General features: G+C 37.9%; 1 protein-coding gene and 1 pseudogene across 1 annotated transcript; both read right to left on the bottom strand.

Moving 5' to 3' along the window:
- Window positions 1–11,082: 11,082 nt before the first annotated feature.
- Vom2r48 (vomeronasal 2 receptor, 48) lies at window positions 11,083–52,063 on the bottom strand. The gene is made up of 6 exons (NM_001099514.1): window positions 51,846–52,063; window positions 50,441–50,738; window positions 26,401–27,213; window positions 16,488–16,712; window positions 15,107–15,230; window positions 11,083–11,975 (listed from the first exon to the last, which is right to left on the bottom strand). The coding sequence occupies exons 1-6, from the start codon at window positions 52,061–52,063 to the stop codon at window positions 11,083–11,085; spliced, it is 2,571 nt and encodes an 856-aa protein (NP_001092984.1).
- Window positions 52,064–56,364: 4,301 nt separating this feature from the next.
- On the bottom strand, window positions 56,365–60,459 carry Eif4e-ps1 (eukaryotic translation initiation factor 4E, pseudogene 1; annotated as a pseudogene).
- Between the last annotated feature and the right edge of the window lie 5,546 nt (window positions 60,460–66,005).

Raw genomic sequence — 66,005 nt, 5'->3', positions numbered from 1 at the left:
CTCCCTCCCATTGCCGCCCTCCCCCCAACAATCACGTTCACTGGGGGTTCAGTCTTAGCAGGACCAAGGGCTTCCCCTTCCACTGGTGATCTTACTAGAATATTCATTGCTACCTATGAGGTCAGAGTCCAGGGTCAGTCCATGTATAGTCTTTAGGTAGTGGCTTAGTCGCTGGAAGCTCTGGTTGCTTGGCATTGTTGTTCATAAGGGGTCTCGAGCTCCTTCAAGCTCTTCCAGTTCTTTCTCTGATTCCTTCAACGGGGGGCCCGTTTTCAGTTCACTGGTTTTCTGCTGGCATTCGCCTATGTATTTGCTGTATTCTGGCTGTGTCTCTCAGGAGCGATCTACATCCGGCTCCTGTCGGCCTGCACTTCTTTGCTTCATCCATCTTGTCTAATTGGATGGCTGTATATGTATGGGCCACATGTGGGGCAGGCTCTGAATGGGTGTTCCTTCTGTGTCTGTTTTAATCTTTGCCTCTCTATTCCCTGCCAAGGGTATTCTTGTTCCCCTTTTAAAGAAGGAGTGAAGCATTCACATTTTGGTCATCTGTCTTGAGTTTCATTTGTTCTAGGCATCTAGGGTAATTCAAGCATTTGGGCTAATAGCCACTTATCAATGAGTGCATACCATGTGTGTTTTTCTGTGATTGGGTTACCTCACTCAGGATGATATTTTCCAGTTTCCTCCCTTTGCCTACGAATTTCATAAAGTCATTGTTTTTGATAGATGAGTAATATTCCATTGTGTAGATGTACCACATTTTCTGTATCCATTCCTCTGTTGAAGGGCATCTGGGTTCTTTCTAGCTTCTGGCTATTATAAATAAGGCTGCGATGAACATAGTGGAGCACGTGTCTTTTTTATATGTTGGGGCATCTTTTGGGTATATGCCCAAGAGAGGTATAGCTGGATCCTCAGGCAGTTCAATGTCCAATTTTCTGAAGAACCTCCAGACTGATTTCCAGAATGGTTGTACCAGTCTGCAATCCCACCAACAATGGAGGAGTGTTCTTCTTTCTCCGCATCCTCGCCAGCATTTGCTGTCACCTGAGTTTTTGATCTTAGCCATTCTCACTGGTGTGAGGTGAAATCTCAGGGTTGTTTTGATTTGCATTTCCCTTATGACTAAAGATGTTGAACATTTCTTTAGGTGTTTCTCAGCCATTCTGCATTCCTCAGCTGTGAATTCTTTGTTTAGCTCTGAACCCCATTTTTTAATAGGGTTATTTGTCTCCCTGCGGTCTAACTTCTTGAGTTCTTTGTATATTTTGGATATAAGGCCTCTATCTGTTGTAGGATTGGTAAAGATCTTTTCCCAATCTGTTGGTTGCTGTTGTGTCCTAACCACAGTGTCCTTTGCGTTACAGAAGTTTTGCAGTTTTATGAGATCCCATTTGTCGATTCTTGATCTTAGAGCATAAGCCATTGGTGTTTTGTTCAGGAAATTTTTTCCAGTGCCCATGTGTTCCAGATGCTTCCCTAGTTTTTCTTCTATTAGTTTGAGTGTATCTGGTTTGATGTGGAAGTCCTTTATCCACTTGACTCCCTGGTTCTTACACCCTGATACAGAGAGGAAGCCTAACTCAAAAAATTAGAAGGGAGGAAAGAAGCTTTCTATTCATGATTATGATTGGGTCACTTGAGAAAAATTCGACCTCTAGACAGGGTGCTCTAGTTATCTCAGGAAGGAAGTCTGGCTTAATATAGTAGTAAAACAACATTTTCTGTTAGTATTTAAATATCATAAATTAGCAATAATTTTCAAAGCTAGAAAAGATAATGAAAGTTAATATAAACATATAAAGAGTGAACTGAGAACAGGATCCCCAATGGTGGAGCTAGAGGAAGGATTGAAGGACCTAAAGGGGTTTTCAACCCCATAAGAACAATAATATCAACCAACCAGAACTCCCAGGGAATAAACCATCACCTAAAAGTACACACGGACAGATCTATGGCTCCAGCTGCCTATTTAGCAGAAGATAGCCTTGTTGGCACCAGTGGGAAGAGAAGCCCCTGTTCCTGCCAAGGCTCGATGCCTCAGTCTAGGAAAATGCCAGTGTTGGGAGGCAGGAAGTGATGGGTGAGGAAACACCCTCAAAGAAACAGAAGGATGGGTTATAGGATTGGGGGTTTATGGACTGGAAATCAGGAAATGGGATAACATTTGAAATGTAAATAAAAACATCCAAGAAAAAAGAAAAAAGAACATAAATTGACACTTCATGTTTGAACTGTGGTATCTACATCAGTTTTAGCTGACTAATTTGTAATTTAGAGGATGTGGCAGAATTTTTTATTTATTTATTTTTTACTTATTCACTTTACATCCCACTCACTGCCCCCTCTCAAGTCTCCCCTTACTACTCTCCTTTCCCCATTACCTCCTTCAGTGTGGGTAGGGTCTCCTCCTGAAGACCTTGGCTCTTCAGGTCTCTGTGAGGCTAAGCCGTTCCTCTTTCACTGAGGCTAGACAAGGCAGCCCAGTTCAAAGAACATATCCCACAGAGAGACAAAAGCTTCTGGGAAGGTCATGTTCCAGTTATTTAGGGCCCACGTGAGGACCAAGCTGTGTATCTTCTACATATGTGCACGGAGGCCTAGGTCCATCTGTGTGTTCTTTGGTTGGTCAATCAGTCCTTGAGAAACCCAAGGGTCCAGGTTAGATGATTCTTCTGGTCTTCCTGTGAATTCCTCTTTCCTTAGGATCCCTAGTCCTTTCCCCTATCCTTCCATAAGAGTCCCTAAGTTCCATCCACTGACTGGTATTGGTACTGGATTTTTCTGAGTCAGCCTAGGGGTGGAGCTTCTCAGAGGGCATCCTTGCTTGACTTCTGCATGCAAACATAACAGAGCATCATTAATAGTATAATGGATTGGTTCTTACACATGCGATGGGTCTCAAGTTGGGTTGGTTATGGTTTGACCATTCCCTCAAGTCTCTGTTCCATTCCTCATATCTGCATTTCTTACATACAAGATACATTTTGGGTTGAAAGTTTTGTGGGTGTGTTGTCTCTGTCACTCCACTGGAGTTCCTTCTTGGCTACAGCAGGTGGCCTTGTCAGGTTCTATATCCCCAAATTTGTCAGTCACAGCTTACATCACTGCCATTGATTCTCAGGCACCTCTCTTATCCAAGGTCTCTGTTTCTCCTTGAGATGCATCTCACCACCTTATCCTTTTCAGTTGCAGATTTTCATTTATTATGTGTGGCCTTCTAGCCTTCTCTCCTGTCATTTCCCACACCTGTTCCTGAACTCCTTCATTCCCCACCACTTCCTGCTCTCTCTTTCACATCCCTCCGTGATCTGCCTCTTTTGACTGTTTTATTCCCCCTTTTAAATGAGACTCAAGCATTCTCTCCTGCGCTTTCTTCTTGTTTAGGTTGATAGGGTGGGTCTATGGAGTATAGCATGGTAACAGTATTTTATGGCTAATGTCCACTTATAAGTGAATATACACTGTTCATGACCTTTGGGACTGGAATACTTCACTCAGGATGATATTCTCAAGTTTCATTCATTTGTCAGCAAAATTCATGATTCTTGGTGTATAAAAACTTAATAATATCCCATTGTATAGTTGTACCACATTTTTTTATTTGTACCTCAGTTTAGGAACATCTAATTTGTTTCCAGTTTCAGGTTATTATGAATAAAGCTAATACGAACATAGTTAAGCCAGTATGATAATGAAATGAATGTTGGGTATATGCCCAAGTGTGGTATATCAGAGTATTGAAGTAGAACTATTCCTAGGTTTCTGAGAAACCAGAAGATAATTTCAGAAGTGGTTGTACAACTTTGCACTCCCACAAGCATTGAAGAAGTGGTCCCCTTGTTCAACATCCTCACCGTCATGTGGTATCTCCTTAATTTTTGATCTTAGTCATTCTGATGGGTATAATATTGAACCTCAGAGTTGTTTTGATTTGCATTTCCCTGATGACTAAGGAATTTGAGCATTTCTATAAGTGCTTTTTGGTTATTTGAGATTCCTCTATTGAGAATTCTCTGTTTAGTTCTGTACCCCAATATTTTGAATTGGGTTATTCCAGTTGTTGGTATCTAACTTCTTGAGTAAACTTTGGATATGAGCTTTCTGTCAGATGTAGGCTTGGTGAAGATCCTTACCCAACATGAATACTACTGTTTTGTTCTATTGACAATGTCCTTTGCTTTACAGAAACTTTGCAGTTTCTTGAGGTCCCATTTATGAATGGATGATCTTAGAGCCTGAGCCACTGTTGTCCTATGCAGCAAATTGTTACCTGTACTGGTGCTTTTAAGGGTATGTCATACTTTCTTCTAAGAGATTTATAGTAGTCCTTTATCTACATGGACTTGTATTTTGTAAAGGGTGATAAATGTGGATCTATTTTCATTCTGCAACCTGTAGACATCCAGTTAGACCATTTGTTGAAGATGCTTTCTTTTTTGCATTGTATGCTTTGGACTTCTTTATCAAAAATAATGTGACCATATATGTGTGGGTTTATTTCTGAACCTTTTATTCAATTCCATTAATCAACATGTATTTCTCTGGACCAATATTATGCAGTTTTTTATTGAATATTTGTATTTACGTTTCAAATATTATTCAATTTCCTGGTTTTCCATTCATAAGCTCCATATCCCATCTCTGCCATCTTCCTCATCTAGGGAAGATCCCCAAACAACCCTCATTTCTGCCTCTGCCCCCATATATACATTTTCCTACAATGGGGCATCCAGCCTTGGCAAGACCAACAGCTTCTCATCCCATTGATATCCAACAAGAGTACTCTCAACTACAGATGCAGCTGGAGCCATGGGTTTGTCCATGTGTATTCTTTGGATGGTGGTTTAGTCCATGTGAGGTTTGGTTGGTTGGTATTGTTGTTCTTGTGGGGTTGCATGTCCCTTGAACACCTTCAATCCTTTCTCTAACTTATCCAATGGGGGCCCCATTTGCAGTTCAATGGTTTGCTGCTAGCACTGGCCTCTGTATTTGTCATGCTCTGGCAGAGCCTCTCAGGAGACATCTATATCAGGCTCCTGTCAGCGTGCACCTCTTGGAACACACAGTAGTGACTGGGTTTGGTGGCTGTATGTATATGTATGTATGCTGGATATCCTGGTGGGGCAGACTCTGAAGGCCCATTGCTTCAGTCTCTGCTCCAAAGTTTGTCTCCATAAACCCTCCTATGACTATTTTTGTTCCTCTTTTTAAGAAGGACTGAAGCATGCACACTTTGGTCATCCTTCTTCTTGAACTACATGTGCTCTTGGATAATTCGAGCTTTTGGGGGTAATATCCACTTATCAGTGAGTTCATACCATGTGTAGTATTGTGATTGGGTTACCTCACTCAGGATGATGTTTTCTAGTTCCATCCATTTGCCTATGAATTTCATGAAGTCATTGTTTTTGTATAGCTGAGTAGTATTACATTGTGTAGAAATACCACATTGTCTGTACCATTCCTCTGTTGAAGGATATCTGGGTTGTTTCCAGTATCTGACTATTACGAATAAGGCTGCAATGAACAGAGTGGAACATGTGTCTTTCTTTTATGTTGGGGCATCATTTGGGTATATACTCAGGAGTGCTATAGCTTGGTCTTCAGGTAATGCAATGTCCAATTTTCTCAGGAACTTCCAGACTGATTTCCAGAGTGGTTGTACCAGTTTATAAATCCACCAACAATGGAGAAGTGTTCCTCTTTCTCCACATCCTTGCCAGCATCTGTTGTCACCTAAGTTTTCGATCTTAGCCATTCTGGCTAGTGTAAGGTAGAATCTCATAGTTGTTTTGATTTCCATCTCGCAGATTACAAGGATGTTGAACATTTCTTTAGGTAATCCTCATCCATTCCCTATTCCTTAGCTGAGAATTCTTTGTTTAGCCCTGGCCTCCACTTTTAATAGGGTTATTTAATTCTCTGGAGTCTATTCTCTTGAGTTCTTTGTATATTTTGGTTATCAGTCCTCTATCGGATGTAGGGTGGGAAAAGATTTTTTCCCAATCAATTGGTTGCTGTTTTGTCCTAATGACAGTGTCCTTTGACTTGAAGAACCTTTGTAACTTTATGAGGTCCTATTTGTTGATTCTTCTATAAAATTGTCCATTTTATCCAGATTTTCCAGTTTTGTTGAATATAGGCTTTTGTAGTAGGATCTGATAATTTTTTTGAATTTCCTTAGATTCTGTTGTTATGTCTCCCTTTTCATTTCTGATTTTGTTACTTTGGATATACTCTCTGTGTCCTCTGGTTAGTCTAGCTAAGTGTTTATGTATCTTGTTGATTTTCTCAAAGAATCAGCTCCTGGTTTTGCTGATTCTTTGTATAGTTCTTTTTGTTTCTACTTGGTTGATTTTAGCTCTGAGTTTGATTATTTCCTTACTTCTACTTCTCTTGGGTATATTTGCTTCTTTTTGTTCTAGAGTATTTAGGTGTGCTATCAAGCTGCTGATGTATGCTCTCTCCAGTTTCTTTTTAGAGGCACTCTGAGCCATGAGTTTTCCTTTTAGTACTGCTTTCATTGTGTCTTATTGTGTGTGGGTATGTTGTTCCTTTATTTTCACTAAATTCTAAAATGTCTTTAATTTATTTCTTTATTTCTTCCTTGACCAAGTTATCATTGAGTAGAGCTGCAGTTTTTATTTTTATCACTCTGTGGTACAACTTGAAGTCATGATTTGTGATTTTTCCTAAAATTCTTTCCTTTTTCAGGGTTGTTTTGACTATCCTAGGGTTTTTTCTTCTTTGTTTTTTGTTTATTTGTTTGTTTGTTTGTTGCCTTTTTTCCATATGAAGTTGAGAATTGCTCTTTGAAGATATATAAAAGAATCGTGTTGTAATTTTGATGGGGATTGCATTGAATCAGTAGATAGCTTCAGGTAAAAAGGCCATTTTCACTATGCTAATCCTATCTTTCTGTGCGCATGGAAGATCTTTCTATCTCTTGATATCTTCTTTGATTTCTTTTCTCAGTGACTTGAAGTTCTTGTCATACAAATCTTTCACTTGCTAGGTTAGAGTTACAGAAGATATTTTATATTTTGCTGATATTGTAAAAATTGTTGTTTTCCTAATTTCTTTCTCAACTAGTTTATCATTTGCATAAAGGAGGGCTACCAATTTCTTATAGTTAACTTTGTTTCCAGCCACTTTGGTAGAGCTGTTTATCATCTGTATCTGTTCTCTCATAGAATGTTTGGAATTGCTATTGTATACTATCATCCATGATTAGAGATAATTTGACTTCTTTTACAATGTGTATATGCTTGTTGATTGTTTTATCATGGTTTTTGTTGAATTTTCCCCATATGTTTTTATATTATTTATCAGGAGAGGTAGTTTTGCATCTTCTTTTACAATTGCTATGATTCAAGGAATTTTCTTTCTTCATTATAAATCCCTTCAATCCTAGCACTTAGGAGGCACAAACAGATGGTGTCTTTGAGTTTAAGGCCAACCTGGTCTACATAGTGATTTCCAGGCTAGCCAAAGATATTCACTATGTCAACAGATTGTCTTAAAATGTTTTTTCTTTTTGAAAAAAAATGCATTGGTTAGTTTTGATGCAGGCAATACTTCCACACTGGTATTGTCTTCTACACAGCAAAGAAGAAACTGGGTAAAGGAAAATGTGGGTGATACCCAAATATTGCAATATCTCATTGTGCAACTTTGGCTCTTCTAGAACTCACTATGTAGACCACTCTGGCCTTGAATTCATAAAGATCCATGTACCTCTTCTTCCCAAGTGTGGGTGATCTAAACAACTATGTCTTGATTTTTTTCTTGCTAATCATAAATGATTTTAATCTCTCTCTCTCTCTCTCTCTCTCTCTCTCTCTCTCTGCGTGCGTGTGTGTGTGTGTGTGTGTGTGTGTGTGTGTGTGTGTGTGTTATGTGTTTTGCCTATGCCAATGTCTAGTTCCTATAGAGGAAAAAGGAGAGTATCCCCAGGAACTGTAGTAAAACAATACTCCTTCCAGGTAAAGATCTGAAGGCATTCAAAATAGAAGGAAATCTTCTTTACAAAATAAAGGCTATGGTTAACAAACACAGTACTAATCAGCTACAGATCATACAGAATGGGAGAAATTCTAAGCATTTCTCATAAAATCAAGAATAAAAAGGGTGTCTGTCTTTTCTATTCACATTGAATACAGAGCTTTAGTAATAAAACAAGAGAAAAAAATAAAAAGAATACAAATAGGTAAATAATAGGCCAGCATATCTTTATTTGCAGATGCCATGATTCTCTGAGTCCCACATCCTAAAACTTCACCCCATTTAGATTTTCTAAAAAGTCCAGCAAAGTATCAAGATACAAATTTATATTAAAATATTGCTTATCCACTAAACAGGATAACAATTATATTGAGAAATAAATAAGGAAACATTCCTAAAAAACAAATTCAAACAAAACCACTGAAACTAACCAAGAAAGTGAAAGACTTCAAGAAAAACATACTTTAAAGCACTGAAGAAAACTGAAATTAAAGTAGGCACCAGAATATTGAAAGACCTCTTATCCTCACTTATCGGAGGAAATACTATTTTAAAATCAACTATTGTACTAAAAGTATTCTACAGGTTCATAGTAACCCAAATACAATTTCCAGTGACATCTTTCACACTATTAAAATAAGCAACATTAAAACAAAATTAATATTAAAAGATATTTATTAGTATTTATTAAAATTAACTTTTGATAATGATAAATTGCAATTGTAAGGTGTACATGGTGAAAATAGAATCAAATCTGCCATGGAGAACTACAGGAATGATGGGAGGGGAACATGAGATTTGCTCAACATGGTTAGATACTTATATGAAGATATTTTGAAAAGAGAAAAGATACAGTGTTCCCCTGTCTCTATTTCAGTGCTAAGGAGTGATGGCAATACAGAAAATAAGTGTCCTGCACTTGACCTCAAATTGAAATTCATAAGGCTTCACTTGAAGTTAGAAACTGGCCTTCTGGAAACACTAAGTCATATTTTTCCAAACACTTTTATGCAGAATGAATATAGAATTATAATAAGAAGATTTGGATGCTAAAGTTATTCATAGAGACAATCACATCTCTCTCTCTCTCTCTCTCTCTCTCTCTCTCTCTCTCTCTCTGAAAATTTAACAATGTACAATTAAAAATGTAAATTTATATTTACAACATAGCAAGGAATTAACACAAGGCTAACAATGAGGCTTCCCTCTTGAGAACTGCAATGGAGGAAACATGCTTGAAGTAGGGAAAGAGGTAGCTTTAACCATTGTCATATTTTTTAAACAAAGTGGCAAAAAAGATTATATAATGAAACGTTTTTAATGAGTTTATGAGAGTGTATGACACTTCTTCCATGTATTTATAAATCATAATCAAGTAATAGATTTGTATTTTTGGAGAGATTGGATAATGGATAGTCTCCATTAAACATGTATTGATTGCTACAGTCTGCCCATTTAGAAAATTACATTTGAATGTCTGAACATTAATTAGTAGCATATATTGGATGAACAGCTCCTTAATCTTTTGGATAAGCTCCAACCAAGATGTGAGATTTCTCCCATCCACCTGGAACTACTCCTGAAGTATTCTATCTGTCTGTCAGTACTATGCTTGGCTTGCACCATGGTGGTACATGGCTGCAAGACAGAAACTGGATCTAGAAAACAGGGGTTACTTTCTACTCATGGTGTCAAACTTCCTAGTAACTTTTCAGAGTGTACTGTCTTCCTCTTTAACATTGTAAAACCCCATGAGTATATAGTTTCAGACACTTTTAGCACAAGTGTTTTTATGCCCATCAAGCAAACTTTATGTTACGCACATCATAGCAGATTCCAGTGGAATTTTCTCTAATGTTTTTATGGCCAAATAGAAGTAATTCAGTATAGTATTGTATAAGTTTAAATAAATGGAAGTTAAGTAATAATTGAGACTCAAAATAGCCTAAGAATACCTTAAAATATTCTTGGCATTGCAGTGGTGCAATATTTCAGTTTGCAAACATTCACTTGACTTTAAAACTATGAATGTCATAAATATTCTAGAGTATAAACAAACTATTTTGATTATGTAGTCCTCACTGAGCATGTGTTTGACTATGGCTGAATAGTGACTCCCCTCACTGTTGCAAGCTACAACTTAAGTTTGCCCTTGGCATCATCTGGCAGTTACGTTTAAAGCAATTTCTTGACTAGATAAAAACGAGTACATGAAAAGCCACATAGTCTAAGATGCATGAATTGACAATTATCCATGCCCTGTTGAATCATTGGTCTTAAACCTCATCTCTTTGCTCACATCTAACTTCAGAAAAAATCCCTGCTTAAGAATAGAATCCAATACATGTGAATGATATCAGCTTTCACTAGGTGAACCTGTGGAAGACAATGTGAAGCTCCCAACTCTGCTAAAGAACAGCAAGAACTCCATGAAGGCAGGCTGTTTTCTCAGAGACCCTCTACTTACTTATGTGTTGGATATCCCAGGGTAAACCTGTCTGTGTTTCCCCTGGGACTCTGGCTAAGCTCTCATCCATGCTGTTCCGCCTGAGCATAGGAAAGTGCAGAAAATGCTCCCAATCTCTGATATTTAAATTACATGTTGTCTTCTTGGTGAGGCCCTTTAAATCAGAGACCATGAGCTTTCTGTAGCAGAACTCATGGATGCTTTAAAATTAATTTGTACTGAATATAACTGCATAGGACTAACAGAGAAGAAGCACATTTTAAAACATCTATTACTTTTATTTTCACACAAATGATTTTTTCTTATTCTTACCCTTAATCCCTTGCAGTCCTCATGCACTATGTTTAAAATGTGAGAACAGTGATTTAAAGAAGCATCTAGTAGACATAGCTGAAGCCTCCTCTAGTTGGCAACTATCTAACCTGTGATGGATAGTTTTGTACCCTGTGTCTGGTCATCTCAAATGACAGCAGGGATATTGTATTAAATAGCAGTTGCCCTTGTTGAGAGAAATACATTGACTTCAAACCACTCTTTTGAATTTTTATTTCTACACAGTTCATTTTACACAAACCACAATAAATTCCTTTGCCTTAAAGAGGAAGTCATTTAAAGATCTTCTTTCTAGAATGGCCACCTGACCTCATTAGGATAACATAGCATTTGGGAAGAAATATGCAGCCCAATAGTGTAGAACTAGAGGCCAGAATTGAAAGGATTTCCACAGCCACCATGGTTTTGCCTTTGGAGCTCAGGTAAGTGGGTACAAAAGAAATCCACACACTGCAGAAAACCAGCATGCTGAATGTGATTGTTTTTGCCTCGTTGAATGTGTCTGGCAGCCTTCTTGCCAGGAAGGCAATAAGCAAGCTGAGACTGGCCAGAAAGCCCAAGTAGCCCAGAACACAATAGAAGGCAAGGGTGGAGCCCTCGTTACACCAGAGGATGATTTGCCCAAACTCTGACTGCATGTCGACATCAGGGAAAGGGGGATACGTTCCCAGCCAGACTGCACAGATGCACACTTGAATGCTGGAACCACAGCAGACTATAGCATTTGAGACTCGGGTCACCATCCATGTTTGTAAGGTGCTTCCTGGTTTGATGACTTTGAAGGCCACAACCACAATGAAGGTCTTTGCTAAGATAGCAGAAATGGTAATAGAAAATACAACCCCAAAAATCATTTGTCTCAAGATACAAGTGACTGTTGTAGGTTGACAAATGAATATCAATGAGCAAAAGAAGCAGAGCATTAGAGAAACCAGGAGGAGATAACTGAGATTTCTGTTATTTGCTCTGACAATGGGTGTGTCCCGATAGTGGATAAATAATCCTAAAATCATGGCTGAAAAGGCAGATAAACTAATGGCCACAGAAACCAAAACTGCTCCTAGAGGATCTTCACAGGACAAAAATGCTGTAATTTTAGGGAGACACTGATTCCTCTGCTTATTTGGATACTGATCTTCAGGGCACTTGATGCATTGATCCATATCTGAAAGGGAGATGGATAATTTATAATATTTCTGTGGTGAGTCCATGAATGAACATTTGAGATGTATATCTTGAGTTGAAACATTGTTGAATTCTGAAGGAAATGTCCCTGGCTATATTTACTGAACCATAGTACTGAAAAACAATAGATGAATTAGTTAATTTTTCTTTCATGAGAGAAAAATATACACTTGATTCCATAAGATATTCAGAAAGTGAGTGGACTTGAATAATATGAAGGAGTCAGAAATCTAGAAATTAAATGAGAAAAAAATCAACAATGTGAAATTTATAATTGATTACATATGAAAGGAAGAGAAAAATACACTTTAAAGCTTTTAGTTTTTCCTTCCATTTTGTACATTTTCTTCATTAAAACTTTTTATTGGTTGAGAATATCATACATGCATATAATATGTTTTGACCAAACCCACAACCAATTTCTTTGCCCTTCATTTCTTTCTCTCTCCACTTCCAACAATTGTTCCTCCCAACTTTATCTTTTCTGGATTTTTTTAACCCACTGCATTTACTCACTTCATCATGTCTATATGGATATAGGACCATCTTCCATAACATGGTTAGCCTATCAGGATCATATATCTGAAGAAAACTGACTCTTTCTTTTAATTTCCAATGTACATTTATTACATGCATTTATGTTATTTTAATTTGCTATACTTTTACAGAAAAATGTAGTAAATTTCTTCACATGGTGTCCTTTTTAAAAAATATATGGGTAGAAGCAAATCTTTATATGTTTAAGACAAATGCAGTGGATTTCAAAGTCTTATTCATTAAGCTTAGATGTCATTCACTCTGAAGGGCACTTGCATGGGACCCTTCTTTAATTACAAAAATAAATACTGCAAGTCACAGTACTATGAACCTGCAATTCTAGTACTCAGAAGACAGAAACAGGAAGATTACCAGCCAGCCTGGTCTATATAACACATCCCAAGCCAGACAAAATTTCACAGTGAGGCCTTATCTCAAAAGAAGAGAAGAGTAGAGAAGAGAAGAGAAGAGAAGAGAAGAGAAGAGAAGAGAAGAGAAGAGAAGAGAGGAAATGAGAGGAGAGGAGAGGAGAGGAGAGGTGAGGAGAGGAGAGGAGAGGAGAGGAGAAAAGAAGAGAAAAGAAAGAAGAAGGAAGAAAAACATTACATGTTCAACTGTGAGTTTGTATTGTCACAAAAAAATACCAGTCAACTATTGTACAGTCTATACTGCTAATTTCTCTTCTTGTTTAGAAGAGGTTCAAACTTGTTTTTCCAGTGGTATACATAAGTTGTTTTGAGGGATAGGGGTTTCTTCATGATCATTAACCAAATTCACTGTGCCTGTCAGTTCTGTTCACTTTCCCCTTTGATTTTGAAGAATATATTCTTTGACATGAGCAGCTAGACACTGGTGGTTTGAAGAAAAATGGTACACAGAAAATAAAACTGGTTGAATTAGTACTGTAAGGGTGTGTGATTTGTGAAGAATGATAACCCAGACTCAAATAGTGTATAACAGCGAAGAGCATTTGTTTTGCAGAGAACCTAAATGTATGGGTCTACCATACTTCAGGATGGAAGGTAGATGTATGGACTCTTCAGGGACAATTGAAAGTTTGTTAGGGTAGGAGTTGGTGACTTCACTTTCTTTCACTTGATTGCATGGCTCTATTTCAAGCTGTATGGATGCCTTTGTGAAGATACTGGGGGATTTTGGAGACTTTTGCTAATTTGGCTAAACCTCAGTGGTTTGGTAGCTTCCATACTCCTGATTGACTGCTTATGAGATGGGCTCAGGTTAGGTGGTAGGGCAGCTACCAATGACTGCCCATGAAGGGTGATTTTTTTTTCTGGAATTGACTTGTTTTGGACTTTTGAAATTCTGGATAATAGGAACTTGGGTCTAGATTTCAAAACTGCCAGCTTGTTATGGAGTCATCCTTGATCTGGATAACTCCATCCTCTTATTCCTACCTCTGATTTGTATTTGAATAGAACCATTTCTCCATCACATTTTTATCCCAAAGTCTTAGTCACAAGCTAAGTGGTCAATTGTGGCCTACATATGTCCAAAATATGGCCCTTTTTGAATTAGCATATTAGCCTGCAAGGTGGCATAATGGATGTCAATTTTTGTAATAATTGACTTTTATGTGCTCTGGGGATGCTATCCAACTAGAATCAATTTCAAGAAAATGTGACATCTGGATAATCAGAGTGCAATGGGAGGAGCATCCCTGAATATCACTCACACCTTTGCATATCACTCACAACTTTCCACATCTTACTCACCCTCTGGGATCCCTCAGTTCTTAGTTGTACAATCATCTCTTGCTAGGATACAATACTAGGAATGCATAATGTGAACTCCCACACAAATCAAAATAATTCCAAAGGAAAAGTATTAACTTTACCTATAGTTTAAGGTTTGCATGGACCACTAACAGTTTGGGGAATACACAGAGCCCTACATTTGACCATTGCTCATAATCTAGGGTATACAGGGAGTAATAACTTTAATCTTTCCTATTGGTACAGCAGTAACATAACCATTGGTGAAAAATAGGGCTACAAAGCAAAAAATTGAACTCAAAACAGATATTTAGAAGACAAAGCAGGTCCAACTGCAGGAGCACACTCCTGTGGTCTTAGTCACCAAGAAAGCTGAGCCTGGAAGATTGCTGGAGCCCAAAGGTTTGAGACAAATCTGGGTAAACCAACCCACCAACCAATAAAGAAACAACCAACAGTAACAAAAATGACTGGGTCAAACTCCAGATTTGTCATTGTCTGCTTGGATTTGAAGATAGGGTTTATCTGTGCATCCTTGGCTGTCATGGAATTCACTCCATAGACCAGGTTAGCCTTGAAAGTAGAGTTCGACATATTGAGTGCTGAGACTAAAATCCTGTGCAACCTCCTCCCAGCAAGAACTTGTTTTAAAGTACTATGAGTTAGGTATATAAATGTAACAGTGTCGTCAGACTTGGTGTTACTCACCCCTGTCCCATTTGAATCATTTCCACATTCAGAACCATTCCTAGAAATTTCCAGATTCAGAACCATTTCTAGAAATTTCCACATTTAGAAGCTTTTCCAGAAACTTCCACATTCAGAATCATTTTGTAAATACCTGTTTCATTTGCAATCTCTCCATCTGGACATGGGAGACAATCAAAACAACAGGAGGGTTTCCCTTCAACAGGTGTTTTCCTAAATCCAAGTGGACAACTTTGACTGCAAAGAGACAAAGGAATCTGTAGAGGAGACATGGGAGAAGGGAAGGCTGTCAATTCATGACACTCAGTATTAGCATCCAGATGGTAAATTTCAGCAGGACATCTGTGTACTGTAATAACCAAGAACTACTGTGCTTTTAGAGAATGTGAAACCAAAGGATCTGTTTCTCTCTTCCTTTTTTTTGAATTCTTGCTTATTTTAAAATTTCAATTAGCTTTTATTTTTATTATATTTTATATAATATATTTTATTATATTTAAAACAATTGTAAACTTTGAATATAGTTTGATCATAACTTTCCTACCCTCCAGTCTGTCCAGATCCCCTTCTCCCCCCTACCCACCTAAATTTATGTTCTTTTTCAAAGAGCAAACCAAAATCCAAATAACAACCAATAAAAGCCTAGGAAATAAAATACAGTGGTACAAAAAGAAAAAGATAGATAGATAGAGATAGATAGATAGAGATATAGATGACAGACATAGATATATTGATATATATTGATATATTGATTTTATTGTGGGTTCACTTATTGTGCTGCCGAACTATTCCTGAACAGGAGACCTACCTTGCCTTGGAGTGGTTGATATACATAGCGTCTTCCTTTGATGAAAGTTTATTGGGTATTTTGAAGACCATAATGTTTCCCATACTATGTATCACCTCTTTATCACATCATGTACATATTCAGGGGGAACAGTTTCAATAATATGGGGATGGATGTGAATATAACTTTAAAATTCAAATCCAGAAATACCTGTCCAGGATATTTAATTACATTGTGCACCCAGAGATTGTGTTTTTACTGAAAATACCTTTTCTAGTTGTGGCATAGCTCAGCCCTTAGCACATCTTTGAACCCAAACCAAGAAGGTAATTTTTTTTGTAGAAGGAAACACACATGTTTGAAAAAAAATCTAATTGATGCGGCAGACAAAGTGGTGAGTCAGAGAAAAATTTGACAGAGTCAGAGATAGGATACACCCAAGTCTCATTAGAGTAGATAGGAAAGAGGTAACTTGCTGGTGCTGAGGTAAGACTCAGTGACCAATGAAAACAAAAGCCTAATGACCTATTAACTCTCTCTTTTCTGTGACCCAGTAGCTGATGGCTTCTGGTGATTTAACTCTCACTTGCGACCAGAAGCTTTTGGAGTTTTGGCAATTAACTCTCTATGCTCTTCTTTGGCCAAAAGCTGATGACTTCTACAACCCTGTTCTCTGAGTAATTCTATTCTGAGGATAGCACATGGTACTGATTTCAAAGATACTCACCTCCTTTTGGTTTCTGGGCCAAGTTATGAGTTTTTCATTTAGGGAAAAATGCTGAACACTGTGAGATTCAAAGACAAACTCGCCAACTTGAACTTGAACTTCATTACCCTTTTGCAGAGACTGGGAATTGAAGATGTCAAATACAGTTGCCAAAACCTCCTTGTTAATAATATTCTCCTGATTGGTCCTTCTCCATAGTTTGCCCTTTTGTAAAAATGGATGGAGCTAAATATGAAAATTAATGTTCAGAACTTGCACTATAAATCACTGAGAATCAAATAAACCGGGTTACATTAACTGCCCTCTCTTTCTAACTGTAAGTTCCTGTGCCTTTCATTACTGTGCAATTTGTCAAACATTTGTCATATGGCTAATCTATGCCAGCAATAGGCCTATATCACAACACACACAAATTCAGATAAAAAGTCAACAAATACTTGAGGTAACAGATGTTTAAAAACAAAATGGAAACTACCACAATAATATAGCTGAAGGAGATCAAGGGATACTAATTAGTAAATAAAAATCCAAGATATTATTATTTGAAGATGCTATGATAGTATATATAAGCAGCTCCTACCAGAGAATTTCTATGACTGATGAACAATTTCTATGACTGATGAACATGTCTAGATGTGGCTGGACACAAGATTGACTCAAAAAATCTAGTAGAATTCCTGTATTCAAATGACAAACTGAGAAAAATCAGGGAAACAAAATTCTTCATAATAGCCACAAGCAATATCACTTAATTTGTGGCAGCCAAATGAAACAGGCAAAAAACTTGTATGGTAAAACTTTAAGTCTTAGAATATAAAACAGAAGAAGATATCTGAAGATAGAAAGATCTCTTTTACTCATAGATCAGTATAATTAGCATGATAAACTGCAAAATAATTTCAAGATGTATCACTATCCCTAATTTTAAATTTTACCACAGTGCTATAGTTAAAAAAAGAAGGGGGTGCAAAGTGTTTTCATAAAATAGACACATTGAATATAGAATCAAATTGAAGACACTGAAATGAATCCACACACATATGGACACATGATTTTTGATAAAGAAAAAAAAAGCCAGAAATACACAATGGAAAGAGAAAGATTCCTCAACATACAGTGCTATTCTAACTGAATAGCTTCAAATTGAAGAATGCAAATAGAACTATATTCTCTCCCAGCACAAAACTCAAGGCCAATTAACAGCCCCATTAAACCAGACACATTGGACTTGAAGGAAGAAAAAGTAGGGAATAAGGCAATTTCCTAAACAGAACACTGATAGTGTAGACACATGGATCAAGAATTACTAAGTGGGACCTCAGGAAACCAAAAAGCTTCTGCAAGGCAAAAATATAACTTCAAAGTTTTATATAATGGGAAATTATTTATACCAACTCTACATTTGACAGAGAGCTAATATCCAAAATATATAAAGAAATGAAGACATTAGACAACAACAAACCAAACAATTTAAATAAAAATGAGCTACATAGCTAAACAGAAAATTCTCAATAGCGGAATCTCAGGTGGCTGAGAAACACTTAAAAATAATATTCAATGTTTTAGCCATTAGAGAAATGCAAAACAAAACTACTTTGAGATTCTTTCTTCTACATTTTAGAATGACTAAGGTCAAAAACACAAGCTCCTGATGGTGAGGATGTGGAGCAAGGCACACACTTCTGCATTGATGGAAGGAGTGCAAACTTGTACAGCCACTATAGAAATCAATATGCTGGTTTCTCAGAAAATTGAGATTTGATGTACCTCAGGATCCAGCTATACAACTCTTCAGGATATTCCCAAATGAAACTCCATTTTACTACAAGGACACTTCCTCAACTATGTTCGTAGAGTATTTATTTAAAAATTGCCAGAAACTGGGTGATACCTAGACATTTTTCAACTGAAGAATGAATCAGCAAAGTGTGGTACATTTACACAATGAATTACTACTTACCTATAAGAAATATGAGACTGTGATATTTGCAGACAAATGGATGGAACTAGAAAAGATCTAAAGTGAGGCAACCTAGACCCAGAAAGTCAAACATGGCATGCACTTCTTTATATATTGTTATTAGCTATAAAGTAAAGGATAATCATTTTATATTCCATAGACCCAGAGAGTCTAAGTAACAAGGGGGATTCTGGTGTTGGGAGGGTGGGTAGGGAAGGTGACATGGATTTCCCTGGGAAATAGTTTTTTTGGGTACACTAGAGGGTAAGAAGAGATGGGAACAAGAAGGAAAACATTTGGAGAGGGAGGTACAGAGGGCAGAGAGACACAAAGAAAGATGGAATAGTGGGATATTTAGAAGCAATGTCAAAACCTAGTGTAGTGGAATTTCCTGGAACCTATGAAGGTGACCTTAGTAAGGACTTAGTAATGGAGGATGTGGGACCTGAACTGGGCATCCTCTGTAACTAGGCAAGGGTCCCAGTAGTGTAACTCAGACATCAAGCCAGCCACAAGAGCTTGGATCCAAAACCTGCCCTGACTGCAAGATGTTCTGGGACATTGGTGGCTCTAAATCTGTGGGAGTGAATAAGCAATGACTGTTCTAACTTAAGACTCAAGCCATGAGATTCATCCTATGCCAGACACTGCCTGGATGGCTAAGAACCTGAAACTGGGAGATTCAGAGGATTAATGGAGAACCAAACATGATAGACCACAACAATGGCAACTCAAAAACAGATTCCTAAGTATATTCTACTATAGACATAGAGTAGTGCCTAGACCAGTTTTTATCAGAGAGACTTCATCTAGCAACATATGGGAGTAGATGCAGAGATCCACAGCCAAATGTTAGGCATTGCTTGATTATCACATGGAAAATAGGGAGGAAAAATTGTAGGAGCCAGAGCAGTCCAAGACACCAGGAGAACACATCCTACAAAATCAAAAGAGCAGGGTTTATAGGGCCTCAGAAAGACAGAATTGAAAAGTGCAGGGCAGCATCTCAAACACATGGGCACTGGGAAAAATTTCCTGAACAAAACACCAATGACTTATGCTCTAAGATCAAGAATCGGCAAATGGGATCTCATAAAACTGCAAAGCTTCTGTAAGGCAAAGGACACTGTGGTTAGGACAAAACGGCAACCAACAGATTGGGAAAAGATCTTTACCAATCCTACAACAGATAGAGGACTTATATCTAAAATATACAAAGAACTCAAGAAGTTAGACCACAGGGAGACAAATAACCCTATTAAAAATAGGGTTCAGAACTAAACAAAGAATTCACAGCTGAGGAATGCCAAATGGCTGAGAAACACCTAAAGAAATGTTCAACATCTTTAGTTGCAAATCAAAACAACCCTGAGATTTCACCTCACACCAGTGAGAATGGCTAAGATCAAAAACTCAGGTGACAACAAATGCTGGCGAGGATGTGGAGAAAGAGGAACACTCCTCCATTGTTGGTGGGATTGCAGACTGGTAAAACCATTCTGGAAATCAGTCTGGAGGTTCCTCAGAAAATTGGACATTGAACTGCCTGAGGATCCAGCTATACCTCTCTTGGGCATATACCCAAAAGATGCCCCAGCATATAAAAAAGACACGTGCTCCACTATGTTCATAGCAGCCCTATTTATAATAGCCAGAAGCTGGAAAGGACCCAGATGCCCTTCAACAGAGGAATGGATACAGAAAATGTGGTACATCTACACAGTGGAATATTACTCAGCTATCAAAAACAATGCCTTTATGAAATTCTTAGGCAAATGGTTGGAACTGGAAAATATCATCCTGAGTGAGGTAACCCAATCACAGAAAAACACACATGGTTTGCACTCATTGATAAGTGGCTATTTGCCCAAAAGCTTGAATTACCTTAGATGCGTAGAACACATGAAACTCAAGACGGATGATCAAAATGTGAATGCTTCACTCCTTCTTTAAAAGGGGAACAAGAATACCCTTGGCAGGGAATAGAGAGGCAAAGATTAAAACAGACACAGAAGGAACACCCATTCAGAGCCTGCCCCACATGTGGCCCATACATATACAGCCACCCAATTAGACAAGATGGATGAAGCAAAGAAGTGCAGGCTGACAGGAGCCGGATGTAGATTTCTCCTGAGAGACACAGCCAGAATACAGCAAATACAGAGGCAAATGCCAGCAGCAAACCACTGAACTGAGACTAGGACCCCATTGAAGGAATCAGAGAAAGAACTGGAAGAGCTTGAAGGGGCTCGAGACCCCTTATGAACAACAATGCCAAGCAACCAGAGCTTCCAGGGACTAAGCCACTACCTAAAGACTATACATGGACTGACCCTGGACTCTGACCTCATAGGTAGCAATGAATACCCTAGTAAGATCACCAGTGGAAGGGGAAGCCCTTGGTCCTGCTAAGACTGAACCCCCAGTGAACGTGATTGTTGGGGGGAGGGTGGCAATAGGGGGAGGATGGGGAGAAGAACACCCATAAAGAAGGGGAGGGGGAGGGATTAGGGGGATGTTTCCCCGGAAACCGGGAAAGGGAATAAAGTTAATTGAAAAAAAGAAATATTCAAAAAAGAAAAAAGAAAAAAGAAAAGTGCAGAGCCTGTACATGTCTGCATTAGGCCATCTGCATATATCCTCTGATTGTATAGTTTGATGTTGTATGGAACTCCTAACAATAGAAGAGGCTGTTTATCTCACTCGTTCATTTGTCTCTTCATGGGATCCTTTTCTTCCTACTGGTTGGCTTGATCCAGCCTTGATATTATGGTATGTGCCTAATGTCACTGTATCCTGTTAAGTCATGTTGATATCCGTGGGATGCCTACTTTTAGAGAAGGAAAACAGAGGACAACAGTGGATCTGAGGGAGAGCAGGGGTGGGCAGGGGAATGGAGGAAATGTAGAGGGGGAGTCTACAGTTAGAACATATTTTATGAGAGAAGAATAATTTTTTAAATAATAAAAATAGCAACCCTTCCCTTATAGCTCAGAGAACACTACAGAAGAGAAGGCAGAAAGAATGTAAGGGCCAGAGGGAAGATGAAAACAAGAGAACAATGCACTCCCTCTAAATTAATGTAAGAAAAAGTCATGTGAACAGACAGAGACTAAAGCAGCAAGAACATGGGCTGCAAGGATCTGTACCAGGTCTACTGTGCATATAGTGTGGCTTCAATTTTAGTGTTTTTATGGAACTCCTGAGTGTGCAAATTATTGAGTCTCCAACTCCTGCCTCCTCTTTTGGACATTTTTCTTTGTTTTGTCTGACTTCCATGAGATATTTTTGTTTGATTTTTATTAAATTATTTTCATTTTATTTAAGAAAAGCAAATGAATGAGTGAATGAATTAATGAACTGAATAAAAACACAAGTCACTAGTTTAAAAATTAACAAGTGAACTGTTATGTATACCTGCTGGTATAGGGAAAATCTTTTTTCTCCAATGGAATAACACTGGGTATATCAACCACTCCAGGTCAGTTCTTGTGTTCAGGAGCAAATGGCTAACATAATGAACTCCGTTGTTTTATATTTGTGTGTACATAGTGTGACATTTTATTTTGTCTTGGTTTTGAGGGGTGTGGTTTTATTTTGTTTTCCTGGTTTTGGGCAATTTGTTCTATTGAGTTTTGGTTTTTTGAGAAAGAACTTATGGTTGGGAGGAGGCAGGGATCTGGATGAACTTGGGGTAGAAGAGAATATAAACTAAATATGTTAAATTTGAAATTGTTTTGAATGATATAATATTAGCCTTACCAAATATGAGCATGTGGATGAACCCACATGCAATAAGGCAGTGAATGATTACAAGAAAACAGTATATTCTGGTGACTGGATGGCAGCTGCACATATGAGCTCAGTTTCCATGACATGCATGACAATTTCCAAAGTGAAGCCAGGCTAAAAGTTTTGAGTATTAAGTCATACCTACCTGTATCTTAGATGCCATTGGCAATTGTAAGCTATTGTAGAAGAGGGTCAATTTTAATCCAATTAAAACACACTAACAAATTCTCAGAATTCTCAAAGACACACACACACACACACACACACACACACACACACACACACACACCACAAACACAAGCATTGGTACTATATATAGTGATTTGAATAATCAATGTTTCCAGTAGGTTCAGGTATTTGAATGCTTGGGCCATATTGAAAGTGTTGTTTTGGCAGGTTATGAAATTTTGAGACCATGGAGCATTGCTGGAGGAAGTATTTTGATGAGCTGGGCTTTGAGGCTGTCTAGCCTCATCTTACTTATTCTCTCTGGTCTCTACATGTGGTTGAAGATGTGATCTCTCTGCTTCTTATTCTAGCTACCTGCTGCTATCCCCATCATTAAGGACTCTTTCTCTGGAACCTATTCCAAAATAAACTTCTTCCATAAGTCACTTTGGTTGCTTTATCATAGCAATAAAAAAACCCTATAATAAAAAATATGGAATGTAATGTGTAGAAAAGAGAATGGTTGCATACCACTGGTGGGAATGTGGATTAATCAAGCCACTGTGGAACCCGGAAAAACAGCAATGAACCTACTATGTGTTCCAGCTCTATCAGTTCTTGGTGTTTACTTGAAGGACTTTTAAGTAAATGCATCAGAAGTGCTTGACATTAGGGCTTATTGCAACAATAATGAGTTCATGAGTCAACTTAGGAGTGTGTGGTAGTTTAAATAAAGCTGCTCCATAGGTTCAGGTAATGAACACTTGTTACCAGGTTAGTTAGCAATGTTTCGAGAGGATTCAGAAGTGTAGCCTTGCAGGAGAAATTCACTATGGATTGGTTTTGATGGAATAGAAATTTTCAGTTGCTTCTCTTTGCTTTGTCTTATGGTTGAAATGTTCTCCTGCCCCATCATCATAACCAATGCTTTCTGCCATGCCATGCCTCCTTACCACAATGAACACTTTTACCCTTAGGACTGAAAGCCAAACCCTCTCTCCTATGAGTGCACTTGGTCATGGTGTTTTGTCACAGCCACAGGAATGTAATTAATATAGTGTTTATCAATCAATTAGTGAATGCTTAAAGAAAATTTGGAATACATATAGTGTAATTTTGTTCAGTTATAAAGACTAATGAAATTATGCCACTTATGGGAAAATTGGTGTGAGAAAATTATAATTTTAAGGAAAATCAGATTCATAAATTTACATCTGGCATCTTTTTCTTTCATTTCTAAAGTTTAATTTATCACACACACATGCACGCGTGCGCACACACACACACACACACACAGAGAGAGAGAGAGAGAGAGAGAGAGATTAATAAACACCTGCATGTGCACATGCATGCACAGGCATACACATACACACACTTACACTTAACTGTACACACACTTGCACACACAAAGGCACAGAAAAGTACACACACACAAACACACACACACATACACACACACATACACACACACACACACACATAAAAATGGAAGACTCAGAATTGAAGGCTTAACTGTGTAGAGGACTAAATGTGACTGACAAAATTGTGTATTAGTTACTGCTCTGTTGCTGTGATAAAGCACTATGACACAAGCAACTGACAGAAGGTAGAGTTTATTTGGGCCTATGGCTCCAGGGGTACCAGAGTCTATCAGGATGAGGAGCATGACAGCAGGCACATGTGATGCCATAGGAAGCTGAATGTTCCCATCTTCACCTATAAGATGAGAAGGTGGCCCTGAAGTAAGATGAAGATATATAAATGCCACAATCCTTCTGTGTCGATTTCTTTACTCCAGGAAAACTGCATCATCCAAATTTCTCTAGACAAATGCCTTGAGAATCTATTGTTCAAATCCTAAGCCTCTGAGGGACATTTCTCATTTAAATCACCACATCTCTGTGGGAAGTAGAAGGTAGGTGAAGGAATTAAGGGGAAACAGTTAAATGAGTATTGTATACACTTCAATGCAAGTATCTGTATGAAACCCAATACCATGTTTAATAAGTATATGCCAATATAAACAATAAAACAATATTCCTTATTATTTTACTACCTATGGAAAAATTAAGCAAGTAGGTAAAATATCCCTATGGTAAAATCTGTAAGATGCTGATGAAAAAGAATGAAGAAACATAGAAAGGAAAGAGCATCAAGGATTAGAAAAGTTAAAATTATTTAAAATAGCTCATTAGATAAAGGGTTCCATGGAGTAGGACACTCTTTATGAAAATTTAAATAGTGGTTTTTCTCAGAGATTAACAAGGCCTAAAATCCCCAAAGGAGAGAAGAACCACAAAGAAGTCACATGCCTTTTGCAAACTTAATCAAGAAGAAAAAATCAAAGAATTGTATTTCCCATTCTAAATAGTTTTATAAAATTATAACAGTACAAGCATGGCCTATCATATGCACGCAACACAGAGAAGCTGAACAGAATACCGAAATCAACTAAGCACAGTAGACACCAAGAATATGCAAAGGGTGAACTATAGTATCTCCTACAAATGCTATTGTAAAAACAAAGTGAGAAACTGCAGTTGGATTTTTGTCTGTTTCATACACCAAATGAAATAAAAACCCATTAAACCTCAGAACAAAAACCTCCTAGGGCAAAACACAGAGAGAAGTCCTTCAATGTCATTTGTCTTAATGGTATTTTCAAATACAATTTCAAAAACTGTCAATGAAAGATAAGATACACTATCCTACCAAGAAAGTATCAGCACAGCAAAGAAAAAAAACCCAACAGTATAAGAAGACAATTCATGTAATTTAAAAAGATATTTGCAAACAAGACAATAAAGGGATGTTGTTCCACGTTTAAAGGTAATTAATGAAATTATTTAGCCAAAAAGTTAAAATAAACAAAAGTGTTTGTTAGATTGTTTTTACAAGAAAGGGATACATGTGGTAATATTGTGGAAGGACTTTTAACAGCATTGATCTGAGAGAAAGGTGAATTCTGCTCACCATGACCTATACTACTTTCGATGTGTTAGGATGCTTGATGTCAAAATTCAAAACACACAAAAGATTTATGGGATCTAAATGGATAATTAGCCATGCATCCAGAAATAACCTCCCACTTTTGGGTTAGAAACTCTAATTAAATTCAGAGGATCCCACCTATAAAAATAAGTCATGAGAAAGAGAGGACTGATTAGGAGAAATGCTCTTACAGGGGACAGAGGGTTAGGGAATGCAATGGGACAGAGGTAGAAAATGCCAAAATTCATTATTTAAGTGTTTGAAAGGCCCAAACACTAAGCAAATTTAAACAATCTCAAAAAATAAAGTGCTGACAAGACAACTATATAGAGGAAAGAACTCTGGTACATTGTTAGAACTCAATAGATTTAAAAAGATAAGCAGGTAAAGAGGGGAAAATATGTGGAAAGTTGATGTATTGTGATTAGTGCCACTCCATTAAATCCAGCTTCATTTTAGAGAAACTGTTTTTGTTTCAGTTTGGCTTGAGATCTTATTTTAAAGATGAGCTCTATCTATACAGCTCAGGCTGGCTTCAAACTGATGAAGCTACACAGGCTGGAGAATAGTCATAGATGACAATGTCTAGTCATATAGAGTGATGTGTTCTTTCTGGGATCTGTTTATCAGAATAAAACGAACTATTGGCATCAAATATGCCTAAAATACCTTAAAATAGTCTATATTTATACTTGTACAAGGCATTTGAGTTGTATTCTATAGTTTCTTCACAAAACAATAAAAGCAATAATAAAAAAGATGTCACTATGAAAGGGCATAAATATTATTGTTTGAATGTGCTTAAAATAGAAAAACCATTATTTCAGTACCATACTTATTTTTTTGATAGAAATGTAAGTTCAACTTGAAACACTATAATGTGTTTTTCTTTAATTTTATCTAAAATTTAACAGTAACTATGAAAGGTCATGAATCAATATGCAGAACATACAGCCAAAGCCCAACACCCTAGGAAAACACAAGACCAGCTATCGCTGCTACCTTCCATGGGAGATGAGTCTGGGGTACACATTTAGTGAAGGAGTCTCCTTCCATTCCAAGTGACAGCTCTTCATGGAGTGCCTGGGCAATGGCATATACAGCAGCATGGACTTTGTAGCTTGGGGGTAAGGTATTCATGTCCCAAACATGCAGAGGTCGTGTGCTCAGGGTGCCATTTTGCTCACATTGAGTTAGTATCCTGACTCCATGCTGATAGGAATATGGACATTTAAATAAGATCGACCACACATCCTGGAGAAAGATATCATGAGGGTATTTTCTAGGTTGAACACTTCTGAGAAAATCCTTGAATCCCAGAATTTGATCCATGCGAACAGAAAATGATAATCTTCCAACAGAGAATAATGCTCTACTTATAAATTGGTAAAAAGGAAGTATGGTGAAATCCCAATAAGAAGTCGTGATCCAGACATTACCAAAATTAGTGTGGAAAATGATACTACTAACAAACCTCAGAAGAGAATATGTGTCACCAAATCCAACAATAACACGTGTTGATGTGTATCTTTCCATAAAAGCTTTTTTGGTTACTCTGTCCTGAGCAGAAAATTCTGGAATCTTTTCTACAAATGCAACACAAAGTCCATGGTTGTTCATCTCCTCTGTGATGTCCCTCAGGAAGAGTTCTCCCCTCATATCATCTGTAACCACCATGCCAACCCAGACCCAAGTGAAGTATAGTAGCAGTTGAATTATTCCATGATATAGAGCTGTAGTGTGCATCGGAAACTGGTAAGGAGACTGGAGCTGGACTCTGGTCCCAAGACTGTGGTCAAAAGGAGCATAGCTGATCTAAACAGAAAGTTACCACTAAAAACATTACGATTACGTCTATTCTCAATTGATTTGTTTTACTTATTCGCTTAATGCACTCTAGGACAAGTTAGACAGTTAAATAACTTTGCTAAGAAATAATAATCTGTTACCTATAACCCATCAATTACTTTTTAGTCCTTACATGAAATTTATCTTTTTTCTTTTCATTTGTATAAAATGTATTAAACAGGGTCATGGAGTTTCTACCTCCTCTTAGTTCAGGTAATACCAGTCAAACAAGAGCATTTGCAAATCTGTTACTTCCCATACCAAAACTTTCCTCCTCTTGATATGGAAGTGGAGAAACATTAACACTAAAGGCCTTTTTAGTCGAAGTCATAAATCCATAACTGATTAACCAGTAACAAAGAATCTAAGAAGCATTTTGAAACCCAATAGTGAAGCCTATATTTTCCTAGAAGTTCCTATTTTCGTCTTTATGTAATGCTTAATCTGTAGTCAACTACCCTAAAATAGGTTTGCTAAGGATAGAACACTATCTGCCACAATGAATGTTGTAAAGTTTCTCTTTAAGAGTAACCTCTGGGCACTGCCTCCCACCCCACCACACTGCTATCCTTCTTACCAGAAAATTTCAATTGAGATGAGTACACTGTCATTCCAATGCACTTTAGGGCTTCTCCTCGGGTTTGGAGCAGACTAGATCATTATTGTGCCAAACAAAAATACCAATTATTAAAATTCACTTCACTTACTGACATGAAACAATCTATTTCTTGAAAATGTGCTCCTGAATGAGTTCCAGGATTTTTTTCTTTGGTCAAGGAATGCACTGAAAGGTTTGGCCCACACTATCAATCTGCCTTGCTGAATATTCAGTATCTGTTTACACTGGTGGTATCAGAATATCCCAGTATCCAATGGCTCATATTGGGACTTGATCCTCCTTTCCAAACAAATTTCCTAAATAATTGCCTAAAATCTTATAACCACTAAGTTATGCTCTAATCCACAACTCATGCTCTGGCTCCATTCACTGACTTCTCCCCAGGCATCTGAATATGGATGTTTAATGAACATTCCAATATTGAAACTAAAGTTATGATAATTGCATAAACATATTCAATACATATTAATTGTCTCAGACAGAGAGGTAGATGGGGCAAAGGAGGAGGAATAGGAAAGAACAAAGCACAAAATGAAGCAAGCATGATTACACTGAGGAGGGAAACAGTAGATAAAGAATTGCTCAATATTTAGTAAATGCCCAAAATAATCAATTTAAGTAGATGATACAACTTGATACAATTTTTTACCTTATTAAACACTGATAATGGGGTCATGAAGCCCATGAAACTAGTTTATAATTATGTCCACTTAAAACATTATGTCCTAATGTTTATCCTTAAATTTAAAAATTACATTTTTGAAATATGGCAAAAATGCATCCAAAAGATAAAGCAAGTATCTGAGGTGGAGAGACCTGTTGTCCTGCTGACAGGACAAGCCCAGGCTTCTGTCAGGTCTCCAATCCAGGTGTTGCTCTCTGTTAGATATCTGTTCCTCCAGGAAGATGGGCTGACCAAACAGAAGAGCTATAGTTTGTCACTCCCCATGACTCAAAAGGCTTTAGTAGGCTGCCATCTCAGGAGAGAACTGATTCTCTAATGCTGACCTACGATGGGAGGCTGAGAATGGGTAGTAACAGCAAATCACAGAGTTCAAAGGCACCTGAATAGGCATGGATGAGGCTGCCTCAAGAGACAGGTGTGGAAATGGAAGGTCACGATGGCAACAAACTGAAGAGTTAGGTAGGAGGTGGTTTTGGCTCAGGCAGTTTATGACTGGATGATTTATTTCACTGTCTTGCTGATTAGGACCTGACCTCAGAATCAGAAAATAAGTGTGGAGTCTGAAAGGCCAAAGCCTGGGAGGACTGAAAAACTCTCTCTCTCTCTCTCTCTCTCTCTCTCTCTCTCTCTCTCTCTCTCTCTCTCTCTGTGTGTGTGTGTGTGTGTGTGTGTGTGTGTGTAATTATGAGGCTGAGGAGGGCTAAGTGGGTTGGAAGTGCTCACTCAGCAAGCATAAGAGAATGCATTAGAATGCTCAGCATCCCCATAAAAAGTTAGATATTGCTGTGTATTTGTATACCAACATAGCAGGGAACAGACAGGTAAATCTGAAGAATTTGTTGATTAGTCAGCTCAAAAATCTCTAAGTTACATTTCAGTAAAAGACCCTGTTTCAAAGCAGCAGTGTACAAAGTGATGGAGGAATACTTTCTGGCCTCTAGGTATAATGATAAGCCTACCTGAACAGTCCTGACATAAACCACAGATGCCACATATCACCTACACATAGACAAACACACACACACACACACACACACACACACACACACATGCACATAAAATGTACACACAATTTAAGCATACATTTAAGCACACACTCATACACTTACATGCTCAGGTGCACACATGCACACATATTTGCATAAACACTAAAACAGACACACAGAGAGAGAAAAACTCAGATAGATAGATAGATAGATAGATAGATAGATAGATAGATACATAGATACATAGATAGATAGAGAATATAATATTGGATGTCAGAGTCGTTCTGTTGTGTAGAATAATCTCAAATAATCACAACAGAGCTCACATAAGCTGGTAGATGCAGTAAGAGAATCAATTCTGAATCTAAGTAGAACTTAGCAAATAGGCATTTTGTGAGAAAAATTCAAAATTTGGATGAAAAAACTGAAAATAATAATTAAATAAAAAATGCAAGTCAGTCAAATGAAAACAACCAGTGAACAAACTTTGTAAATTTTCTTCAACTCAACTATGAGTTCTGGAAAATGTAAAAGTGAAGCAAGAAAGATGTAGGACTTAACATGGCAGAGGATGCAACACACAGAACTGTTCAAGACCATACATAGAGCACTCAGGCTAACAAAAAGAAGAATTAGAAAGAAAGGATTATCTGTCTTATGTAAAGTTGGAATGATTTGCATATATTAGAATTTCATGTTAATAGACTAGAGATGGTTTATTTGCTCTACACAGAAAAACTCAAACAAAAATGCCAGCATTATAAAGAAAAAGAAAAATGTATAAAACATGACCCGCAACACAGCACTTCAAGCTACACAGTTTACACTTAAGAAGTGAACAAGTGAATTACTAAAAGAAATGACAAAAAAAGACTCCTGATTTGTGTGTAGGTTGAAATTGATGTGTGGGTCTATGTGCTTGGCTAACATTGGCCAAAGACAGCCAGCCAGCTGGCCACAGTATGAGCAAAACTTGAATTTCAAAAACACATGAATCATTAAATTAATAAACCAGTTAATGAATTAAACAGATAGCTCTCAGAAAGAAAGAAACACAAAGGTTTAATAATTATTTTAACAATGTTGAATATCCTTAACCACCAGCAAAATTCAAACTACAAATACGTTAAGACTCTGCTACCTAAATCATAGCTGCTTTCATCATGGGAATAAGTAGCAGAGGCTGGAAAGATAGCTCAGCAGTTAAGAACATGAACTGTCCCTACAGAAGACCTAGATTTTATTCACAGCACCCCTATAGTAGCCTCCAATCACACATAACTCCACATCCAGATATAACACTTTATGCTGGCATTCTCCTTGGACACTAGGTACACATGTGTTGCACATAACATGAATTCAGGAGAGACACTTGTACACAAAATTAGTCATAAAAAATAAACCATACTAAACCAAATAAAATGGTGGGATTAAGAAAACAGGAAGTGTTATTCCTGCTATTAGGAATGTAAAGTGGCTTCCAATCTCCATCTGTGCACAAAGCTGTACCTGTTCCACAGCCCTTGGACACAAAACCTGTCTGCAGAGGGCTGGTATTCAAGGACTGCTCTCCTTCCTAAGCCCACAGCCCACAGGTGGGATGCCATTTCTACACATTGACTATTCAAGGAGAAACATGCCAGGGGTGTGAGAACACTGTGTCTAGGATAGGATCATTCTGGTCTCCATCTGTGCCCAGAGCTGGTGTTTTCCCACAGCTCTCAGACACAAAACTTGCCCTGAGGGAGTTGGTCTCCCAGGAGCCCTCTCACTCATAAAACCACAGGCTTACAGGCCCACAGTAGGAAAAATCTCTAGTCAGAGACAGAGAGACTAGCTAATATCAGAGATAGACAGATGGCAAGAGGCAAGTACAAAAACCTAAGCAACAGAAACCAAGACTACTTGGCATCATCAGAACCCAGTACTCACACCACAGCAAATACTCAATACCCCAGTACACAAGAAAAGCAAGATTTGGATTTAAAATAACATCTCAGGATGATGATAGAGGACTTTACAACTCCATTAAAGAAACAGAGGACCCGGCCCATGGTTCCCTGCTCCCAAACCCCGTGGGAGAGAGACCTGATCACCCAGAAGTGTGGGTAATCCTGAGACTGCAGGGCAGGAGAGATTGCCACTTTTGCCCACCTTTGCCCACATCCTTGGCCCAAGAGGACACTGAATAGTGCCTCTGGGCATGGGAAGTTAAAAGGAGTCAAGCTTCAGGAACCCTGTGGTCCAGACTGCACCCGGATCTGAGAGGACCCGGTCAGAAAACTCCCTGCACCCAAATCCCATGGGAGGGAGAGCTAGACTTTCAGAGGGGCTGACACACCTGGGAAACCAGAGGAGACTACTCTCTGCCCACATTTCTGAATCTAGAGGAATACACCTAGTGCCATCTGGGTCCCTTGCTCACACGGACCTAGGAGAAGTAGGGGACGGCCCTTCTGGTTCCTGCCCACAGGGACGGCTGAAAGCCAGTGGACAGGAATTCCTATATGACTGAAGGCAGAACACTCTGTTTCCATAACTGGCATAAAGAAAATGGGAAAACAGGTCTACAGCACTCCTGACACACAGGCTTATAGGAAGGTCAAGCCACTGTCAGAAATAGGAAAACAAGGTAACACCAGAGACAACCTGATGGCGAGAGGCAAGCACAGGAACCAAAGCAACAGAAACCAAGACTACATGGCATCACCAGAGCCCAATTTTCCCACAAAAGCAAACACTGAATAGCCAAACACACCAGAAAAGCAAGATCTAGATTTAAAATCACATTTGATCATGATGATGGAGGACTTTAAGAAAGACATAGAGAACTCCTGTAGAGAAATGCAGGAAAACACAAGTAAACAAGTAGAAGCCCTTAGAGAGGAAACACAAAAATTCCTGAAAGAATTACAGGAAAACACAATCAAACAGGTGAAGGAATTGAAAATGGAAATAGAAACAATAAAGAAAGCACAAAGGGAGACAACCCTCGAGATAGAAAACCAAAGGAAGAGACAAGGAACTGTAGATACGAGCATCACCAAGAGATTACAAGAGATAGAAGAGAGAATCTCAGGAACAGAAGATTCCATAGAAATCATCGATACAACTGTCAAAGGTAATGTAAAATGAAAAAAAAGCTATTGGCCTAAAACATACAGGAAATCCAGGACACAATGAGAAGATCAAACCTAAGGATAATAGGTAGAGAAGAGAGTAAAGACTCCTAATTCAAAGGGCCAGGAAATATCTTCAACAAAATCATAGAAGAAAACTTGCCTACCCTAAAGAAAGGGATGCACATAAACATACAAGCCTACAGAATTCCAAATAGATTGGACTAGAAAAGATACTCCTCCAGTCAGATACTAGTCAAAACACCAAATCCACAAAACAAAGAAAGAATATTAAGAACAGTAAGGGAAAAAGGTCAAGTAACATCCAAAGGCAGATCTATCAGAATTACATGCGACTTCTCACCAGACACTATGAAAGTCAGAAGATCCTGGACAGATGTCATACAGACCCTAAGAGAACACAAATGCCAGCCCACGTTACTGTATCCAGCAAAACTCTTAATTATCTTAGATGGAGAAACCAAGATATTCCATTACAAAAGCAAATTTAGACAATATCTTTCTACAAATCCAGCCCTACAAAGGATAATAAATGGTAAAGCCCAACACAAGGAAGCAAGCTACACACAGGAAAAAGGAAGAAACTAATCTTTTTGGAACAAAACAAAGAGAAGAGAAGCACACAAATATAATCTCACCACAAAATACAAAGATAACAGGAAGGAACAATCACTATTTCTTAATATCTCTGAACATCAATGGACTCAATTCCCCAATAAAAAGACACAGAATAACAAACTCAATATGTAATGAGGACCCAGCATTTTGCTGCCTACAGGAAACACACCCGAGAGAAAAAGACAGACACTACCTCAGAGTAAAAGGCAGTAAAACAACTTTCCAAGAAAATGGTCTGAAGAAGCAAGCTGAAATAGTCATGCTAATACCTAAAAAAATCGATTTTTCAACCAAAAGTCATCAAAAAATATAAAAAAGGACATGGCATATTCATCAAAGGAAAAAGCCACCAAGATGAACTCTCAATCCTAAACATCTATGCTCCAAATACAAGGTTACCTACATACATAAAAAAAAAAAACCTTACTAAAGCTCAAAGCACACAGTACACCTCACACAATACTAGTAGGAGATTTCAACACCCTACTCTCATCAATGGACAGATCATGGAAAGAGAAATTAAAGAGACATAAACAGACTAAGAGAAGTCATGAACCAAATGGACTTAACAGATATTTATAGAACATTCTATTCTAAAATAAAAGGTTATACCTTCTTCACATCACCTCATGGTACTTTCTTCAAAATTGACCATGTAATCGGCCACAAAACAGGCCTCAACAGATACAGAGAAATAGAAATAATCCCATGCGTCCTATCAGACCACCACAGGCTAAAGCTGGTCTTCAATAACAATAAGGAAACAACGCCCACATATACATGGATTTTGAACAATGCTCTACTCATTGATAACCTGTTCAAAGAAGAAATAAAGAAAGAAATTAAAGACTTAGAATTTAATGAAAATGAAGGTACAACATACCCAAACTTATGGGACACAATGAAAGCTGTGCTAAGAGGAAAAAACATAGCTGTGGGTACCTGCAGAAAGAAACAGGAGAGAGCATATATCAGCAGCTTGACAGCACACCTAAAAGCTCTAGAACAAAAAGAAGCAAATACACCCAGAAGTAGAAGGCAGGAAATAATCAAACTCAGAGCTGAAGTCCATCAAGTAAAAACAAAAACTATTGTACAAAGAATCAACAGAACCAAAATCTGGTTCTTTGAGAAAATCAAGAAGATAGATAAACCCTTAGCCAGATTAACCAGAGGACACAGAGAGTGTGTCCAAATTAACAAAATCAGAAATGAAAAGGGGGACATAACAACAGAATCAGAGGAAATTAAAAAAGTCATCAGATCCTACTACAAAAGCCTATATTCAACAAAACTTGAACATCTGCAGGAAATGGAAATTTTTGTGGACAAATTCCAGCTACCAAAGTTAAAACAGGAACAAATAAGCCATATAAACAACCCCATAACTCCTAAAGAAATAGAAGCAGTCACTAAAAGTCTCTCAACGAAAAGGAGCACAGGTCCAGATGGGTTCAGTGGAGAATTCTATCAGATCTTCATAGAAGTCCTCATACCAATACTTTCCAAACTATTCCACAAAATTGAAACAGACGGAGCGCTACCAAATTCCTTCTATGAAACCACAACTACTCTTATACCTAAACCGCACAAAGACCCAACAAAGAAAGAGAACTTCAGACCAATTTCCCTTATGAATATTGACTCAAAAATACTCAAAAAATTTTAGCAAACTGAATCCAAGAACACATCAAAACAATCATCCATCATGATCAAGTAGGCTTCATCTCAGGTATGCAGGGATGGCTTAATATACAGAAAACCATCAACATAATCCAGTATATCAACAAACTGAAAGATAAAAACTACATGATCATTTCACTATTTGTTGAGAAAGCATTTGACGAAATTCAGCACCCATCCATGATAAAAGTCCTGGAAAGAACAGGAATTCAAGGCCCATACCTACACATAGTAAAAGCCATATACAGCAAACCAGTAGACAACATTAAACTAAATGGAGAGTAATTTGAAGCAATCCCACTAAAATCAGGGACTAGACGAGGCTGCCCACTCTTTCCGTACTTATGAAATATAGTTCTTGAAATCCTTGCCAGAGCAATCAGACAGTGAAAGGAGATCAAAGGGATAGAGATTGGAAAGGAAGAAATCAAAATGCACTATTTGCAGATGATATGATGGTATATATAAGTGACCCCAAGAGTTCCACAAGAGAACTAGTAAACCTCATAAACACCTTCAACAAAGTGGTTGGGTATAAAATTAACTCAAATGAATCAGTAGCCTTCCTCTACACAAAAGAGAAACAAGAAATTAGGGAAACGAGACCCTTCGTATTAGTCCCAAATAATATAAAATACATCGGTGTGACTTTAACCAAGAAAATGAAAGATCTGTATGATAAGAACTTCAAGTCTCTGAAGAAAGAAATTGAAGAAAATCTCAGAAGATGGAAAGATCTCCCATGCTCATGGATTGGCAGGATTAATATAGTAAAAATGGCCATTTTACCAAAAGCGATCTACAGATTCAATCCAATCCTTATCAAAATTCCAATCCAATTCTTCATAGAGCTAGACAGAACAATTTACAAATTCATCTGAAATAACAAAAAACCCAGGATAGCTAAAACTATCCTCAACAATAAAAATACTTCTGGGGGAATCTCTATCCTTGAACTCAAGCAGTATTACGGAGCAATAGTGATAAAAACTGCATGGTATTGGTACAGGGACAGGCAAGCAGACCAGTGGAAAAGAATTGAAGAGCTAGAAATGAAACCACATGCTATGGTCTCTAGATTTTTGACAAAGGAGTCAAAACCATCAAATGGAAAAAAGACAGCATTTTCAACAAGTGGTGCTGGTTCAGCTGGAGGTCAGCAAGTAGAAGATTGCAGAACGATCCATTCTTATCACCCTGTCCAAAGCTTATGTCCAAGCGCCTTAAAGACCTCCACATCAAACCAGATACACTCAAATTAATAGAAGAAAAAGTGCAGAAGTTTTAATAACACATGGGCAGTGGAGAAAATTTCATGAGCAAAACACCAATGGCTTATGCTCTAAGATCAGGAATTGACAAACGGGATCTCATAAAGCTAGAAAGCTTCTGTATGGCAAAGGACACTGTTGTTAGGACAAAAGAGCAACAGACTGGGAAAAGATCTTTACCAATTCTACAACTGATAGAGGGCTTATGTCCAAAACATGCAAAGAACTCACAAAGTTAGACTGCAGGGAGACAAATAACCCTATTAAAAATGTGGTTCAGAACTAAACAAATAATTCACAGCTGAGGAATAACGAATGTCTGAGAAGCACCTAAAGAAATGTTCAACATCTTTAGTCATAAGGGAAATGCAAGTCAAAACAACCATGAGATTCCACCTGACACCAGTGAGAATGGCTAAGATCAAAAACTCCAGCGACAGCAGTTGTGGCAAGGATGTGGAAAAAGAGGAACACTCCTCCATTGTTAGTGGGATTGCAGACTGGTACAACCATTCTGAAAATCAGTCTGGAGGTTCCTCAGAAAATTGGACATTGCACTACCTGAGGACCTAGCTATACCTCTCTTGGGCATATACCCAAAAGATGCTCCAACATACAACAAAGGCACATGCTCCACTATGTTCATAGCAGTCTTATTTATAATAGCCAGAAGCTGGAAAGAACCCAGATGCCCTTTAACAGGGGAATGGATACAGAAAATGTGGTACATCTACACAATGGAATACTACTCAGCTATCAAAAACAATGACTTTATGAAATTGGATGGGACTGGAAAACATCATCGTGAGTGAGTAACCCAATCACAGTAAGACATACATGGTATGCACTCATTGGTAGGTGAATATTAGTGCAAATGCTTGAATCACCCTAGATGCATAGAACACATGAAACTCAAGAAGGATGATGAAAATGTGGATGCTGCACTCCTTCTTTAAAAGTGAAACAAGAATACCCTTACGAATAGATAGGAAGGCAAGCTTTAGAACAGAGATTGAACGAATGCCTTTTCAGAGCCTGACCCACATGTGGCCCATACATATACAGCTACCAAAGTAGGTTAGATGGATGAAGCAAAGAACTGCAGGCTGACAGTATCTAGAGGTTTTCTCTCCTGAGAGACACAGCCAGAATATGGCAAATACATATGCGTATGCCAGCAACAAACTTCTGAACTGAGAATGGGACCCTCATTGAAGGAAACAGAGAAAAGACTGAAAGAACTGGAAAATATCCTGAGTGAGATAACCCAATCACAGTAAAACATACATGGATGACTTGAGACCCCATATTCCCATATTAACAGCAATGCCAACCAACTACAGCTTCCAGGGACTTAGCCACTACCGAAAGACTATACATGAACTGACCCTGGGCTCCAAATTCATAGGTAGCAATGAATAGCATAGTAGGGGCACCAGTGAAAGGGGAAGCCCTTGGCCCTTCCAAGGCTGGACTCCCAGTCAACAGGATTGTTGGGGGGAGGACAGTAATTGGGGGAGAATGGGGAGGGGATCAGCCACATAGGAGGGGAGGGGTAAAGGTTAGGGTGATGTTGGCCTGGAAACCAGGCAAGGGAATAACATTTGAAATGTAAATAAGAAATACCCAATTTGAAGCCCTGGGTCCTGCTAAGACTGAACCCACAGTGAACTAGTCTATGGGGGGAGGGCGGCAATGGGGGGAGGGTTGGGAGGGGAACACCCATAAGGAAGGGGAGGGGGGAGGGGGATGTTTGCCCGGAAACCGGGAAAGGGAATAACACTCGAAATGTATATAAGAAATACTCAAGTTAATAAAAAAAAAAAAAAGAAATACCCAATTTAATAAAGATGGAGAAAAAAATGAAATAGAGGAGGAAACAGGTAAAGAAGTAAAAGCCTTTATAGAGGAAACACAAAACTCAACTAAACAATTACAGGAAAACACATCTAACAGGTAAAAGAAGTGAACAATACCATCCAGGGTCTAAAATGGAACTAGAAACAATAAAGAAATTCAAAAGGTTGTTGACCCTGAAGATGGAAAACCTAGGAAAGTGATCAGGAGTCATAGGTACAAGCATCACCATAAGAATACAAGAGATAGAAGACAGAATCTCTGGGGCAAATATACCATAGAAAATATTGACCCAATAATGAAAGGAAATATGAAAAAGCTAAAAGCTCCTAACCAAAAACACCTAGGAAATCTAGGACAAAATGAGAGGGCCAAACCCAATCAAGGGCCTCAACATCAAACCAGGTACACTCAAACTAATAGAAGAAAAAGTGGGAAAGAGTCCCGAACACATGGGTACTGGGGAAAATTTCCCAAACAAAACAATAGTGGCTCATGCTCTAAGATTAAGAATTGATAAATGGGACCTCATAAAACTGCAAAGATTCTGTAAGACAAAAAACACTCTCATTACGACAAAACACCAACAGACTGGGAAAGGATCTATACCAATCCTACATCTGATAGAGGACTGAGAAGTAACTAAAGAAATAGTCAACACCCTTAATCATCAGGAAAATGCAAATCATATCAACCCTGACATACCACCTCACACCAGTCAGAATGGTTAAGATAAAAACTCAGATGACAGTAGATGCTGGTGAGGATGTGGAGAAATAGGCACACTCCTCCATTGTTGGTGGAATTGAAAGCTGCTACAACCACTCTGGAAATCAGTCTGGCAGTTTCTCAGAAAATAATCCACTCCTGGACATACACCCAAAAGATGCTCCAACGTATAACAGGGACTCATGCTCCACTATGTTCATAGCAGCCTTATTTATAACAGCTAGAAACTGGTAGTGCCCAGATGTCCTTCAACAGAGGAATGGGTACAGAAAATGTGGTATATTTGCACAATGGAGTACTAATCAGCTATTAAAAACAATGACTACATGAAATGTTTAGGCAAATGGATGGAACTAGAAAATATCATCCTGAGTGAGGTAGCCCAGTCACAAAGGAACACACATGATATACACTCACTGATAAGTGGATATTAGCCCAAAAGCTTTGACTACCTAAGAAAAATTCCATAGATCATATGAAACTCAAGAAAAAGGAAGAGTAAAATGTGAATTTATCAGTCTTTCTTAGAAGGGAGAACAAAATAGTCGCAGAAGGAAATACAGGGACAAAGAGTAGAGCAGGGTCTGAAGAAAATATCATCCAGAGACTTCCCCACCTGGATGTATGTATCCACTAAACCCAGTCACTACTGCTGATGCCAAGAAGTGCTTGCTGACAGGAGCCAGATATGTGTCCTCAGAGAGTCTCTGCCAGAGCTCTACTGATACAGATGAAGATGATTGCAGCTAACCATTGGACTGAACTAGAGGACCCCAATGGAAGAATTAGAGAAAAGACTGAAGAAGCTGAAGGGTTTGAAACACCATAAGAAGAACAACAGTATCAATACCCATACCCTACAGAACTCCCAGGGACTAACCCCATAACCAATGAGTACACATGGAGGGAAACATGACTGCAGCCATATATGTAGCAGAGGATGGCATTGTCTAGCATCAGTAGGAGGAAAAGCCATTGGTCCTTTGAAGGCTCATTTCCCCAATGTAGGGGAATGCTAGGGTGTTGAGTTGGGACTGGTTGGGTGGGAGTCAGAGCATCCTCATAGAAGCAGAGAGAGGAGGAGTGGGTATGGGAAAGGGGAGAAGGGGGATAACGTTTGAAATGTAAATTCATTAAATATCCAAGAAAATAAAATTTAAAAAAGGGAATGCAAACTGACACAATATGAAAACCAGCATAGAGTTTCACAAGCCCTAAGGACAGACCAACCAAACAACTCACATCTACTATTCCTGGGTATAGATATTCCATGCTCTAAGCCAAAGGAAGAGAAACTGCACATTCAACTTTTATTATTGCCTTTGCTCTTTACACAATTCACATTAACAAAGATACTAAAACAAACCAAATGTCCATAAATAGCAATCGATTAGAACAGAAACATGATACCTATGCACAACAGAATTATATGTAGCCTTGAAGAATAAATTTATTTGGAGGAAGATGGCTGGAACTGCAAATATATTAAGAAAAATAAACCAGATAGATACTTTGTGTTTCCCCTTCACTTTGGTACCTGAACTTAATGCTGTGTGTGTGTGTGTGTGTGTGTGTGTGTGTGTGTGTGTGTGTGAGAGAGAGAGAGAGAGAGAGAGAGAGAGAGAGAGAGAGAGAGAGAGAGAAAGGGACAAAGGGACCCAGTAGAATGGTAAAAGAAATCATAAGAAGAGACAGTAATAAAACACTAAATTAAATCTGAAAAAGTTTTGTTCAGAGAGCAGAACAGCAAGATTTGAGGATCTGAGAGGCATGAGGAAGCAGAAAGTAAGAAGAAAGTGCATGTGAATTGGGCCATAATGAAAATCTTCAATCATATAATGACAAAATAATAATTCTAAGGACCCATGTTCAATTCCCAGAAACTGCGTCAGGTGGTTCATTACCACCTCTGACTCCAACTCAGGGAATTCTAACTCATCCAGCCTCTGTCGGTCCTGAACTCATTACATCTATGCATTCTTCTTCCTCTGTCTCTGTCTTTGTCTCTCTGTCTGTCTATCTGTCTTCATCTCTCTCTCTTTCTCTCTTTCTCTCCCTCCCTCCCTCCTTCTCTCTCCCTCCCTCTCTCTCTCTCTCTCTCTCTCTCACACACACACACACACACACACAATATTAACAGTAATGAAATACATGTAAATAAAAGGAGTATATGGATCAATAAGGTGGTATACAAATAAGGCTAAAGGAATATCAAAGCCTGCAGACACCGAACTCAAACACAGAGACAAAGGAAACATGAACCCTAAAAGCAATGCAGCACTCCAAAGATCATAATTCCTTAACTACTGAATACAGCAATACTGACCTAGATAAAATGCCAAATGAAAAAAGAATGTTTACTAGTAAAACTACCAGCAAAGGTCTAGAGAGTACTCAGTTTTGCCATTCACTTTTAGTGCTTGAAATCCTAGCAAAATCAAAATAGTAAGAAAACACCTACAGATAGGATAAGAAGATGGTAAATCATCCCTGTTTGCATGTGATATGCTTGTCTAAATGTTTTCTTGCAGGGTGTTCCTAGGAGCTTAAGTATGAAAAGTCTCAGGCCTGATATATACTTTCATCAAAGTAACAGAACACAAAATAAACATCCAAACTTGTAGCTTCCTATATATCATTAATAGCTTATTACTGGGAGAACTCATGGGAGTAATTAAAAAATGTAATAAAAAATAAAGCAGCCCTAAGCAAAGGGGTGAATATGCCCTAAGCAAAGAGGTGGAAGGATTTTAAATACATTGAAGAGAACTCTAGAAGACAGAAGGAACTTGGACACACAGAGATTGGCTCAACATTTCAAAATGACATATTATTAAGCATAATTGTCATCAACCTTCTTATGACACTATCAAAAAACTACCAATGGCAATTCTAACATTTATTTGGAAACACAAAGACCCCCATTGGACAAAGCCATCCTTAATAGTGGAGGTATTGGTTGATACAGGTCAATTCATATACCAGAACTCGTCTTATGCTACTGAACCATAGTAACACATCAGCCTGTTGTTGATATAAGATAAACCTTTACATAAACCAAACAGAAGAACAATAAATAAACTCATATAGCTATAATCAAAAACATATACTGGAGAAAAGACAGTTGCTTCCATAAATTCTAGGGAAACTGAATATCTAGCTACATGTGGAAAACTTAGTGGAGTTGTCTGTCTTTCTACCCTGTGTAAAAAACCCATTCTGATCATCTCAGAGACATTACTGGAAAATGTAAAAGTTTGAAAAATTGCCTTAGACAGGATCTTCTGAAAGGTCTCTGGCTACTCAGCAGATCAAGGGGCTACATACAGTGAAAAAGCTGCAAAACAAAGGGATCCTATATCAAGAAAACAAAATGAGAAGCTATTAGGTGAGAATTCAGGAAACTATGAGAGTTAGGAAGGAGGATCCATGACAAAATAAGACAAATACACTTATATACACATTTTTATGAAAAAATGTATTCATTATAATTGTCATAATAAACATGAGTCCAGAGTCAAATAATTAAAAGAAAAATTGAATTCACTCATAGAAACTCATAAAAACATGGACAGGCATAATAGTGTAGGCTTTAATCCCAGCCCTGGGAAAGCAGAGGCAGGAGGATCTCTGTGAAGCTATTCTGGAATACATAGGAAGTTTAAGACCAGCCAAGATTGCATAGTGAGAAACAGTCTCAAAAAGAAACAAAAAAAAGAAAATTAAAAATAAAAATAAATCAACTTGGCATCCTCATGCATGGGACTACTATCACTGATAATATCATGGAAACAGTTAATGGTGGATAACTATTTTTTTCAAACTAATAATTTCAATAGCCCTTTTTAAGTTAATTACTAAATAAGATATACTTGGCTTATAAATACTACTACTGTAGCATTGTTTATAAAACTCATTACTGATCAACAAAAAGATTTTTAAATAAAGACAAAAATTAGAACTTTCATTCCAACAGAGGAAAATTGAAAAAGCCCAAATGTCCTGATAGACTAAGTCTGAAACATGGTTCTTTGTAATAAATAAATAAATAAATAAATAAATAAATAAATAAATAAATAAATAAGTGTGAGTCAAATCCTGTGGGGAAGAGATTTGAGCACCCAGGAGTTCAGACATCCTGAGCCCACAGGACAGACTGCCACTTCTGCACACCTCTGCCCACATCCCTGGTCCCAGGGGAAACTGCACAGTGCCTCTGCACACAGAAATATAGGAACAGTCAGCCACTGGTACCCACAGATCTGGTTTGTGCCCAGGACTGAATTGAAAGGGCCAAACAGCTCCCTGCACCCAAATCTCATGGGGGAGAGAGCTGGACCCTCAGAAGTTTGGATATTCCTGAGAAGTCAAAGGAGACTACCTTCTGCTCACAGTCCAGATCCAAGAGAGAACTGCCTACTGCCATCTGTTGCCCCGGAGTGCAAGGAGCTAGGAACAATAAGGCACAGGACCCATTGATTCCTGCCCACGCCTAGAGCTGGAAGACAGTCACCAGGAGCAGCTACACACCTGAAATCAGAGCACCTGTTCTCAGAAAAGGCTGAAAGAAAACAGGAAAACAATTCTACAGGAGTGTTGGCACAGTGTCATACAGGAGGGTTATGTCACTCTCAGAGACAGTAAAACAAGCAAACACAAGAGACAACCCAATGACTAGAGGCAAGCACAGGAACATAAGCAAGAGAAACCAAGACTACTTGGCACTATCAGAGCCCAGTTCTCCCATCAAAGAAAATACTGGCTATCCAACCACACTAGAAAAGCAAGATTTAGATTTAAAAATCACATTTTGTGATAAAGATAGAGGACTTTAAGAGAGACATAAAGCACTCCCTTTAAAAAATGCAGAAAAACACAAGTAAACAAGTAGAAGCCCTTAGAGAACAAAAATCTGTGAAAGAATTACAGGAAAACACACACACACACACACACACACACACACACACACACACACACAAACAGACAAACAAACTGGGGAAGGAATTGAACAAAACAATTCAGGATTTAAAATGAAAATAGAAACAATAAGGAAAGCACAATGGGAGACAACCCTGGATATAGAAAACTTAAGGAAGAGACAAGGAGTCATAGATACAAGCATCACCAACAGAATACAAGACATAGAAGAGAAAAATCTCAGGGGCAGAAGATACCATAGAATACAGTGACACAACCCTCAAAGATAATGTAAACCACAAAAAGCTCCTAGTCCAAAACATCTGGGAAATCCAGGATACAAATAGAAGATCAAACCTAAGAATAATAGGTATAGAAGAAAGTGAGAACTTCCAACTCAAAGAGCCAGTAATTATATTCAACAAAATTATAGAAGAAAATGTCTCTAACCTAAAGAAAGAGATGCCCATAAACATACAAGAAGCCTACAGAACTCCAAATAGATTGGACCAGAAGAGAAATTCCTCCCATCACATAAGAGTCAAAACATCAAATGCATGAAACAAAAAAAAGAATATTAAAAGCAGTAAGGGAAAAAAGATGAAGTGACATATAAAGGTAGACCTATAAGAATTACACCAGACTTTTCAGAGATTATGAAAGCCAGAAGATCCTGGAAAGATGTAATTCAGACCCTAAGAGAACACAAATGCCAGCCCAAGTTACTGTATCCAGCAATACTCTCAATTAACATGGAGAAAGCAAGATATTCCATGACAAAAGCAAATTTAAACAATATCTTTCTACAAATACAGCCCTACAAAAGATAGTAGATGGAAAACTCCAACAGAAAGAGAGAAACTACATTGTACATAAAGCAAGAATATAATTTCCTTGCAGTGAAAGTAAGAGACACACAAACATAATTCCACCTCTAACAACGAAAATAACAGGAAGCAACAATCACTATTATTTAACATCTCTCAACATCAACAGATTCAATTCCCTAATAAAAAGACATAGACTAACAGACTGGATATGTAAAGAGGACCCAGCATATTGCTGCATACAGGAAACATACTTCAGAGACAAAGACAGACACTACCTCAAAGTAAATAACTGGAAAACAACTTTCCAAGTAAATGGCCTGAAGAAGAAAGCTGGAGTTGTCATTCAAATATCGAATAAAATTGATTTTCAACTAAAAGTCATTTAAAAAGATAAGGAAGTACACTTCATATTCATCAAAGGAAAAGTCCAGCAAGATGAACTCTCAATCCTAAATATCTATGCTCCAAATGCAAGGGCACCTACATTCAAAAGAAAACCTTACTAAAGCACAAAGCATACATTGTACCTCACACAACGTAGTAGGAGATATCAACATCCCGCTCTCATCAATGGACAGATCATGGAAACAGAAATTAAACAGAGGCATAGAGAAACTAGCAGAAGTTATGAACAAAATGGATTTAACAAATATTTATAGAATATTTCATCATAAAACAAAAGGCTATACTTTTTTACAGCACCTCATGGAACCTTCTCTAAAATTGACCATATAATCAGTTCAAAACAGGCCTCAACAGATACACAAAGAGAGAAATAATCCTATGCATAATATCAGATCACCACGGACTAAGACTGGTCTTCAATAACAAAAATAATGACAGAAAGCCCACATACATATGGAAGTTGAACAATGCTCTACTCAATGATACCTTAGTCAAGGAAGAAATGAAGAAAGAAATTAAAGACTTCCTAGAATTTAATAAAAATGAAGATACAACATACCCAAATGTATGGAACACAATGAAAGCTCTGCTAAGAGGAAAACTCACAGCTCTGTGTGCTGGAAAAAGAAATTGTAGACAGCATATGTCAGCAGCTTGACAACACACCTACAAGCTCTAGAATGAAAAGAAATATATAAACCCAAGAGGAGTAGAAGGCAGGAAATAATCAAACTCAGAGCTGAAATCAACCAAATAAAAACAAAAAGGACTATACAAAGAATCAACAAAACCAGGAGCAGGTTCTTTGAAATAGATAAACCCTTAGCCAAACTAACCAGAGGTCACAGAAAGTGTATCCAAATTAACAAAATCAGAAATAAAAAGAGAGACATAACAACAGCATATAAAGAAATTAAAACAAATCATCAAATCCTACTACAAATGCCTACATTCAACAAAATTGGAAAATCTGGAGGAAATGGACAGTTTTCTAGACAGATACCAGGTACCAAAGTTAAGACAGGAACAAATAAACTATCTAAACAACCCCATAACTTCTAAAGAAAGAGAAGCACTTATTAAAAGTCTCCCAACCTAAAAGAGCCCAGGACCAAATGGGTTCAGTGCAGAATTCTATTAGGCCTTCATAGAAGACCTCATAGCAATATTTTCTAAACTATTCCACAAAATAGGAACAGACGGAGCACTACCAAATTCCGTTTATGAAGCCACAATTACTCTTATACCAAAACCACACAAAGACCCAACATAGAAAGAGAACTTCAGACCAATTTCCCTTATGAATATTAATGCAAAAGTACTCATTAAAATTCTCGCAAACTGAATCCAAGAAAACAACAAAATGATCATCCATCATGATCGAGTAGGCTTCATGCCATGGATGCAGGGATGGTTTAACATACAGAAATCTATCAATGTAATCCACTATATAAACAAACTAAAAGATAAAAACCAAATGATCATTTCATTAGATGCTGAGAAAGCATTTTACAAAATTCAGCAGCCCTTCATGATAAAAGTCCTTGAAAGACCAGGAATTAAAGGTCCATATCTAAACATAGGAAAAGCAATATACAGAAAACCAATAGCCAACATCAAACTAAATGGAGAGAAACTTGAAGCAATCCCACTAAAATCAGGGACTAGACAAGGCCGCACACTCTCTACCTTCTTGTTCAACATAGTTTTTGATATATTAGCCAGAGAAATCAGACAACATAAGTAGGTCAAAATGATACAAGTTGGAAGGGAAGAAATCAAAATATCACTATTTACAGATGCTATAATAGTGTATTTAAGTGACCCCAAAAATTCCACCAGAGAACTATTAAGCCTGATAAACAATTTCAGCAAGGTGGCTGGATATCCTATTAACTCAAACAAATCAGTAGCCTTCCTCTACTAAAAGGATAAACAGGTTGAGAAAGAAATTAAAGAGATGACACCCTTCATGATAGTACCAAATAATATAAAATATCTTTGTGTGACTTTAACTAAGCAAGGGAAAGATCTGTATGACAAAAACTTTAAGTCTCTGAAGAAAGAAATTGAGAAAGATCTCAGAAGATGGACAGATCTTCCATGCTCATGGATTGGCAGGATTAATATAGTAAAGATGGCCACTTTACCAAAAGCAATCAACAGATTCAATGCAATCCCCATCAAAATTCCTACTCAATTCTTTATTGAGATGGAAAGAGCAATTTGCAAATTCATTTGGAATAAAAAAAAACCCAGGATAGCAAAAATGATACTCAACAATAAAAGAAAATCTGGGGGAAATCACCATCCCTGACTTCATGCAGTATTACAGAACAATAGTCATAAAAACTGTAAGGTATAGGGGTTGGGGATTTAGCTCAGTGGTACAGCGCTTGCCTAGCAAGCTCAAGGCCTGGGTTCGGTCCCCAGCTCCGAAAAAAAAAAAAAAGAAAAGAAAAGAAACAAAACTGTAAGGTATTGGTGCAAAGACAGGCAGATATACCAGTGGAACAGAATTGAAGACCCAGAAATGAACTCACACACCTATGGTCACTTGATCTTTGACAAAGGAGCTAAAACCATCCAATGAAGAAAGATAGCATTTTCAACAAATAATTCTGGTTCAACTGGAAGCCAGCATATAGAAGAATGCAAATTGAACCATTCTTTTCACCCTGTAGAAAGCTTAAGTCCAAGTGGATCAAGGACCTCCACATCAAACCAGATACACTCAAACTAGTAGAAGAAAGAGTGGAAAAGAGTCTTGAACACATGGGCACTGGAGAAAATTTCCTGAAGAAAACACCAATGGCTTATACTCTAAGATCGACAAATGGGACCTCATAAAACTGCAAAGGTTCTGTAAGGCAAATGACACTGTCATTAACACAAAACAGTAACCAACATATTGGGAACAGATCTGTACCAACCCTACATCTGATAGAGGGCTAATATACAAAATATACAAAGAACTCAAGAAGTTAGACTCCAGAGAGCAAAATAACTCTATTAAAAATGGGGAACAGAGCTAAACAAAACTTTCTCAGCTGAGGATTATCAAATGCCCAAAAAGCACCTAAAGAAATGTTCAACATCCTTAGTCATCAGGGAAATGCAAATCAAAACAACCATGAGATTCAATCTTACACCAATCAGAATGACTAAGATAATCTCAGGTGACAGCAGATACTTGTGAGGATGTAGAGAAAGAGGAACACTCCTTCATTTTTAGTGGGATTGGAAACTGGTAGAAACACTCTGGAAATCAGTCTGGAGGTTCCTCAGAAAATCGGACATTCCACTAACTGAGGACCCAGCTATACTTCTCCTGGGCATATACCCAAAGATTCTCCAACATGCAACAAAGACACATGCTCCACTATGTTTATAGCAGCCTTATTTATAATAGCCAGAAGCTGGAAAGAACCCAGATGCCCTTCAACAGAGGAATGGATTCAAAAAATGTGGTACATCTACACAATGGTGTACTACTAAGCAGTCAAACACAATGACTTCATGAAATATAGGCAAGTGGAATGAACTACAAAATATCATCCTGAGTGATGTAACCCAATCTACAGAAAAACACTCTTGGTATGTACTCATTGATAAGTTGATATTAGCCCAAAAACTGGAATTACCCAAGATGCGATCCACAGACCACAGGAAGGTCAAGAAGAAGGATGACCGAAATGCAGATGCTCCCACTTCTTTTAAAAAGGGGAAAATTATCTACAGGATGGAATATGCAAGCAAAGTTTAGAGCAGAGACTCAAGGAATGGCCATTCAGAGCCTGCCCCACATGTGGCCCACATATATACACAGACACCAAAACTAGATAAGATCGATGAAGTTAAAAATTGCATGCTGAAAGGGAACGAATAGAGATGTCTCCTGATAGACACATCCAGAGCCTGTCCAATACTGAGGTCAATGCTAGCAGCAAACCACTGAACTGAGAACAGGACATCCTTCGGAGGAATTAGAGAAAGGATTGAAAGAGCTGAAGGGGCTTGCAACCCCATAAGAAGAACAATGCCAACCAACCAGAACTTCCAGGGACTAAATCACTACTGAAAGACTATACATGGATTGACCCAGGGCTCCAAATGCATATGTAGCAGAGAATAGCCTTGTTGGGCACCAGTGGAAGGGGAAGCCCTTTGTCCTGCGAAGGTTGGACCCCCAGTGCATGGGAATGTGTTGGGGAGCAGTAAAGGGGATGGATGGGGGAATGCCCTCAGGAGAGGGGTAGGGGAGTGGAGGCTTATGGACAGGAAACCAGGAAAGGGAATAACAGTTGAAATGTAAGTAAAGAAATATATCTAATAAAAAAGGAAAGAAAGAAAGAAAGAAATTTGTTTAAAATATAAATGACTGCAGAAACCTCAATAAACAAACAAACAAACAAGTAAATAAATAAATAAATAAATAAATAAATAAATAAATTTGATTTGGAAATCTGGGTTGGTACCAGAGTAATCAGGAATATTCCTGATTACGTAAAAACACATGAGTAGAACTTTTAAAGTTCTCTTGTTTTGTTGTCCTCTAAAACTGCATACAAATAAAAAAAATGATATTAACAATGGTACGTGGCAAAGGAAAATTTCTTGGAGTGATAAAATACAGGTTTTCTGCTGCTGTAAAGCGATAAATAATGATTCTCATCCTGGTCCTTTTGAGTTCTCACTTTTAAAGATCTGCATGCACTAACTGTTTCTCTATTACCGCTTTCATACACCATCCCCTTGCCGGGTGTTACCACCACGCCTGCAATTCTCATAGCATTCTGTGGGCCATGCTAGCATGGCCCCATACCATGTTAGCCCCAATCATTCTACAGACTAACACGGTTTCCTGTCATGAACTCTTTCACACTCCCAACACCCAGTGAAATCGTTACTCAGCAAACTGGTACCCAACAACCAAATATATGTGTTAAATGCTCAATATACAACACATCCACACAATTAACTCACAACCAATTGATAATATACCATTGCCTACATAGGCACAAAGCCCTTTACACATCCCTCCCTTAAGAACAGTCATACAAACCTGTAAAGGTGCAGAGAAGAATCTTAACATGTGTCTCTGTGTTCTCTCCGCTGCCTCTCTAGCCTCACTCCAGTCTCTTCTCTCTAAAACTTTTCTCCTTCCCACCCTTCCTACTTGTCCAATGACAGGCCTTGTTCTATCTTCTACCTGCCTTCACCTGCGTGACGACATCATCCTACAGTTGTCTTTATAATTTTTCAATTTAAAGGTTTTGAAAGTGAATTTATAATACAAACAGGGGTGCATTTGGAATAAATTATGCTGTATAATTTAAAAACTAGATAGTAATTTTTAAAGTATTTCCATACCTCATCAATAAAGAACTGAATTATTTAGTGTTTATTAACATGGCATTATGTTTAACCTAGGAGCCAGAATTCTCTGCATACCTGTGGAATGTTGTAGAGACTTAGAACTCGGGAGATCTGAGTTGATATTCCTGTTGAAATGCCCCCTATCACTGCAACCAGCTTATCAGTCTTCTCAGGCCTGCAGCTGTAGTTAGGAACTGGGGGGCTCTCTCCTGAGAGCAAAGCCATAGAACTCTCTATGGCCTTCTTCTCAATAAAGTCAACATTGAAGAGATAGAATCCAAGGGACATATTGAATAGAATATTTGGGTCCTTGTTGATTTTTTCTATAGCAAAAATCATTGCCAACATGTGCTGATAATGTTTAGTGAGATATCTAGTAGAAAAAATTGGAAAGACAATTTTTTGTTCTTTTTTACTGTTAATTTTTAATAAAATATAATCACGCCATTTACCAACCTTTTATTTCTCCATGCAGCTGCTCCCATGCTCCCTCTTAAATTCTGGAATTTTATTTCTAACAATCTAAGTCATGTAATGAATATACACAATAATCTGAGAACCAAACAGGATAATCTATATTAAAAATGTAGAGGAAGTAGTCTTAAAAAAGATTTATAGTCCAACCTATTAAAAATTTCACAATTTTTTAAAATTTTTATTTGAAACAGAGTCTTGCCTATTTGGCCCAGGCTGTATTTAAACTCACTATGTAGACTAGGTTGATCACAGGCTCACTAAGATCCTCCTGGCTCTGCTTCTCAAGTTCTGGAATTAAAGGTTTGTACCACCACAAACTTTTATAATGTACAATTTTCAGTTTTTAATGTGCAACATTTGTCTGAGAAATTAAAATGGAGATGGAAAGCATGTGGAAAATGGCAAGCATTAAAACTTAGTATATATCATGTGCTCTTCAAAACGAGGAAAAATCTTGGGAAAATAAATAGTGCTTGAGCAACTATGGTAATTGAAAAATTGTGTTGAATGAATGAAAGCAGGAAAAATATATATTGTATTCTCAGTACAATACACTTAATAAAAACAAAGAAAAATTGCTTCAACTGAAAAGTATTTTCAAAGTTTTCTTACATATTTAAGAAAATTCAGCACGAGAAGGAGAGGGACACATGGAGAACATGAATGTGGAGCTATTGACGTTTGGACTACTGGGGAAGGGAGTGAGTTTCCTTAAAAGGTTTGCCCTAGTAGCTTACCAATACACTAGATGATGTCCTAACTCATGGAGTACTGGCATACTTAAATTAATTCAGTATTAAAAAGTGTGAGCAAGAGAGAATCCAGGAGAGAGAGAGAGAGAGAGAGAGAGAGAGAGAGAGAGAGGCAATTCTATGAAATTGAGAGATAAGTGACATTAAACATTACAGTGGAATGGGTAGAGGATGATTTGATCAACATATATTGTTTAATAGGTATGAAATCCAGAAACAATATTTTTAAAGAGAGAAGCAAAAATGCTTACCCATAAACATATTCTGGCAAATAGATTGCATCTTTAAAGTCAAATAATTTACTTCTAGTGTCTCCAGTAGTCATTCTAAGGGAAAAGAGTCCTCCGATAACAAAATCCCCATCTTGATAGTAGCCAGGAGAAGCAGGATTATTTAAGGAGACATAAGAAATTTGTACCTGGAATACAATGAGAACAATCAGGAGAGAGAAAACGATGAGTAATTTCATACTAACATTGATAAATAATTAATAAAACTTAGGAATCTATTCAGTTGAGAATCTTGAGCCAATGAATCCTGATAGCACATCAACAAACTGATAAAATACGAATCTGTCTGGTCAGTGTAGATCAAGGTTACTAAGCATTGTTTTGTCCTGATCCAGACCTGCCAGTATCCAAACACTCCTTTATTTCCTGTGAGTATAATCTTCTTTGCCTCTACTTGGCCCTAGATTATGTCCCCTTCACAGAGTCACTGTGAGTCCCCAAGGGCTCAGGAACCTCTCACTTGGCACCTGGGAATCCTGATTTTCAGCAGGAAAACATACAATTAAGAACAAGTATGAAGTATGCTTAAACATCTGTGGGGTATGTACTCTGTGAGCTGAGACTTTTCAAGGCCTCAAGGTAAAGAGAGACTAACCAGTGGAAGCATAATTAAGTCATGAAGAGTCATTTGAAGGCGGCATCAAAGCTCAATGTTTGTGGGGGAAATGTTGGACTCTTAATCATTTAACATCAGTGTCATTTTAGTATATTTCTGTAAGACCAAGCCAAAGCCTTACATTAGAAAACTATATAGGGTCTTCTAACAATTATCAATTTGTGTTTTTTTTTTTTTTTTTTTTGGTTTTTTTTTTTTTTTTTTTTTTTTTTTTAGGACTCCAGAAGATGGCATCGGAGTCTCTGGAACTTGAGTCGAATACTTGTGAGCTGTCTCATGGGTGCTGGAAATCAGGCCTTGGTCCTCTAGGAGAGCAGTTGGTATTTTTTTTAGTGGTTTTTTTTTTTTTATTAACTTGAGTATTTCTTATATACATTTCGAGTGTTATTCAATTTGTGTTTTTTTGTTTTTTTGTTTTTTTGTTTTTTTTTTAAATTAACTTGAGTATTTCTTATATACATTTCGAGTGTTATTCCCTTTCCCGGTTTCCGGGCAAACATCCCCCTCCCCCTCCCCTTCCTTATGGGTGTTCCCCTCCCAACCCTCCCCCCATTGCCGCCCTCCCCCCATAGACTAGTTCACTGGGGGTTCAGTCTTAGCAGGACCCAGGGCTTCCCCTTCCACTGGTGCTCTTACTAGGATATTCATTGCTACCTATGGGGTCAGGGTCCAGGGTCAGTCCATGTATAGTCTTTAGGTAGTGGCTTAGTCCCTGGAAGCTCTGGTTGCTTGGCATTGTTGTACTTTTGGGGTCTCGAGCCCCTTCAAGCTCTTCCAGTTCTTTCTCTGATTCCTTCAATAGGGGACCTATTCTCAGTTCAGTGGTTTGCTGCTGGCATTCGCCTCTGTATTTGCTGTATTCTGGCTGTGTCTCTCAGGAGCGATCTACATCGGCCTGCACTTCTTTGCTTCATCCATCTTGTCTAATTGGGTGGCTGTATATGTATGGGCCACATGTGGGGCAGGCTCTGAATGGCTGTTCCTTCAGTCTCTGTTTTAATCTTTGCGTCTCTATTCCCTGCCAAGGGTATTCTTTTTCCTCATTTAAAGAAGGAGTGAAGCATTCACATTTTGATCATCCGTCTTGAGTTTCGTTTGTTCTAGGGATCTAGGGTAATTCAAGCATTTGGGCTAATAGCCACTTATCAATGAGTGCATACCATGTATGTCTTTCTGTGATTGGGTTAGCTCACTCAGGATGATATTTTCCAGTTCCAACCATTTGCCTACGAATTCCATAAACTCGTTGTTTTTGATAGCTGAGTAATATTCCATTGTGTAGATGTACCACATTTTCTGTATCCATTCCACTGTTGAAGGGCATCTGGGTTCTTTCCATTTTCTGGCTATTATAAATAAGGCTGCGATGAACATAGTGGAGCACGTGTCTCTTTTATATGTTGAGGCATCTTTTGGGTATATGCCCAAGAGAGGTATAGCTGGATCCTCAGGCAGTTCAATGTCCAATTTTCTGAGGAACCTCCAGACTGATTTCCAGAATGGTTTTACCAGTCTGCAATGCCACCAACAATGGAGGAGTGTTCCTCTTTCTCCACATCCTCGCCAGCATCTGCTGTCACCTGAGTTTTTGATCTTAGCCAATCGCACTGGTGTGAGGTGAAATTTCAGGGTTGTTTTGATTTGCATTTCCCTTATGACTAAAGATGTTGAACATTTCTTTAGGTGTTTCTCAGCCATTCGGCATTCCTCAGCTGTGAATTCTTTGTTTAGCTCTGAACCCCATTTTTTAATAGGGTTATTTGTTTCCCTGCGGTCTAACTTCTTGAGTTCTTTGTATATTTTGGATATAAGGCCTCTATCTGTTGTAGGATTGGTAAAGATCTTTTGCCAATCTGTTGGTTGCCGTTTTGTCCTAACCACAGTGTCTTTGCCTTACAGAAGCTTTGCAGTTTTATGAGATCCCATTTGTCGATTCTTGATCTTAGAGCATAAGCCATTGGTGTTTTGTTCAGGAAATTTTTTCCAGTGCCCATGTGTTCCAGATGCTTCCCTAGTTTTTCTTCTATTAGTTTGAGTGTGTCTGGTTTGATGTGGAGGTCCTTGATCCACTTGGACTTAAGCTTTGTACAGGGTGATAAGCATGGATCGATCTGCATTCTTCTACATGTTGCCCTCCAGTTGAACCAGCACCATTTGCTGAAAATGCTATCTTTTTTCCATTGGATGGTTTTGGCTCCTTTGTCAAAAATTAAGTGACCATAGGTGTGTGGGTTCATTTCTGGGTCTTCAATTCTATTCCATTGGTCTATCTGTCTGTCTCTGTACCAATACCATGCAGTTTTTATCACTATTGCTCTGTAATACTGCTTGAGTTCAGGGATAGTGATTCCCCCTGAAGTCCTTTTATTGTTGAGGATAGCTTTAGCTATCCTGGGTTTTTTGTTATTCCAGATGAATTTGCAAATTGTTCTGTCTAACTCTTTGAAGAATTGGATTGGTATTTTGATGGGGATTGCATTGAATCTGTAGATTGCTTTTGGTAAATTTGTATTTTTTAACATCTTACATTGTATATGATTATGAGATAATGTTTTGAAATACATATACATAAAATTAAATATAAATTTTTAACTCACAGATTTTTTTTAGAGAAATGGCATGATTTCAAATTTACTTACTGATCCCTCTTCTTCCTCTCATCCCAGTTTCTCCCTTTCCTCTCCCCTCCTTTTCCCTCCCCAGAAGAGGGGAGGCCTCCCATTGATATCATCCAACCGCCATATCAAGTTGTAGTAAGACTAGGCACACCTTCTATTGAGGCTAGACAAGATAGTCCAGGGGAAAAGAATCCAAAGTTGATCAATAGTCAAAGACAGCCAGTGCTCCTGTTTTAGGAGTTCCACATGAAGACAGAGCTGAACAAATCTTACACATGTGCAAAAAGTCTACGTCCATCCATGCATGCTCTAAAGCTGGCAGTTTAGTTTCTTTCAATGAGACCCTATGGGTACAGGTTAGTTGATCCTGTAGGTTTTCTCATGGTATCTGTGACCTCTCTGGCTCCTTCAGTTCTTCCTCTCCATCTTCCACAGCATTCCTCAAGTTCGTCTTAAGGTTTGGTTGTGAGTCTCTGCATCTGAGTCCAGCAGTTACTTGGTGATGCCTCTCTGGTGACAGTTATGCTAGGCTTTTGTCATGTTTGTCTTTCTGGGTATGGGAAGCCACTTTCAGGATGATGTTTTCTAGTTCCATTCATTTGCCTGCAAATTTCATGATGTCATTAATTTTTAAGATATCAGTGTACACATTTTATTTATAGTTTTGTACACTGATTTAATATAGATAGGACTGCTTTTCTACTTGAGTCATTGTAACCAAAGAAAAATAACCTATAATACAAAGTGTAAACTATAGCATAATGACACAAAAACACACATACTAATTCTAGGAAGGAATGTAATTATAGTGTTACATTTTTACAGTCCACACAGACCCCTGATTTGAATGAAATTCATAAATTTGTAGCAAAGCTTTGTAGTTTCAAAAATGTTACCAAAGAATGCACAAATTTAATATTTATTCCAACTTTCTGTCATATTCCTGGATTCTTTACCAATGTAAAGAATGGAGAAAAAAACAAAAACAAAGAAAAACTGAAATCAGAATCACTAATGTTATTAAGGAGTAAAGCAAATAAATTAACATTTAACAACCATCAGCAAATAGACAGCAAAGACAATGCTGTGACAAGAAACAGAAGGTTGCTAGAAAGCTGTACTCAGACCCTCATACCAGCAAAATCCTCTCCTGCACTGAATAGAACAAAACTAGATCTTTTCCTATTAAGGTGATAGAGATGCAACTTCTTTTATGAATACTGTGGAAGGGCAAATGTATGCATCATGGTAATTCAAACCAGCTGTTACAGAGTGGGCCCAGAACATATCTGTGTGTTCTGGGGTGATGTATACTGTAATTCTTTGATTAGGATAGTGGACACACTAGTTAAACTTGGGGATGGGAGAAGAGAATGAACACAGGAGTACAAGACAAAGGTGAATGAGACTTCTCTTGTAACCTAGCATCATGTGGATGGAATCAATTTCTGGTGTAGTCCACTCTGCTTCGATGAGGTGTTGGCTCAGCTCTCAATCTCAATGATGTGTGATGCAGTCTACAGCGAGAATACTCAAAATGTGTCCTCTTAAACAACAAGCCTAATTTTAGTGGTGGAGCTGCTCTTTGTAGCTGTGTTTACATGGGTCTGATCATTAATCGCTATCTTCAGAGGAAGTTCTAACTTTTCCTTGCATACTCTCCCTATGTGTGTGATTGCATCCCTGTTTTCACATTCAGTAGTTCATATTGCTATCTTTTCATCTTTAGCTTTAACATTAACAACAGCTCCACATAGAACATCAGAAGATTCTCCAAAAAGGAACAGCAGTATCCCTAGCGAAACATGGTTGAGGTCACTTCCTCCCTGCTGCTTAATCAATGTAATTAACCATCATCTTTATCATCTACTGTTTTCCTCATCTTCCACACAGGCTAAATACCATCCTTAAAAAGTGAGTAGTCACAGTTGGTAGTGGATATGGTAATCTTAGAGATCAATCTGATGTTTGTTTAGGACTGAATTTGTGGATAGATATTGTATAAATGTAATTTGTCACAGAATATTTTGTTTTCTCCATCTGTGATAATTGAAAGTTTTGCTGGGTATTAGTAGTCTGGGTTGATCTCTGTTTTCTCCTACAGTCTGAAAGACATCTGTCCAGCCCCTTTCTGTCTTTGAGAATCTCTGTTGACAAGTCATGTGTAATTCTAATAGGTCTGCCTTTATATGTTACTTGGCCATTTTTTCCTGCTTTTAATTTCTAAGTTCTGTACGTTTGGTGTTTAGATTATTATGTGGCAAAGGGATTTTGCTTTCTGGTCCAATTTGTTTGGTATTTTCTAGGCTTCTACCCTTTTAGGCATCTCTTTCTTTAAGTTACATGATTTTTTACTTTCCATTTATATTTATTTTTATATAAAAGCCATTCAGTTTATTTACAATATTGTACATTAAAGGAATATGTTCGAAGATCACACAGAAAGTTCACAAAGCTATACATGAAATACATACTGAGAGGCTCTTACAAAATGTAGGACAGAGTTTGGAAGACTGTTATGGTTGGTGAATATTATGCAACCATTAGCTAGAAATAAGACAAAACATGCAAGTCAGTAGAATTTCAAGAAATTAAAGGCTAAAAACATTTAGCTAATAGCTAAGTTATCATATAGTTGAACAACTACCATGTAAGAATGGGAATTTATAAAACAGGTCAGTTTTTAAAAGTTCTCCATGAATAATAGGCTTTCAGTAATTTCATATAAAGGTCTTCAGAAGTTATTTTTCAAATTATTTCCAGGACTGAACTACATTATCAGTAGATGTATATATTAAAACAATAGCTTTTGTATAATTATTTATTGTATTTTAAGGAAGTCTCAATTTTTCACCTTGGGAACAAAGGTAAGAAGAAAGTCAATCAGTTAACTTAGAATGGAAGAAAAGCTCTTGGTAGGAGCAAATTGCCAACATAGAAAATAAAGAGTCCAGGAAGTAGAGAAGGACAAAATTCTAATAGCTGGACTGTAAAAATTCCAGCGTAAACTTTAGACGTGCTCAATTAAAGATGTCCTTTGATGCAGTACCTCCCCACTGACAGTTCTGACAATGTCTCGGATGTGTTATTGGCTGCAACCACATCTCCTTCAGTGTTTACTGTTTTGGCTGAAAGACATTAATCAGATTGGGCCAACGGGTAAGTTGTGTTCTGTCCATAGTCAACATACTGGTATCTCTCCTGAGATATCTGCTCAGAGTGTCCAAAGTATGCTGTTGTTACAATACCTTGCATCTTAAGTACTATGCTGTGTACTTTCATGGAAACTAGTGTACAGAAATCGTATATGTAACTCATTTACTCTGCATTAACTGTTGGTACTGTGTAATCAATGTGCTTGACATTAAGTGGGCCATTATTAGTTACATTGTTTTTTTTTAATATTTTGATTAGAAATATTTCTTTACTTACATTTCAAACATTATTCCTCTTCCCAGTTTTCTGCCCACAAGCCCCTATTCCCTCCCATCCCCCTTCCCCATACAGGTATTCCCCCTATACATACCCCTTATTCCCCCCTCCCCATATTCCACTGCACTGGGGGTCCAAACTTGGTAGGATAAAGGGCTTCCCCTTGCACTGATGCCACAATAAGCCTATTCTCTGCTACATATGCAGTTGGAGCCCTGGGATAGTCCAGGTATAGTCTTTTGGTGGTGGGTTAGTTGCTAGAAGCTCTGGTTGGTTGGCATTGTTGTTCTTATGGGGTACCAAGCCCCTTCAGCTCTTTCAATCCTTCCTCTAATTCCCCTAAATGGGGTCCTGTTCTCAGTTCAGTGATTTGCTGCTAGCACTGACCTCTGTGTTGGATATGCTCTGGATGTATCTCCCAGGAGAGATCTATATCCCATCCCTCTCAGCATGCCTTCTTTAGTTTCATCAATCTTTTGATTTAGTTTTGGTGACTGTATGTATATGGACCACATGTGGGTCAGACTCTGAATGGCTATTCGTTGAGTTGCTGCTCTAAATGTGGCTTCCATATCCCCTCCTATGGATATTTTTCCCCTTAAGAATGAGTGGGAGCGCCAGTTTTAAAGGAGACAGGTAGGTTCACCAATGTCCTACAAAGACTTGCTTTTAAGATTTAGTCATGTCATGGGGTTTTGATCTATTACCATGTTATCCTGTCTAAAGGTCAAATGGTTGGACTGGGGAAGTGGCCTAGCTGGAAAACTGTCTTGCGTAAGGCCCGCTGTGGTCATCTCTTAATGACTCTAGACCTGAGGAGACAGATCACAGGAGGTCACCTTGGTGAGTCAGAGATGAGAGAGAGATACCATGAGAGAATGACACAGACGAGGTGCCTGAAGAATGGTCCCTGAGGTTGTCCTCTAGCCTTTCACACATGCACGCCTACATACAAAGCTCAACTGTCCTAGTCTAAGTTGGCGCCTGAATCTTGACATAACCCAAAGGGGTTCTGATTTCTTCACAACTGATTATTACAAAATTCTTCAGACTTATCTTGATAAGTCATCTCATCTAGATTTTGTAATTTCTCCAATCGACCATATACATAGATAGATAGATAGATAGATAGATAGATAGATAGATAGATAGATAGATAGATAGAGATAGATAAAGATTCTTCAGGGGTTAAAGGCCTGGGAGCCTGGAGGTATAACTCAATTGGCAGAATATCTAACATGCATGAAGCCTTGGGTTCCATCTCCAGGACCCCAGAAACAGGACATGATAGCACACATCTGTAATCTGAATATTCAGGAAGTCGAGGCAGTAGGTTTACAAGTTCAAAGTCATCCACAGCTACATAGTGAGTGGCTTTGAGGCCAGAAGGGATTAAGTAAGACCCCCACCTCCAGAAAAAAATAAAGATATTTCAGGACCTCAGTCTTAACATCTAGAATACCACTGATGGAGATACTGTTTCTAGGCCTCTTCGTGTGGCCGTGCTGGGAATACGTTTAACAGATGAAAAATCTCACATATTCACATCACCACTTCCCACTCCACTTCAGTACTGCGTGCAGTCACTGTTGGTTGCTGGTTGGTTGGTTGGTTGGATTTTTGAAACAGGGCCTCTCATGTCCTCAGGCTGCCTTCAAACTTCCTATCCTCAAAGCTTAGGATCTTATTCAGTGTTATAGCATTTCCCTGGCATGCTTAAGGCACTGGGTTTGATTCTTAGGACCAGCAAAACATTTTAAAATGATAACAAAGTTTCAACAGGGCTGGCAAGATGGTTTAGCAGGTAAAGGTGCTTGCCATGTAAGCCTGGTGATCTAGATTCCTCAATACCCGAAAGACAATGGAAGGACAAAATCAACTCCACAAAGTCGTCATCCGAGCTCAGCATGCTCGCCACTGCGTGTACACACATGTACACAAATGTGTACACATCTACACACATGTACACACACACACACACACACACACACACACACACACACACACACACACAAAACCTTTTTAAATGTTATTTAATGCTATTTAAGGTTCCTGAGCATGGGTGAGGCTCATCACCTGCTAAGTTTCACCATAAGACAGTGTCATAACAAGCTGACTTTTCTCCTGGAATCATTTCAAATAAATTTCCCAACCTCTGCCAGGAAGGTAGTGTATGTTTGGCTGTGTTTTTGAAGAACAAAGCTAGGCAGTACCACATGGAGAATTTGAACTAATTCCCTTCTTTTTGTGGCAGTTGGGTTTTGTTTGTTTTTGAGATGATTCTGTTACCATCTGCAGAGAGCTAGGATGCCACCACACCCGGCTTCTCTCCACTGTTAATACTTTCTGGCCTCTCCCCCACAGTTTATGCCCCAGTGTGCATGGTTTCGCACTGTTTTAATGATACTTGGGGAAAAAAAAACAAGAGATAAGTTCATTTTTTTCCAATCTTCCACGCTTAACTAAACATGCCAAATTATCCTCTTTTTCCTCTTTCTTCTTTTTTGTTTATGTGGGTTTTTAAAAATCTGTCTTTAATCCCAGTACTCGGGAGGTAGAGGCAGACAGATCTCTGTGAGTTCAAGGCCAGCCCGGTCTACAGAGGGAGTTGGGAGTTCCAGGACAGCCAAGGCTACACAGTGAGACCCTATCTCAAAAAAAAAAAAGAAAGAAAAACAGGAAAAAAACAATAAATAAATAAATATTTTATTTATAAAAATTACATTATATATAATACAAATATTATATTTGTAAAATAAATGTATCTTTGGTTTAAAAAAAAAAGAATGAGTGGGAGCATCCACATTTTGGTCATCCTTCTTCTTGAGTTTCCTGTGGTCTGTGAATTGCATCTTGGGTAGTTCAAACTTTTGGGCTATTATCCACTTATCAATGAGTACATACCAAGTGTGTTTTTCTGTGTTTGAGTAACCTCACTCAGAATGATATTTTGTAGTTCATTCCACTTGCCTATGAATTTCATGAAGTCATTGTTTTTGATAGCTGAGTAGTACTCCATTGTGTAGATGTACCACATTTTTTTAATACATTCCTCTGTTGAAGGGCATCTAGGTTCTTTGCAACTTCCAGCTATTATAAATAAGGTTGGTATGAACATAGTGGAGCATGTGTCTTTGCTGAATGTTGGAGCATCTTTGTGTATATGCCCAAGAGAGGTATAGCTGGGTCCTCAGGTAGTGGAATGTTCAATTTTCTGAAGAACCTCCAGACTGATTTCCAGAGTGGTTGTACCAGTGTGCAATCCCACCAACAATGGAGGAGTGTTCCCCTTTCTCCACATCTTTGCCAGCATGTGCTGTTACCTTAGCTTTTTATATTAGCCCTTCTGACTGGTGTGAGGTAGAATCACATGGTTGTTTTCAATTTGCATTTCCCTGTTGACTAAGGATGTTGAACACTTCTTTAGAAGCTTTTTGGCCAAGCTATAATCCTTAGCAGAGAATGTTTTGCTTAGCTCTGTACCCCATTTTTTAATAGGATCATTTGGCTCTCAGAAGTCAAACTTCTTTAGTTCTTTGTATATTTTGGATATTAGCCCTCTATGAGATTTAGGATTGGTAAAGATCTTTCTCCAATCTGTTGGTTGCTGTTTTGTGCTAATAACAGTGTCTTTTGCCTTACAGAAGCTTTGCAGTTTTATGAGGTCCCATTTGTCGATTCTTGATCTTTGAGCATGAGGCATTGGTGTTTTGTATAGGAAATTTTCCCCAGTGCCCATGTGTTCAAGACTCTTCCCCACTTTTTCTTCTACTAGTTTGAGTATACCTGGTTTGATGTGGAGGTCCTTGATCCACTGGAATTTAACCTTTGTACATGGTGATAAGAATGGACTGATTTGCATTCTTCTACATGCTGAACTCCACTTGAAGCAACACCTTTTGTTTAAAATGATATATTTCTTTCATTGGATGGTTATAGATCCTTTGTCAAATATCAAGTGACCATAGGTATGTGGATTCATTTCTGGGTCTTTAATTCTGTTCCACTGGTCTATCTGCTTGTCTCTGTACCAAAACCATAGTTTTTATGACTATTGCTCTGTAATACTGCTTGAAGTCATGGATGGTGATTCCCCCAGAAGTTCTTTTATTGTTGAGTATAGCTTTCTCTATCCTGGGATTTTTGTTATTCCAAGTGAATTTGCAAATTGCTCTTTCTATCTCTATAAAGAATTGAATAGGAATTTTGATGGGGATTGCATTGAATCTGTAGATTGCTTTTGGCAAAATGGCCATCTTTACTATATTAATCCTGCCATCCATGAGCATGAAGGATCTTTCCATCTTCTGAGATCTTCTTCAATTTCTTTCTTCAGAGACTTGAAGTTCTTGCCATACAGATCTTTCACTTGCTTGGTTAAAGTCACACCAAGGTATTTTATATTATTTGGGACCATTGTGAAGGGTGTCATTTCCTTAATTTCTTTCTCAACCTGTTTATCCTTTGAGTAGAGGAAAGTTACTAATTTGTTTGAATGAATTTTATACCCCAACACTTGGTTGAAGTTGTTTATCAGGTTAAGTAGTTCTCTTGTGGAACTTTTGGGATCACTTAAGTACACTAACATATCATCTGCAAATAGTGATATTTTGACTTCTTTTCTTCCAATTTGTATCCCTTTCACCTCTGTTCGCTGTCTGATTCCTCTGGCTAGGACTTCAAGTATTATATGGAATAAGTTGAGAGAGAGTGGGAAGCCTTGTCTAGTCCCTGATTTTAGTGGGTTTGTCTCAAGTTTCTCTCTATTTAGTTTGATGTTAGCTACTGGTTTGCTGTATACTGCTTTTACTATGTTTAGATATGGGTCTTGAATTCCAGATCTTTCCAGGACTTTTATCATGAAGGGCTGTTGAATTTTGTCAAATACTTTCTCAGCATCTAATGAAATGATCATGTGGTTCTTATCTTTTAGTTTGTTTATATAATACATTACATTGATGGATTTTCGTATATTAAACCATCCTTGTATCCCTGGGAAGAAGCCTACTTGATCATGGTGGACGATCATTTTGATGTGTTCTTGGCTGTGGTTTGCAAGAATTTTATTATTTTTGCATCATCATTCATAAAGGAAATTATTTTGAAGTTCTCTTTCTTTGTTGGATCTTTGTGTCGTTTTGGTATAAGAGTAATTGTGGCTTCAAGAAAGAATTTGGTAGTGCTCCGTCTGTTTTAATTGTGTGGAATAGTTTGGGCAGTATTGGTATGAGATCTTCTATGAAGGTCTGATAGAATTCTGCACTGAACCCATCTGGACCTGGACTTTTTTTGGTGCTTCTATTTCTTTAGGAGTTTGGAGTTGTTTTGATAGTTTATTTGTTCTTAATTTAACTTTGGTACCTGGTATCTGTCCAGAAAATTGTCGACTTCCTCCAGATTTTCCAGTTTTGTTGAATATAGGCTTTTGTAGTAGGATCTGATGTTTTTTTTAATTTCTTCAGATTCTGTTGTTATGTCACTATTTTTATTCCTGATTTTGTTAATTTGGATACACTCTCTGTGACCTCTGGTTAGTCTGGCTAAGGGTTTATCTATCTTGTTGATTTTCTCAAAGAACCAGCTCTTGGTTTTGTTGATTCTTTGTATAGTCCTTTTCAATTCTACTTGGTTGATTTCTGCCCTGAGTTTAATTATTTCGTGTCTTCTACTCCTCTTGGGTATATTTATTTCTTTTTGTTCTAGAGTTTTAGGTGTGTTGTCAAGCTGCTGACATATGCTCTCTCCTGTTTCTTTTTACAGTCACTCAGAGCTATGAATGTTCCTCTTAGTACCACTTTCATTGTGTCCCATAAGTTTGGGAATGTTGTATCTTTATTTTCATTAAATTCTAAGAAGACTTTAATTTCTTTATTTCTTCCTTGACCAAGTTGTCATTGAGTAGAGCATAGTTCAACTTCCATTTATATGTTGGCTTTCTGTCATTATTGTTTTTATTGAAGACCAGTCTTAGTGTGTGGTGATCTGATAGGATGCATGGGATTATTTCTATTTGCCTGTATCTGTTGAGGCCTGTTTTGTGACCAATTTTATGGTCAATTTTGGACAAGTTTCCATATGGTGCTGAGAAGAAGGTATATCCTTTTGTTTTAGGATGAAATGTTCTGTTAAATCTGTTAAAGCCATTTGGTTCAAAACTTCTGTTAGTTTCTCTATGTCTCTGTTTAATTTCTGTTTCTATGATCTGTCCATTGATGAGAGTGGGCTGTTGAAATCTCCTACTATTATCCTTTGAGGTGCAGTGTGTGCTTTGAGCTTTAGTCAGGTTCTTTTATGAATGTAGGTGCCCTTATATTTGGATCATAGATATTTAGGATTAAGAGTTAATCTTGGTGGATTTTTACTTTGATAAATATGAAGTGTCCTTGCTTATCTTTTTAAATGACTCTTAGTTGAAAGTCAATTTCATTTGGTATTATAATGGCAACTCCAGTTTGTTTCTTTGGGCCATTTGCTTGGAAAAATTTTTAGAGCCATTTACTCTGAGCTAGTGTCTGTCTTTGGCTCTGAGGTATGTTTACTCCATGCAGCAAAATGCTGGGCCCTCTTTATGTTTATTCTGTTAGTCTCTGTCTTTTTATTGGGGAATGGAGTCTGTTGATGTTGAGAGATATTAAGGAATATTGGTTGCCACTTCCTGTTATTTTCATTGTTAGAAGTGGAATTATGTTTCTCTTTTTCAGTTTTGTTGCAAGGAAATTATATTCTTGCATTCAGTACAGTGTAGTTTCTGTCATTGTGTTGAAGTTTTCCTTCTATTATGCTTTGTAGTGCTGGATTTGTAGAAAGATATTGCATAAATTTGGTTTTGTCATGGGCTATCTTAGTTTCTCAATCTTTGATAATTAAGAGTTTTGCTGGATACAGTAGCTTGGGCTGATATTTGTGTTCTCTTAAGGTCTGTATGACATCTTTCCAGGACCTTCTGGCTTTCATAGTCTCTGCTGAGAAGTCTGGTGAAATTCTTATAAGTCTCCTTTATATGTCACTTGACTTTTTTCCCTTACTGCTTTTAATATTTTTTCTTTGTTTTGTGCATTTGGTATTTTAACTATTATGTGACTGGAGAAATTTTGCTTCTGGTCTAATCTATTTGGAGTTCTGTAGGCTTCTTGTATGTTTATGGGCATCTCTTTCTTTAGGTTAGGGAAGTTTTCTTCTACAATTTTGTTGAATATATTTACTGGCCCTTTAAGTTGGGATTCTTCACTTTCATTCTATACCTATTATCCTTAGATTTGATCTTCTCATTGTGTCCTGGATTTCCTGAATGTTTTGGGCTAGGAGCCTTTTACTTTTTACATTATCTTTGACAGTTGTGTTGATGTTTTCTATGGTATCTTCTGCCCCTGAGATTCTCTCTTCTATGTCTTGTATTCTATTGGTGATGCTTGTATCTACAGCTCCTTTGGTTTTCTATATCCAGGGTTGTGTCCC

Source organism: Rattus norvegicus, chromosome 4, assembly GCF_036323735.1.
Source record: "Rattus norvegicus strain BN/NHsdMcwi chromosome 4, GRCr8, whole genome shotgun sequence".
In the NCBI taxonomy this organism is placed as follows: Eukaryota; Metazoa; Chordata; class Mammalia; order Rodentia; family Muridae; genus Rattus; species Rattus norvegicus.
The sequence above is the reverse complement of the archived record's forward strand: the minus strand, read 5'-3'. Positions and strand labels throughout refer to the sequence as shown.

Coding starts and splice junctions, on each gene's coding strand:
- Vom2r48 (NM_001099514.1), bottom strand. CDS start 52,063: ATGAAATTACTCATCGTTTTCTCTCTCCTGATTGTTCTCATTGTATTC. Junction 16,713..26,400: donor AGACTCATCTCCCATGGAAG/GTAGCAGCGATA, acceptor TTTCATATTTAG/CTCCATCCATTTTTACAAAA. Junction 11,976..15,106: donor AGAGATTGCAAATGAAACAG/GTATTTACAAAA, acceptor TCTCCCTTTCAG/ATATGGATCAATGCATCAAG.